The sequence below is a fragment of the Sphaeramia orbicularis genome, chromosome 24 (assembly GCF_902148855.1).
Source record: "Sphaeramia orbicularis chromosome 24, fSphaOr1.1, whole genome shotgun sequence".
NCBI classification, from domain to species: Eukaryota; Metazoa; Chordata; class Actinopteri; order Kurtiformes; family Apogonidae; genus Sphaeramia; species Sphaeramia orbicularis.
The window spans coordinates 26,205,161-26,277,249 of NC_043979.1; the positions used below are offsets into that span (position 1 = coordinate 26,205,161).

The 72,089-nt window shown below is 39.7% G+C and overlaps 4 protein-coding genes and 2 pseudogenes across 5 annotated transcripts in view; 2 read left to right on the forward strand and 4 right to left on the reverse strand.

The window, feature by feature from the left end:
* Positions 1–5,915: 5,915 nt before the first annotated feature.
* sox11b (SRY-box transcription factor 11b) lies at positions 5,916–8,129 on the forward strand. Of its 2 annotated transcripts, none has more exons than XM_030128625.1 (2): positions 5,916–6,771; positions 6,820–8,129. In XM_030128625.1, the coding sequence occupies exons 1-2, from the start codon at positions 6,049–6,051 to the stop codon at positions 7,342–7,344; spliced, it is 1,248 nt and encodes a 415-aa protein (XP_029984485.1). In that variant the 5' UTR covers positions 5,916–6,048; the 3' UTR covers positions 7,345–8,129. The 2 variants fall into 2 exon arrangements, with proteins under 2 accessions (XP_029984485.1, XP_029984486.1); XM_030128626.1 differs by having other exon boundaries at positions 5,916–6,765.
* An 11,922-nt stretch (positions 8,130–20,051) lies between these two features.
* Positions 20,052–31,373, reverse strand: LOC115415149 (NACHT, LRR and PYD domains-containing protein 12-like; annotated as a pseudogene).
* A 1,477-nt stretch (positions 31,374–32,850) lies between these two features.
* LOC115415152 (kelch repeat and BTB domain-containing protein 11-like) lies at positions 32,851–34,849 on the forward strand. The gene has a single exon (XM_030128627.1). It carries the CDS (start codon positions 33,153–33,155, stop codon positions 34,374–34,376), a length of 1,224 nt encoding a protein of 407 aa, XP_029984487.1. The 5' UTR covers positions 32,851–33,152; the 3' UTR covers positions 34,377–34,849.
* A 3,714-nt stretch (positions 34,850–38,563) lies between these two features.
* On the reverse strand, positions 38,564–41,938 carry LOC115415153 (C-C chemokine receptor type 6 pseudogene; annotated as a pseudogene).
* Positions 41,939–47,660: 5,722 nt separating this feature from the next.
* Positions 47,661–55,543, reverse strand: LOC115415154 (C-C chemokine receptor type 6-like). The gene is made up of 2 exons (XM_030128628.1): positions 55,516–55,543; positions 47,661–50,746 (listed from the first exon to the last, which is right to left on the reverse strand). Exon 2 carries the CDS (start codon positions 50,738–50,740, stop codon positions 49,589–49,591), a length of 1,152 nt encoding a protein of 383 aa, XP_029984488.1. The 5' UTR covers positions 50,741–50,746; positions 55,516–55,543; the 3' UTR covers positions 47,661–49,588.
* Positions 55,544–58,820: 3,277 nt separating this feature from the next.
* Positions 58,821–72,089, reverse strand: part of cep43 (centrosomal protein 43) — a 13,483-nt gene continuing 214 nt past the window's right edge. Inside the window, 21 exon segments of the mRNA XM_030128786.1 lie at positions 58,821–59,810; positions 59,897–59,984; positions 60,349–60,382; positions 60,963–61,037; positions 61,245–61,357; positions 61,580–61,636; positions 63,850–64,004; positions 64,407–64,460; positions 64,853–64,933; positions 65,030–65,091; positions 65,185–65,246; positions 65,324–65,394; positions 65,473–65,529; positions 67,136–67,162; positions 67,779–67,849; positions 67,852–67,881; positions 67,884–67,914; positions 69,326–69,364; positions 69,366–69,424; positions 70,082–70,136; positions 70,230–70,283. Coding sequence (XP_029984646.1) covers positions 59,730–59,810; positions 59,897–59,984; positions 60,349–60,382; positions 60,963–61,037; positions 61,245–61,357; positions 61,580–61,636; positions 63,850–64,004; positions 64,407–64,460; positions 64,853–64,933; positions 65,030–65,091; positions 65,185–65,246; positions 65,324–65,394; positions 65,473–65,529; positions 67,136–67,162; positions 67,779–67,849; positions 67,852–67,881; positions 67,884–67,914; positions 69,326–69,364; positions 69,366–69,424; positions 70,082–70,136; positions 70,230–70,283 — 1,356 coding nt within the window. The 3' untranslated portion in view covers positions 58,821–59,729.

Sequence of the window (72,089 nt, forward strand, 5' to 3'; positions counted from 1 at the left end):
TTGTTCAGTGTTGGCTTGCATCTGCTGATTGCTTTGTGATGTTTATTAGTTAATGTTTCGTATCATCTCTTCATCTTCATGTACCGTTTCCACACCATTTGTTCACAGTGACGCACGAATGTTACACAAACATTCGACAACTTGTCATTTCCCTGCAGGAGGATTCTATGTTTCATTTCAACACGTTCGCTTTTCAGAATAAAAAAAAAAATCATAATGTAGAAGGTCAGCTTTGGATAAACATTGATTTAGTGGACTCCAGCATTTTGTTTTTTGTCTTTCAAGTCATTTGTGTCTTATTTCATCTTTCATGTTGATTTATGGGTTTAACCTTAAAGCAGACTGTCCATTTTCAGGTTTAAGCTCTGAAACTGTCAATATTTTTAAGAATCCATTATTAAAGTTTTATGATTTTAATTAGATTTTATATGGGTATTTTAAAAGGATTTGGCCATAATCTATGTACTTTTTGAGTAAAATTTCAAACTGTAGTTATTTGTTTCATGCTGTATTTATGTTGTGAATTAATACCTCTTCCTGTGTCTTCTGTTGGTTTATTTTAAAAAGCCTTTGTGACTTTTTTTGAGCAGTCCTGTATTAATGAAATCTTACTTATTAGGTTAAAAATGAAACCTTTTGTCTGATTGTCTAAACGTAACTGAACTGTGTGGAGTAGAAAACAGTTTGAGGTGCAATCGATTGTTTTCACATGTGAAACTGAACTTTAATGGCTGTTATTTTTTGAGTTTTTACACCTTGACGTGTTGAAACGAGTTGACGTGAAAGTGCAGAACTAATACTAATCTACTTCCATAAAGAGAAGGGTTTGTTCATTTTAAGTTAAATGTGGTTGAAGGTGCATAAATAACTGATCAGTCTAAATCTTTAAACCAACCTGGACGTGGTGAGGTTTCTCCTCATCCGGGCGGGGTGTAGTTGGAATCGTCTCCTGCTGAATAATGTCCATCCACATGTAAATGAAGCTGCAGTTCAGAGGAAACAAAGAGAAGCCTTTAATTCACAGAGTAAACCAAGTGAAAACCTCCAGCTGTGCAGTGGGACTCACAGGGGTCTTCAAGGATCCAGACCCACAAAACGGATTAAAACCAGAAACGAAGTCAGACACTTTAAGGCCTGATTCCATGTTTACAGCAGCCGAGGACTTTCAGTCCCACTGTAGAATCAGAGAGGATTTGTCACAGTGGATGAAAGATTTTAAAGTGGAAGGAAAGCAACATCCTGTAAATAAATAAAAAAGAGACACGATCTATAAATAATGACTCATTAATTTCAGAAACTGAGGAAATCTGTAGACATTCTGACATATTTTGTTTGATCTACCATGTTTTTCTCATTGGATTTTTATGTGTTTTTCTTCTTGTTCAGCCTTTTACATCCTTTTCATCTGTTTTAATTTCACATGTGTTATATTCACTAATGGATTGTCTTATCTATGTTTTATTCTTCATCCAGATACACAATAATGCATATATAAAAATAGTTTCATTTATATGCATTAACTCTAAGAGCTGATTTAACATTGAAGAGGTTGAAAGTTTAGATATTTGTGTTAAATGTGGAAGAAAAACAAGAACTCTATTGTAACTGACCTCCAGATACTGAAACTTCTCCAGTTGTCTTCATGTGGAGGTGTAACAGTGTTTTCAGATGTTCAGATTAACAGCGGGGGAGGGGGGTCTTTATAAAGTACAAGGAGCTGAAGGATGACCCCACCCCCCAACTCATCCCCAGCCCCCGGCCTCCTGTCGCTGCCTCTAGCTGTTTGTCTCTGAGTCATTAACCATAGTGTCAACTCACATAATTACCTCTGTTATCTCAACGCCTTCACCAGCACCCTCCTCATCCTCAGCTTCATCATCCACCATCAAACCACACACAACTGGGGGTGGGGAGGGGGGGGAAGACACTCACCAGTTAATCAGACACGGTTGACTTTTTCTGGAATAATTACGTGGATTTCCATCGTTCTGGAGTTCTGCACAGGTGTTAAATATTACTTTATGTGGCTGGAGCTCAAACGGCACAAAAATTGCAAATTAAACCAAAATGGTAAAAAACCAAATATCACTCATTCTACACATTGATTTACCCTTGAATCCTCTGTATTATATGTTGGAATGAATAACAAAAGACATGCTGTATGGAGACAATCTGTATATTTTAAGAGTATTATTGTTAATTGCAAAGAATATGATGACTGTTTCTTGGAAGAAGAATCCCCCCCCCCTCCATCTGTATCATGATATCTATCTAAAAAAAAAATCCTATCTAGATATTCTGCTGTTTCAGCAGAATATCTAGATAGGATTTTTTTTTTTGGGGGGGGGGTCTATCTGTTTTTTGTTTTGTTGTTGTTTTTTGTTTTGTTGTTTTCTGTTTTGTTTCGGGTTTTTTAGTTTCGGGTTTTTTCTTCCCCTCTTTAGCTTTGACTTGTGCAATTCATTTTCTTCCTTTCCTACTTGGAAACTAGCTGGTACAGTAACTGACATTGTTAAATGAGTTTTGTTATCAAGGAGTGTTCATGACTATGTGTGATCAATGTTTGACCTTGATGATCAATAAAACTAGTTCAAAAAAAAAAAAAAAAAAAAAAAAAACAAGATAGTGGACTTCCTGTTGGGTTCAGGGTTGGGCTCCGGGAGGCTTTTTTGCTCGTTTGGACCTGATCATCCAGAGCAAGCCTAATGAATGGGCTGATTTTTTTTTTTTTCTTTTCAGATTTTTAGCCATTTCGAGCAAAGCATCCAAATTTACAGCATCACCACATCAATATCACTCACTGTCACCATTTTGATTAAGTTTCATCACAAAAATCAATCAGGCTAAATCTCAGGGACTTTGTTAAAGTGCAAGAAATGGGAATGGGAAAAAGGATGAAGAGGTTGTGCATTCACACCATGATGATGGACTTCCTGTTGAGTTTAGGGTTCAGATCCAAGAGGCTTTTGGTGCATCCAAACCTGGACTATGGCTACGTCCAGACGCCAATGCTCATGGTATTTTTCTTCTGCAGATTCTACAAGTGTTGCATCCATACATGTATTTTTTCAAGAAATATCTGCGTCCAGGTGGAAATGGGAAAACTGGGTTAAAATGGTGTAATACATATGCCACACCTGTATGTGGCGCTGTACACAGGATACACTAAAATCACAGAAGAATGCAGCGTGCATGCGCATGAGGTTATGTCCAGGGTTTTCTTCCTCTGGTCACATGGTACTATGGTGTCATCATTTCCAAAAAGTGGTGTTTTGCCTATCCATACAGCAATGCGAGGGTGGCGTTGTGAGATTTTTCCGTTCTGGGACCCATTCTCCAAAAATACCGTTTCAGGGCACTGTCAGTACCAGTGTCATGTGGATGAGAGGCCAAAACAATATTAAACCTTTGCAGATTGATGTAATTTTGTCGTCCCGTGTAATTCTAATGAACCTTGTTCATCTGGGTTAAACCTCACTGATCTGCCTTGGCAGAGGTCTGCGCTCTCTGAGTGCTTCTAGTTCTTGTCTGTTACTTTTTGCTCCTGAAAAACCTGTGTGGTTATGCACATTAAAAAACCCACATAATTTAACAACATTGTGCCTTTATTTGATTAGTATATAATCAATAATGATTAGATTTTGGTATTCCCCATCAGTTAACCTATTTTTGTTCAGTGGTCACATGGCCCATCTCCTATGTCGCCTCCTTCTCCATCATGTACTCTGTAATACTTTTAAAAGAACAATGATACGATACAATGATAAAAGAACGTTGACTTCAACGAGCTCGTGAAGACACAGCTCCATGTCAGCTATTATTGTTCTAAAAGAGGAAATGCCTGCTGAAGGATATCGAAACCAAGGAAACAACTCCGCCCAGTAGAGTTTCATCTTTAAAACCAGCTGATACCAGCACCACTGCCACTTTCTGATTTTTAAGGGAAACTACAACACTTTCTGAAAACGACGCCGCTACAGTACGCTCAAGTGTGAGAGCACATAACACTATCATCAAATATGGCATACCTACATGACACAGAGCTACATGCAACCATGAATCCAGCTTTATGAGCAGAGTAATTATTACAATGCTCTTATTGGAGCAAGCTGAATATACTCAGGGTTGAGGGAAGGTTTTTTTACTTGGGTAATTTGTGTGGAAATGTGCAGAGGTTTTTCAAAATCCCGGGTAAAGTTAAATATCCTGGCAATGTTCCTGTGGAGGAAATGGGGCGTATGTTTAATGACCTGGAGGGACCTATGCTTTCTTTATAAAGGTGTACAGTAAGACGGTAGGAGTTAACCATCACTGCTGTATGTGTGCTCCCAAGGTATTTTGTCATTTAGTTTTGACTATATTTTATTAGATTTGACTTATATGTACATTGCAGAAAATATGATATGATAGACAGTCAATGGAAAGAGATTGATAATTTCTTGATTCTGTCTCGGCTGTGTTACCATTTACATAGCAAAAAGGTGCTGAATGGTTTTTGGTTGTGGTTCGTGTAAACCTCCGTCGACCATTAGCATGGGCTGATTGGAGTCTATTGAAGAAGCAACTGCATCATTGTGATTCAAATGGTTCAAGTTCAGCCTCTTCAGCTGTGGTTTTACCAACACAACAGTGTGGAGCAGATAATGAGGAGCTGGTTCAGAGTCTTTAACATGTAAATTCAGCCTCTTTCACTTTAATGTTTAGGTGTCACCTTCGAAGTGAAAAGGATGAAGCTGAAGTGTCGGCAAAGTCAATGGGACGTTCAGCTCAGAAAAGTCTCCTTTAAAGGGATGATCCTATGTTCAGTCTCAGAAACACGAAATTCTGTCATCATATAAATAACAAATTGAACAAGAAAAGCACTCGGAGAGCGCAGACCTCCGCCAAGACAGATCTGTCCCCACCCCACCCCATCCCCCCACCCCCATCACCACCAAAATTTAAGCATTTCTTCCTTGTGCCAGTAACAACATTTCCTGAAAATTTCATGAAAATGCGTCCATAACTTTTTGAGTTATCTTGCTAACAAACAAACATACACACAAACACACAAAGCAAAGTGATCACAGTACCTCCTGAGGTAACTAGACTGTCAACAGGGTTAGGATGGTTCACCAAGTGTTTACTGTTAAATGAGAGGCTGACTTAATTCAGCAATGGGAGTTTTAGCAAATATGGAGCTGAATTAAACTGATTTGAATCAATTATTGAAGATAGTATGATAAACCTTAATAGAAATATTTAGTAGTATATATACATACATATATATATATATATATATATATATATATATATATATATATACACACACACACACACACACACACATATATATATATATATATATATATATATATATATATATATATATATATATATATATATATATATATATATATATTCAACACAACAAATCATAGATCTATTACATAATTTCTGCACTTATTTATTATTATCACTACACATTTCAGTTGTGGTATTAATACAAGATTGTCTCATCTTATCTGAATAGTGAATATTCAACCTTTGCAGCCTGTTATCTGTTATAAAAACGATTTATGAATAATTTAATATTTGCTGATCTGTATCAGATTTTCAGTCTCATGTTGTTACATAAATAAAATACAATGCAACCTTCTCTGATCTACATAAACCCCGTTAGACCCGTCCACTGTGATCGATCCTGTGTTTTAACACCGATAACCACGTCACATATCGATCAGGTCTCTGATCGGTTATCAATAGATTCTAGTAACGGCCGGGCAGCGGGGACCGAGCTATGATTGGTCGAGGGTGCCGCGGAGGCGGAAAGGCGGCGGGGAAAGGGGCGGTGATTGGCTGAGGGCGGGAACGTCGCGCGCACGTTCATCCGGTTAAAAAGACGCCGTTTGGAAGTTTAAACGGAGACAGACGCGGTCCAGGACAGGGAAAGCCGGTACATACCCGGGCCGAGACCCACACTACAAACACAAGAATAACCCGGATAAAACCAGCAAATAGTGAAAACTGGGACGAGCCCCTGTCCGCCTCCGGACCTTCACCCGCACCATGGTTCAGAAGACGGAGCTCGGGGGGGCGGGGATCAACACCGCGTCCCGAACTGCGGCCGACCCGGCGGGGAGGCAGCTGCTGGCGGCCTCTGCGTGTAACTCCGTGCCGCTGAAGCCTGACTGGTGTAAGACCGCTACGGGCCACATCAAGCGACCCATGAACGCCTTCATGGTGTGGTCCAAAATTGAGCGGAGGAAGATCATGGAGCAGTCTCCGGACATGCACAACGCTGAGATCTCTAAGCGGCTCGGGAAGCGCTGGAAGATGTTGAATGACACCGAGAAGATCCCGTTCATCCGGGAGGCGGAGCGGCTCCGGCTCCAGCACATGGCCGACTACCCGGACTACAAGTACCGGCCCAAGAAGAAACCCAAGACGGAAGGGTGCTCGGTGGCTGCGGGGAAACCAGTCGGCGCTCCAGAGCCGGAGAAGAGCGGCTCCAAAGCCGGGGGCAGAACCACCGCCGCCGGGAAGAAACTCCCAAAGTTGAAGCCCATTAAGCCGGGGGCCGGGGCCGGCGGAGCGGCCACCCACCTACCGCAGCAGCACCAGCAGTACCTGTCCCAGTACCATCACCAGGACCCCAGGTACCGGTACGTGTTGAACAGCAGCTTCAAACCCAACAAGGTCGTGAAACGGGAGTTTACCGACGACGAGGAGGAGGAGGAGGATGAAGATGACTCGTCTTCCTCCTCGGATGAAGAGGAGGTGGAGGTGGAGGTGAAGGTGGAGGAAGTGGAGGTGAAGGTGGAGGAGGTGGAGGTGAAGGTGGAGGAGAAGCAGAGGGCCGTGGGCAAGTACAGCGTTGCCAAAGTCCCGGACAGAGGCGGCTCCTCCGCCGCCGCAGAGCCTGTGAGGACCGGGACTTATGAGTCCTCCGGCCGCCTCTTCTTCCGCTTCACCAACATCTCCCGGCAGGGCGCCCCCTTTACCGCCGCCCCTTCCTCCTACCCGGCCTCCCTCTCACCCGGAGCCTCGTCCAGGTCCGACTCCACGTCGTCCTGCTGCGGGGAGGAGGACCTGGACGACCCCCCTCTGGAGGATTTCAACCTCAACCTCCTGTCCGGCTTCCACGCCTCCTCCTCCCCCTCATACGACCCGTTGAACGCGTCCTCGTGCTCGGCCGCGGGGAACGTCAGCCTGTCTCTGATGGATAAAGAACTGGACCTGGGCAGCCAGGGAGAACTCGGGTCCCACTTCGAGTTCCCAGATTACTGCACCCCGGAGCTCAGCCAGATGATAGCCGGAGACTGGCTCCAGGCCAACTTCACTGACCTGGTCTTCACCTACTGATCCTCGGAGGGTGGGTCTCCACTTCCACCACCGGGACCGGGGCGTTGGGGCTGTGCTACCCGGTTTAGGGCGCTCAGAGGCCGATCAGGACTGGACACACACTGCGGTACTTCTGGAGCAAAAAAAAAAAAAAAAAAAAAAAAGCTCAATGAAAGGAAAGTCAACAGGGTTTTATGGATTTATTTTTCTGGACCAGAACCTGAACTATGCATTCCCGTCCCAACCCAGAAGGACTCTAATTCAGGACCCAGGACTCTGTTATTTATATTTTCCAGGACAGGTTTTGGTGTGAACTGGTTCAGGTAAACCCAGCTGTGGCAGGAAGCAGCTTTTGATACTTACAGCCAAACATACCTCATCTTTTAAGATCTATTTTTGTACAGTCAAAGGAAAAGCCAGGCACTTCTTCTTCCACTTTGATTTGTTACTGGACATGTGAGGGTTCAATTCCTGGCCTCCTGCCTTGCATCACTGCCTCACTGTTGTTTTAAAGCTGTTTACAGACAGATAGGGTTCAGGTCTTCATGTTGTGTAAAGCGTTAAATTCAGTTTTTATTGGTGCAATGAGTCTTGATGAGCAGGACACCAACTGGAGTTTTCAGTTACTTTTAGAACTTCTCATCGGCACGGATCTGTTTTTTTTTTTTTTTTTTTTGTGCTCATTTTATTTTTGTGCAATATCTAAAAGAAAAGACAAAATGGACTGAAGGAACATTCTGAGATTTTTTGTAGCAGAAGTTAAACCTGCCTGTATGTGACGACTGAATAAATCAGCTGTCCTGGTATCTGCATGTGTGGTCCTTAGTGTTTCCCAGAATCCACTACTGCTGCACCTAAAGGGTCAAACCGGGTTTTGTAACCAGCATCCACCTAAACAGCAACAAAGAAACCAGTTCAGACCAGGTTAAATGTGGAATTATGTCAACATCAGCTCGTTTCTTTAGGAATGACCTGAACAAGATTTAGCTAATTTTTAAGCATGAGTTTTACAAAACGAAGCTTAATAATTTGGGTTTTCAGTCAAAGATAACATTGCTTTATTCCTAATTTCTTATGAAATGTAAAACGGGATGTGTGAATCTGAGGTTTAACAGGGATATTTACAGTTTTAAGGCCGGATTAGAAGGTTCTGAGTGTTTCAAAGGATGTAAAGTTATTCCAGATCTCAGATGACAAAGAGCAACATTTACAGATTTGGGCATTAGAATGATCACTTTAATCCAAAACTCACATCTTGCATTTGAGGTTTTTCTTCTAACTTCATAGAAGAATAAAGTTGCCTTTAAATGGTTCATATGTCACATAAAAGCTGTTTATTGTGGATTGGTTCTTGTCACTGAGAGGTTTTATGCAACATTAATGAATCATGGATATTAGAAAAATGTAACATTAGCATTTTTTGTTTTTCACAGAAAACCCTTAGAAGAAAGGAAAGGTGACATTTAGTTAGAAGTTGTAACAATGTAAACGATCACACAGTTAAAACAAAAATCAGTAAAGTAAAAGGATAAAAGCAGTGACGGTCAGAAGTGGATACTCTGATTATAAAATGACCATTTATTTCAAGTTTGCCTTGTTTCTTGAAATTGACATGATGAGAAATGGCTGTTTTACAGTACAAAAATGGTATATAAAAACCTACAATAAAACAAGTATAAAAACACCTTGAATAAAGATTATCAGGTTCATAGTCACAAAAACCTGGAAAAGTAATGAAATGAGGTAAAATGTTAAAGTTGTGGAAAAGTCATGGATGTAAGAACATTATTACATTAAAAGTAGGTGTTAACAATTGCAATTGCATATATGATGCATCAGTGGAAAATAAGATCAACTACAGATCATGTACAAATATTAGATATGAGACGAAGGCTCAGAATGAGAGTGAATTTATAAGATGGTGAATTATTTTTTTGGCTGTAAAAGGATTAATTCTTTATCATGAGGCACAAATCAACTGTAAATCTACATTTTAATGTTTTAATTTAATTCTTGAGTTTTGTCTGTGATGAAACTAGAAACTGAATCAGATGGAGTTGAGCTTGGAGACCATTACTATATATTCACACTGCAGGTTTTAATAATCAATTCCAAGTTTTTGCTGATATCCCATTTTCTTATGTGGTTATTCACATTATAATTTAAATGCAACTGCCATGAAGGGACCTGCATGTGCAAAAGGAGACCTAACATCACATGCAGCACACTGAGTTTACTGAGGTAAATATGAGTCTTCCCAGGTCCTGTCAGTGACGTAAAAGTCAGATTAAATGCAACACAAGTCACACTTTAAAACGATATGTATCTGATTTAGGACCACATAGAAGTCACCTGGGTCTGATTTTTAAAAAAAAAAAAAAAAAAAGGATTTGTGATGTTCAGACTGTCAAAAAAAAGTCAGATTTGGGCCAGTTTTACCTGTAATGCAGATGTAGTGTTAGACTGAATCCTTAGAAAACATCTTCAGCTTCATAGGTGCCTAGAATATTTGAAGTGAATAAAGAAATAAACCAAAGTTAGACCTTAAAAAATGTAACATTTCATAAAATAATGAATTAAAATGTATTCAGTGTGTCACATAGTGGTAGAAATCTGTTGTAAATTCTGTTCTAAAGGGGGAGGAAGCCCTGTGTTGGAATAGTTTAGATGATTCGGACTGAAGAAACCATCCTGTTAAATGGACGTCTGGTGTTTGGACATTTGGTGTCTCTTTATTCACAGATTATAACTCCTTCTTTGAGTTAAACCTGGATGTTCTTGTGTTGAATCCCCCTCCAGCTACTTACACATTACCCATAATGCACTATGCTGGTGTGACTGGTTGTAGAGGAGTCTCCAGGGGTCGGGGGGTCAGGGGTCACTGCGCTAACCATTGGCAGTACAGACTATGGCTGTTTTCCCACCTGCGGTTGATTAACGTCTGAACACGTCTGAACGGGGTTTACATGTGAAATTAACATGTTCCCGGCTGCGTGAGGAACAGGAACACGCCTGTAAATTGGAACATTTACAGAACAAGTTTAAAAACCAGGCATTTGTTCTGCAGCATTCACTCACTCGGCTTCATGTTTTCAGATGTGAGGGGGAGGAACCACATTTCCCATGATACAGCAGCTCAGTGAGGTCACAAGGTTCACACAGACCTCATTCACTCACATACTTGACCTACATATGTGTGAATTCACACACGGTACCAAGTGGATCTCACTTCAGTTCATGTTTTAGTCATTGGTCGACGTCTGACGCTTCCCCATCATAGAACCAGGTTTCACACATCTGAGGTTTTCAGACTTAGGTTCGGAATTCAAGACGAGTCGCTGCATTTATTGGGTCGTAAGATGCAAAGAAAAGTTGACACAGTACAGATATAAAAGGGTGAAAAAAAAAAAGATAAAAATAAGACAAACGTTACATAGAGGATGTAAAAAGAAAAAGACGAAAAGTTACAGACAACGATGAAAACAAACAAAAATAATATAGAATACAAAAACCTCATACAAAAGATGTAAAAAAAAAAAAAAAAAAAAAAAAAGATGAGAAAGATGAAACAAGACTTAACAGACAAAAATGATAAAAACCACAAAAAGAAGAAAATACTAATGTAATAATGTAAAACTAAACCAAGATGCAACAACATGAAAAAGATGAAAACTAGAAAAATTACATCAAAAATGAAGAAAAAGGAAAACCTAAAAGAATTAAAAGATAAAAACCACAAAAGATGAAAACAATAAAAAAATAATGGAGAACACAAAAACTGCATAAGAAAGGCATAACAGGATGAAAATGATGAAAACAATGGAAAAGATGAAAGAAAAAGTACTGAACAGATGTGAAGGGCAAAAGTAACACATGAAAATTATAAAAATGATATGAAGAAAGAGAACACTCAAAACTGTCTAAACAATATAGAAGACAAAATAGAATAGAATAGAATAGAATAGAATAGAATAGAATAGAATAGAATAGAATAGAATAGAATAGCTCATGAAAAACTCAAAAGTGAAACTAATAAAATGGTGACAACAACACAGAAGATAAAACAAAAGAAATGAAAATAATACAACAAAAATACATTAGAAATAAAAGATGAACAAACAAAAATAATAAGAAAGACAAAAACTATGTAAGACATTGATGGGTGACAAGATAAAAAAGACAAAAACTATGGTATTGGTATAAACAAACAAAAAAAAAGCCAAATGTTGGTTAAAATGCATTGTGGCACATTTTTATGATATATTGTTGTAAATATGATGAAGAATTAATATAATTATGGGTTTCAATTTGTCTCCATCTAATCTCTCATTTGTGTTTGTTTTATTAATTCACTCTCATCTGTTTACATTCACCTCTTTCACATTTAATCTACACTAGCACGTTGACCAGTGGGGATCCACGGGTTCTAGATGTGGTAGTTTTTATGCTGTTGTGTATTAATGCATGCTGTACCGTATTTGTCCAGCAGTCACCGCCAAAGCATTCTGGGTATAGCAACGTGATTGTAAGGCTATTGTATTCTAAAATTACTAATATCTCCCAAAATATTGGTCCTATCAACTTGCCGTTTTCGCTAGTCGGTTCCTTGACCAAAAATACATAAGTATGCCAAACTGCAGCAGTCAGCTCTTTACGAATTTTGTGTGAGTCCCTAGACACACATACATGCACACACAAAGAGGCCACTTGGCCGTTATAATATAGATGTTTGCAGCTTCATTTAATACTTAAAAGAGCAGTGTCAACTCCTGTTCATCTGACGTGTGACATCATCAAGACTTCACCAAGGTTCATGATCCACTGGATGAACTGGAATGAAGACCCAGAGGTTTGCGGATGGAGAGGGAAACATTTGTTGAGTTGAAGTTGTTGTATTTGACTGTGAAGCTGTTTTTCCATCTACTTTGTGGTTAAACGTGGTTGAGAAGCTCCTGGTTGATTTGATCCATGGGTCAACTCAGGTCGTATAAAGATAACGATCCATGTTCTTTTGCTGATATTCTGAAAGTTTGTTGCTTTCAGATGAAACCTGACTTGTTTTACAGCTGAAACGAAACACGGCGATGAAATGACATGACCTGAAGCTCTGTGGTTAGATGTGTGTTGGTGAAATGCGCCCTGGGAGCTGTAGTTGATAAGTTGTCAGACAGTGGTACTGCAGCTCAGACTGGAAATGGGTCATGATGTGTTGGGCGTCGACATCGCGCTTTGCTACTGCTGTTAATGAAGCCATCATGGTCGGATGTTGAGGAGGGTGTAATGCTTCTACTCACTGACACCTGACCTGTAGCAGGACTGTGATTGGCTGAGCTGTGTTCAGGACTCTGAGGGTCTTTAATAAAGCTGGTCTGGAAGCTATTCCAACATTTTGTCAGGCCTGGCTAGTCCGGTTTCCTGTCATGTGTTTATGGAACATTTCCTGTCAGAGTATTTCCTCTTTTACTCCAGTCAGTCGTTCAGTTTAACCCTTTAAACCAGGGGTGTCATACATGTGGTCCCCAGACCAAAACCAGCCCACCAAAAGGTCCAATCTGGCCCATGGGATGAATTTGTTAAATGCAAAAATTACACTGAAGATATTAACAATCAAGAATGTCAAAATCATGTTAGTTCAGGAGTCACATACAGCCCAAATCTACATCAAGTGGGTCAGACCAGTAAATACTATTATAGTAACATATATATATATATATATATATATATATATATATATATATATATATATATATATATAAAGGGAACTCCAGATTTTTCTCTATGTTTTAGTTCAAAAAAGTAAAATTGCATTTAAAAAAGTTTGCATTTACCAACAATCCTTTTACAAAAAAGTGAATAACCTGACCATATATTAACATCAAGAAATGTCTTAAGAAAAATAAGTGCAGTTTTAACAATAATATGCCTGTCACCTGTCACTAAATGCTTTGTGCCTTCATAAATTCAACTGTACGTTTTAATGCACGTGTGTAAACAATTTGTTGAGGTATAATATTGTTGAAATTAAATCAAGAAAGTTCAGGTTGTTTGTGATGGTACAGGTAATTCCCTTTTTTAAGAATAGTTTGAAGATGTAAACATTTTCATAATGTAAATATACCATTTTCAATCTAAAACATGAAGAAAACTTTGGAGTTGACATTGTTCATAGGTTATTATGTTATTATTTTACTGGTCTGACATAATCAAGATCATATTGGGCTGTATGTGGCCCCTGAAAGAAAAAAAAAGACTATGACACTCCATTAAACCACTATGATCTCAGCGTCAGTGTGTGAACTCAAACCCACTGACAGGTTGAATCTAGTACTCGTGGTGGGTCTGAATTCACCTGTACACAGCTGCAGGTGACAACAAGGTTCAGTCCATCGTCAGTTATTTTATCAAGGCTATGTTTTACCCACGTCAAACTCATACGTTATATGTAATGAAAACCAAAACTAACTGTGAAAAGCAATTTTAACTGAAATAAAATAACAAAATAATGAAAAATAAATCACAGCTACAACACAAACTAAACTAAGCAGAATGTCAGATAAAAGAATATCATGACATTAATAAAACCTGTAGTTATTAAAGGTCACATTGTCAACAACAGTCAGCCATCTACTGCAAACTTACATTTTATACCTGTCAGTTCATGTAATATCACAGTGCTGAAGTGGACTGATATTTTCTTAAGCTCTATGTAACCTAATGGAACCTTTATTATAGTGGCTGTGAAATATCTATCCAAAAATCAGCTAACATTCGCTAACATGGCATTTACCTCCACTAGAAGAGATCCATCCGGTAACAGTTAAAGACTATGCCATGCTCTTCCTCATCCATGTTCATCTGGGGATGGAGTTCCAGTTGTTGTTGTTCACGTTCTTCAACCCAAAGGGACAGCAGGTCATCCTGTCCTGTACCTGGTTCTTCTGATCTTCAGGAGCCCCTACAAATTCAAGATGGTGGTCAGTCACACCATTGTACCTCAGAAATTCATCATCATCATTCATCTTCTAAACCACTTTATCCTTAAGAGGGTCATGGGGGTGCTGGAGCCTTTCCCAGCTAACCTCAGAAATTACTGTCTTTAATTTAATTTACCGGGTTACAGCTCATGCACCTTACAGTTCAGTTCTATTTCAGCACATTACATTTGTTTTTGTTTGTTTTTTTTTTTTTAGCATATTACAGTTATTATCCAGATTCTACCCAGATCTTTTTATACTTCTAATTTATAGTGTATGCTCTTATGTTATCTTGTCTTTACTCATGTTTGTTGTGATATTATATTGTCATTGAATGTGTGCCATGCTGCTGCTACACTGCAATTTCCCATTTTGGGATAAATAAATTACATCTATCTATCTATCTATCTATCTATCTATCTATCTATCTATCTATCTATCTATCTATCTATCTATCTATCTATCTATCTATCTATCTATCTATCTATCTATCTATCTATCTATCTATCTATCTATCTATCTATCTATCTATCTATCTATCTATCTATCTATCCATCCATCCATCCATCCATCCATCCATCCATCCATCCATCCATCCATCCATCCTGGTAAACAGCCCTTGGAATGTGATGATCCTCCTTTCTGATAAAATGGCCAACCACTGCTGCCGTTAGAGATTTAGCTCGACATGATCTGCCCATCTGCTTCATTCTGATGTTACCACCAACTTCTCCATTGCTGTAAGACTGTTTTTTGGGAGAACAAGACTTGGTCAAAGCATAGACTTGACCTGCTGCTGATTGACAGGTGTCAGAAGGCTGAAACAGGTGGAGGGCAGATGGTGATGGGACCAGATACTGGATCAGCTCCAGGGGATGTAGAGTAACAACAACAACCATCGCTGTTCCACATTTATCTACAGTCCAGTCAAAAGGATATGACTACCTCCCAAACTCTGCTCGTCTTCACCAGGGCCCCGCTTCACCACTGTTTCCAGGGTCCTTTGCAGACCTCCAAGGCCATCACAGCAACCACAGAGCTCCACTGCTGTGCACCGTGGGGACAGAGTATCAAAGTAGGAGCATTAGTGTCAAATATGTCATTTATCTCAATCTAAACTCTACCACAGTAAGTCAGCACTAGACCACGAAATCAGGTACAGAGCAGGGAACATTACTGTGGTCATGCATTGTTATTTATTATGGGTAGCAGCTGTCAGTTTACTGCTAATTGCACCATCATTTAACCCTGACAAAAGCATGTCATTACCCATTTGATCCTAATGCGACTATAACAGCAGATGTAGAAGAAGAGGATTTCCTTCACTGATGCAGATCGACCATGAAGTAGTCCACATCTGATCTTTATTGTAGAGATCCACTGACATAACTTAAACCAATTCATCTGGAGGCTCAAAAAGACATCAAACAGAGGATTTGCTTTCATATAAAGTAAAAAAAAAAAAAAAAAAAAAAAGAAAAGAAAACAACAACTAAGATTTCCAAGTATTTGTCCTGGTTTTGTAACAGATGCAGTATGCTGTGACTTCTCTGTATTACTGATAATAATAATAATAATAATAATAATAATAATAATAATAATAATAATAATAATAATAATAATAATAATAATAAAAAACAGAATAAATGTATCTACGGTTCAGATTTGACCACAGACTGATGTGAATGATGAAACTCAGATTTCACAACTAATGCAGCTACAAATGTCACCTCTCCATGAGCCCCCTTCGTACAATCTTTTACTTTTAAATTCCCGTGTGGACAACCACCAATGGGATGAAGCCTGAACTAATAAAACTAAGTAAACCAAATATAACCTTATTTTATTTACAGAAATCAACTGGACGGGTGCATTTTATGTACTTGTCTTGTGATTGAGTCTGATTCCAAATAACCCCCAAAAATTACAAAATTACAAAAATTCTTAGTTCCTCACTATGTCTTCTTTGTTTACATGAATTTATCAGGTCTATATTATATTTGTACAAAGCAAGACTCCCAATTTGATTATAATTGACATGACTACAGTGAGAAATTTTTTATTATTAGTTTATATATGACTTACATCTATGACATATCAACTTTTATCGCTCTGTCTTTTCTCCGACCTTATTTTTCTCACGAACCAAAACTCCTCAAGCTTCTAACGTCACTGACACATTTATAAAACAAAACTAAAAAATACAATCAAACACAGGACATTTTTATCCATTTAATTTTACATATTAGTAAGGACATCTGAGGATAAAACTTCCGTCAGAAACGTCCTACGGGCCTTGAACGGTTCATCTCCCATCATGCTCTGTGGCCTGTGGTTTTATTGGCCTCCTGCTGTTGTCACCTTTTACATGTAGTGAAAAGCTGCTTCCTGTGCCTTCAGAGATTGGTTAAAGAGTGACCGGAGAGCTCATTCCTGATGCTTTAATATGGGTGGTGACCTTTGACCTCACCTTAGCCGGTGCTGCTGCAGCTTTGGTTTATTTAGGTTAAACATGAAATATCACAGAGGTCATTTAATAACTTAATTTTCTTCTCTGCCAAACGCTTTAAACTGGATGATAAAACTTAATTTTTAAACTTGAATTAAGATTGTTTTGATTTTAATCTACTTCAGAATCAGTTTAGATTCAATATACTTACTTACTTTATTTATTAGGGACCGTGTGCAATTTTAAACATAAATGTTGCCATTTGATGCATCGTACGAGAGTTAGTCCTAGGTTAATTTACATCTGCAGTCCCCATACTTTTGTAGGATTTTAAATGCAGTTTAAATAGGTATTTTATAGTGGTTTATGTATTGCTATTGAACTTTAAGTCTGGATTTTATGCTATATTTATGCATGTCATGAATTTTTCAACGTAAAATCTAAGCCTTGTTACTTATTTCATGTTGTGTTTATGGTATGAATTGATTTCTCTTGTGTTGTGTATTGCTTTATGTTGTAAAATGCTTTGTAACTTTATTTGGAAGAGTGTTATAAAAATTATTACGTACTTAAAGAATAGCCCCCCACAGTTACTGTCATTAATGAAAACTACTTCCAAAAATAGTCAATTCATCTATATATCAAAATACCAAAATTAACTTGTTCTGAAGCTGGGCATGTTTTATCAGTAACTCCTTTATTTTATTATATCAGGGTCTTTAAAATGAAATTCTTCCGAGCCACCCATTAATCTGAGGAGTTTCTAAAGTATCATCACTGGTTCAAACTCTTTGCTGATCCTTTATATATACATGAATACGACCTCAGATCTCCACATGGAATCTATTGTCTCAGTTTTTCTTATCATCTGTTTCCTCTTGAAGTCATTTAAATATTTTGTTAAACTCTCTTATCAGCTGCCAGTTGGATATTTTTAGAGCTTGGGTTTATCTCCAACTCATCAAAGCAAAGTTACTATTAACTCTCTGACCTTATTGACTACATTTCCCACAATGCTTCCCAGCTCCTGCAGAAGAATCAGCCACTTTCACTGAATTACATGTGATTTATGAGTAGGAACTTTTCACTTAAAGATAATCCTTTCCTCCTCTCTGACCTGATGTGACTGTAGCTCAATTGTTTTTTGGTTTGGTTTTTTCCCATTTGATTGGATTCTAACTCATTTTATCTGTTTTTATTATTATTATTATTATTATTATTATTATTAGTTCACGGTAGAATAATTCACCTGAACATGTTTCTAAATAGAACATGAACTGTCCGTAAGAAATATGGCTCATGTTGTTAATTGTGTTCATAACAAGGTACAATCAGTCATTAGGATTAAATGTGAATCTGGTTACACATACTTTTAGAATAACTACTGCTGAATACAGTGAGATCAAACTAGTTTTGTTGTTTGGTTTAATGACACCTGGTCAGTCTGTGTCTCCATCTGCTGGGCACTTAATGAAAGTACACGCCGCTCCATCAGATTCTCCAATAAAATCAGACTGTCAATTATTTAGCACTATGTTGGTCTCATTGTTTCTGAAACTCTGAAGTTTGTTTTCCAGCAGAAATGTATTTATTAATATAAGTAATAATTACAATTAGCCTAAAACCTAATAATCTAAATGCCTTTTTTTTTTAAAAACACAAAATAATGATTGTTCTGAGACAATGAAATATTTTTGTCTTATCTTAGTAACACTCCTTTTCATCATTCATCAGCAAATATAAGAAAACACTGGTGAATCACAGAAATAAAGGGGTAATAAAAAAAGAGAAAATAAAAACAAAAAACAAATATGGACACTGATATATAAAAAAAAAACAACCCAAAAAACTAAGGATTAAAGAAAAGGACAGAGCTTCAGATGTACAGTTTTGCCCTTTTCATTGGTCTGTATATATTTTGGCTTTGCTAACAGCACACACCAGGTAAACCCTAAAGCGGTGGGTTATGTGAGGATTATGTTCTTGGATTTTGCAAGTGTTTTCAATACAATCCATCCCTCCATACTTAGAGACAAACTCTAAGGATGGACATGGAGCACAAACTATCTGACAGGGAGACCACAGTTCATAAGGAGCAGCAATGGGGCTCCACAGGGGCCTGTTTTGGCTTCATTTCTGTTCACATTGTACACAGCAGCACACTAAGTATAACTCTTACAGTATAGTATAGTTCTGTCAATCAAAAAAAAAAAAAAAAATTAGACCTGTTGTGATGAGTATCAGGAATGGACACTAAGGGGAGTATAGGGTCCTGACCAAAGCCTTTTGGAAATGAGGTCAGAAAAACAGCCTTTAACTGAACACCTCCGTGACCAAAGAAACACTGGGGGATTTCAGAGCTGATATGAATCTATACCTCCTCCTCATCCACTCAACATATGTAACATTGATAAGGTGCTGACATATATAGCTTAACAAAATAGCCCGAATTCTTGAACACAAAAAAAGGAAAATTTTTTTCTAAATGAGGCTAAGGTCCCTTGACGTCTGCACCAAGAATCGGTTGTGTTCAGTGCAATTTTCTATGCTGTTGTCTGCTGGGGAGGCTGCATCAGACAAAGTACACAGATGGCTGGACAAACTGGTAAGTAAAGTTTATTTATATAGCACTTTTTATAGAAAGAATTCACAAAATGCTTTACAGTAAAATCCGAAATAAGACAGACATAAGAAATAAAGGCAAACTGTCAAAAAACACACACCTCCACTTTAAAGAAGAGCTTCAGCTGCTTTTTAAAAGAGTCAACAGAATTTAAAGCGCAAAGTGACAGTGGCATTGCATTCCATAGTCACAGTGGCAAAACAAAAAAAGCTGGTTTTGTTTTTGGACAGAAGCTGGACACCCTGAGGAAGATTGACAGCATGTTGGGAAACCCAGAAAATTCTCTTCATCCCATTCTGACAAACCAGAAATGCAGATGCACTACTTAAAGGTATAGAAGATCCTTCATGCCCACTACCATCAGACTGTAAAACACCTTCATCTGTTGACTCAGACTAACGATTGCTTGTTTATTAATTACATTTTTACCTCCACCCAGTGTAACGGCAGAAGTTATGTTTTCATCTGGGTTTGTTTGTCTGTCTGTCTGGACGATAACTCAAACAGTTATGGACGGATTTTCATGAAATTTTCAGGAAACGTCGATACTGGCACAAGGAACAAATGATTAAATTTTGGTGGTGATCGTGGGGGGACTGATCTGCCTTGCAGAGGTCTGCGCTCTCCCAGTGCTTTTCTAGTTTTGTCTGTTTTTCTTTATTTTTCTTGGACTGTTGAAAAAAATGTTTTTCCCCCTGGAGATCAATAACATTCATCTCGATTTGTATCTGTATGCATCTCCTGTTGTTTTGTCACTTATCTCCACATCAGCTCAGTGAGTGTTCATTCATCAGTGAGGTTTTATCTTCAGAAGTAGAGGTTTTTCCTCACCCACATCACACAGAGACAGCGAGGAACCCGGAGACCATAATGCAAACCCAGCATACACTGGTTCAGTGAATGTTGTGTTGTAGGTGTGGAGGTGGATCAGCCGGTCAGAGGAGAGTCTGTAGAAGGACAGATATCCAGAAGGACAGTCCATGTACACTGCTACTCGACCAGAGGAGGAGGAAGGACAGATGACTTTTTTTTCGTAATTGTGCCAGACCGTGAGACCACGTTCAGAGCAGAACAGACTCCAGGACTGATTCTTTCTTCCAAACACACAGTCTTTACTTTCTCCTTTCCTTCTAATTCCTCTGTAAGCCACTGATATGGAAACCCCTTCATTCCATTCCACTTCCCAGTAACAGCAACCAGTCAGACCAGTTGCACACAGCAGCTGTTCCCAGATATCAAACCTGTCCTGATGCTCAGGATAGGACTGATCCTCCTTCACATGAGTCACCTTCCTGTTATCGTTGGACAGTTTTAACTTTCTATGTGCAGTGTTTGGATCCAGTGTCAGTTCACAGAAATCTGATGAAAAGAAAAGAGAAGAGTTTATTATCTGACAGGTTTATTTTGTGATTTAAAATATACAGTATCAGTTAAATGGAACAACGATATTCTGTTTTCTCTAAGCCTGTATCACTTTGATACCATAACTTATAAACTCTGTATTAAAAACTCATAGTGTACTGTTTTGCTGTCATGGATCAAATTAAATCCATACTTACACTTCTTCAGACCTGGTTTTAATCTTTGTGGTCCATCATGATCCACCCTGTAGGAAGAAATGCATTGGTTTTCTATCCAACACAAACTGTAACAGCTGTTCATTATGGAACACAGTTCATTAGTTTGTCAATGACATGCAGAAAGAGAAGGAAACTGACATATTATGTCTGGAACACACTGATTACCTGTCATATGATTAGTAGTCACATTACTCGTCGATTTTCATTTCCTTCGCATGTCAACAGATTAGAGCAGCCACATGAAAAGTGTTGCAGACCAGAGTGGCATTTTTATTTATTTATATTTTAATGAAACAGCAATTTTTGATGCAGTTTGCAACAACCAGGGGAAACATTTGCCCTCAAATAATTGGTTACGTTAAACATAGTCACAACTCACAACCTCTTGATCATTGATTGACAGTTAGACCATGTGATCTCTTTATTGGCATGTGACTTAGTGTCAGAGAAACAGTACTGAACTCATTGATGTTCTGGAGGATGACCAATCCCATCAGTGACATAGCAGAAATGCGAATCCTCTGTGTAGTGTCAATATTACTCAAATAGAAATGAAATGGCAGGATACAGGAGTAACATCCACTTTTCTAGTGTCTCACAACTGAAATAACTTTCAAACAGCCCTGAACCATTAAAGAGCACTGAACATGAACTGAAGACTACTTCAACTGCACAGTTGGGCTGATTACAACAACCAGGGAACACACAGTGTTTAATGCTCAATTGTATTAGTGAAAGAATATTTGTAATCAATACATTATTTTATTTTTAAGGCTGTGTGTTTATTTTATGAAACCTTGCTAGGTATATGCTGCACCTATTTCATAAAACCCATAAAACACTTGAGGCCATGATCTGCTGATGTTACTGATGTAAAATCACTGTAAACCACAGTCTTAAGTGGCCTACTACCGACAAAAAAGGAAATCGTCTTTAATGTTAACAAAAAGAATTCCCAGAGGAACATAAAAACAAAGAATTTAGGTATGAGAAGATTTCCTGAATTATTAGTAAACCTTAGAAGACCAATCCAGAGAGAAATGAAAGAACAGGGCTAAGTTTAATCTCCAGAGTCTTGGCTGTCCATACCTGAGAGTGTCCAGTCTACACTGTGGATGTTCACGTAAAGTCGACAGCAACTGCACTCCTCCTTCTCCTGGATGGTTGTACTGAAGGTCTAGTTCCCTCAGATGAGTCGGATTGGACTTCAGAGCTGAGGCTAGATAAGAACAGCCTTCCTCTGTGATCAGACAGCCAGACAGTCTGGAAAAAAGAGGGTTTTGATTTGTTTTTTTATTGCAGGCAATAAATCCTGCAAAGATTACATATCAAGGTATATATGTAAAACAGAAGCTGTCTTTCAAAGAGTAATCTTACCTGAGAGTCTCCAGTTTACAGTTTTGGCTGTTCAGTCCTGAACACAGTATCTTCACTCCTGAATCCTTCAGGTCATTGTTACTGAGGTCCAGTTCACTCATTTGAGACGACTGGGAGCTGAGAACTGAGGACAGAGCCTCGCAACTTCTGTTTGTGAGATTACAGCCACTCAACCTGAAACACAGCATATAAAACCAACATGGTTTTGACTATCGAATAATTACCAGCATCATTATTTGTAAAAAATTCTGACTGACTTACAGAACCTTGTTGGATGCTTTTACCACTGGCATCAGCCTCAGAAGAGTTTCTTCTGAGGCAGAGTATTTCTTCAAGTCAAACACATCCAGATCTTTTCCTGTGGACAGTAAAATAAAGCCTAGAGCTGACCACTGAGCAGGAGACAGTTTATCTGTGGAGAGACTTCCTGAACTCAGGTACCATTGAATTTCGTTCACCAGAGAACGATCATTCAGTTCGTTCAGGCAGTGGAACAGATTGATGCTTCTCTCTGCAGACAGATTCTTACTTAAAATCTTCTTGATGTGTTTGACTGTTTCCTGATTGGTCTCTGAGCTACTTCCTGTCTGTGTCAGCAGACCTCGTAGGAGACTCTGATTGGTCTGAAGTGAAAGACCCATGAGGAATCGGAGGAACAAGTCCAAGTGCCCATTTGGACTCTGTAAGGCCTTGTTCACAGCAGCTTGGTGGAGACGTGTGAGTTTATACTTCCCTCTTTCTTCTGACAGCAGATTGACTCCAGTGTTGATGAAGGTCAGATGGACATGAAGAGCAGCTAGAAACTCCTGAACGCTCAGATGGATGAAACAGAACACCATGTTCTGGTATAGTCCTTTCTCCTCTTTAAAGACTTCTGTGAACACTCCTGAGTAGACTGAGGCTGATCTGATATCGATGCCACACTCTGTCAGGTCTGATTCATAGAAGATCAGGTTTCCTTTCTGCAGCTGCTCAAAAGCCAGTTTTGCCAGAGACACAATCATCTTTATACTCTCTGGACTCCAGTGTGGATCTGTCTGAGATCTTCCATGATATTTGATGTTCTTCAATTTGGCATGAACCACCAGGAAGTGGATGTACATCTCAGTCAGGGTCTTGGGCAGCTCTTCTCCCTTTGACGTTTTCAACACGTTCTCCAGAACTGTCGCAGTGATCCAGCAGAAGACTGGGATGTGACACATGATGTGGAGGCTTCGTGATTTCTTGATGTGGGAGATGATTGCATTGGCCTTTTCCTCATCTCTGAATCTCTTCTTGAAGTATTCCTCCTTCTGAGGGTCAGTGAACCCTCTGACCTCTGTCACCAAGTCAACACAGTCAGCAGGAATCTGACTGGCTGCTGCAGGTCTTGTAGTTATCCAAAGGCGAGCAGAGGGGATCAGGTTCCCCTTGATGAGGTTCATCAGCAGCACATCCACTGAGGTGGACTCTGTAACATCAGACAGGATCTGAGTGTTGTTGAAGTCCAGAGGAGGTCGACACTCATCTAGACCGTCAAAGATGAACAAAACCTGGAAGTCTTTGAAGATGTAGATTCCTGATTCTTTAGTTTCAGCAAAGAAGTGGTGAACAAGTTCCACCAAGCTGAACTTTTTCTCTTTCAGCACATTCAGCTCTCTGAAAGTGAATGGAAATGTGAAGTGTATGTTTCTGTTGGCTTTGTCTTCAGCCCAGTCCAGACTGAACTTCTGTGTTAAGACTGTTTTCCCAATGCCAGCCACTCCCTTCGTCAGAACTGTTCTGATTGGTTTATCTCTCTCAGCTGAGCCTTTAAAGATGTCTTACATGTGATGGTGGTTTCTGGTCTGTCTGGTTTCCTGGATGCTGTTTCAATCTGTCTGACCTCATGTTCATCATTAACCTCTGCAGCCCCTCCCTCTGTGATGTAGAGCTCTGTGTAGATCTGGTTCAGAAGGGTTGGATTCCCTGCTTTAGCGATCCCCTCAAACACGCAGTGAAACTTCTGCGTAAGGTTAGACTTCAATTTATCTCTGCACTGTAGAGAAAGCATCTCTGAAACAAAACCAATTAAACAGTAAATGCGATGATCCTAAACATTTGGCTAGTACAGATCAAATACATTCAAATGCTTGTTTCTTTACAGAGCTGGAACACAATATCCCTCTAAAAGTTTTCCACATTTCCTCTTTGGATCACATTAATGCCTTAGTCCGATGAGTCAGTTCAGAAGATCCATGGGAAGTGAGGAAATCAAGGGGTGAGTTATCCTGGTTGGGGATAATGGGGTCCTTATTAGATCCAGACCTGAGGCGGGGGGGTTTCATCACTGAGACTCAGTGGCTTAGTCTAAAGGTGTTCCATGAGACTGCCCTCTTGTGGGCCCACCACCCACAGGACAAGCCATAGGGATGTGGTCCAGTGTGTATTGGGCAGCATCTTTAGGTGAAGGCAAGTGTGGGTTCATTTGTAGCCACCCAGCCCACTCTACATAGGACTTTTTCCTGGTAAATGAAAGGGTTATTTTCCTGTTCCTTTAATCAGGGAATGCACTGAATTACAGTCCAGAGTTCACAGTTTTCTAGGAGTCACTTGGTTGTACTAGAAGTTGGTCTCTGAGGATTCCACTGTTCTATTAAGAGACTTCAATGCTCACATGGGCAATGACACTGCAACCTGGACCAGTGCGATTAGAAAGAATGTCATCAATAATCTGAACTCAAATGGTGTTTGTTGATGGACTTCTGTGCTAATCACAAGCTGAGCATAACAAACACAATGCTTGAGTATGAGGGTGCTCGTAACATTAGGTCAGCGATCAACTTAGCAGCCATGTCATCAGTCTAGTGACCATGAGAGGAACTGACCTGTCAAATGATCATCATCTAGTTGTACATTGGATCAGGCGCCAGGGAGGATCCTAGACAGACTTGGTACATGTCTAGTAGATTTGAGTATGAGGTGAGGGGAAAAAAAAAAAAAAAAAAAAATCAAATGTTCATGACTTCTGGAGTTGGCCATAAGGATGTTCTGGCAAACCATCTGACATCTCAGGGAAGTAGTGCTTCACCTACACTGTTTACTGAGGGGTTGGATCTCTGTTGATTTCATACGGGGACACCATTGGGCAGTGAATATTGTAACATGCCAAAAATAGTGTGACCATTTTTGTATTGTATTTAATTTAGGCAGCTGGAAAATAATTTCCTTTGTTTGACAGGGTTTAATATTACTCTGAAAAATTAACTGGCAGCCACGTCATTTTATATGTCATGTATATTATGAAAAAACATGATAAATGTAAGCAGCATCCAGGTGGAACCTTTGTCATGGGAGCGGTTGCACTCCAGGTTGTTTCAGGTGGGAACTTCTGCCCATGCATCAGATGTAATCTGGATGAAGAACTGAATGCTCCGTGTCTTCACTGCTGCTCAACTTTATCTGTATTTCACAGATTTGTACTTTGTTACTGTGGTACCATACTTGGGACCTGTAACAATATATTGAGGAGTTTGGTCATCAGGAGGAAGTGAATGTAGAACTGCTGCTCCTCCACATCTAGATGAGCCACTTGAGGTGGTTCATCTGGTAAGGATACCCCCTGTACACCTCCCCATGGTCAGGTGTTTGATGTCCAACTAGGAAGAGGCCCCTAGGCAGACCCAGGGCACACTTATGGGATTATATATGTGGGCTTGTTTGGAAATGTCTCAATGTTCCTTAGAAGAACAAAAGGGGAGTTTAAGATCTCACCTACTCTGAGCCTAGATAAGGAAGATAATCAACCTGTGTGCGGATTCTATTAAAGCTGTTAAATGCTCTTACTCATCTGTAGAATGTCAGCCACTTCCTCCTCCTTCATCCTCCTCAAGAAGTTCAGTGTGATCCTCAGAAATGATTCTCTGCTGCTTCTCTGCATCTCATCTTCATTCTGACTCTCTGAGCATTCTGGGTAATCTGGACTCAGAACCTTGTGGAACTTCTTTAGCTCATTCTTCACAAAACTGATGATGTTCTCCTCCAGCAGCTGGAACACAACAACATGTACATTTTAACAGCTATCAGTAGGATCTGTCTGCATTTGGTGTCAATTGTTTTCTGATACTTCTCAAACTATCAAACCTAAAAGCATTGCATGACTTTTTCCAATTCTGAGTATTTTCAATCAGGTATTTTATGCACAAACTGAAAACGTGAATGAAAACATCTTAAATGAAAGACACCTCTGTTTTTACATTTACTGACCACAAATATGGAGTCCAGGTCTGTTTGGTGCTGCTGTGCTGACTGAACACTGAGAACCTCTGAGATCTGCTCAGGAACTCTGTGGAGAGAATGTTAACAGTATTTCAGTCAGTATTATTCGGTCTAATTAGATTATTGAGCCTTAAGACCCAGGGTCCTGTACTATGAAGCAGGATTCAGGGCTTATCAAGGTAACTTCTGATTTGACCTTGAGTTTACAGATCATGAAGGTGGTTTACTTCAGGTAAATCTCCATGGTAACTTACTCTGTACTTCAATAACAGACCCCATGAACCTCCGTGTGCAGAAGAAAAATGAGAACAATGAACATTACCTCAGTGAGCTAGTGAGAGGGCCTGATTAGTTATACAGAATATTGAAATCATTTGTATTATATTAATCTGTTTTTATATTCAACTATATTCACTCTGACTTCTGACCAGTCCCAGGGTTAAATTAATGGAATGCACATACTATATTATCTGTTTCTTAAATGGTTCAATACTCTGACACTGGTCATTAATAATATGCAGCAATATTGGGTCAATAGCTGCCCTGTTAGATCTCAGTCCACAACATGCATTCACTCTACTACCTCCCATTTGACAACAAAAACCAGAGGAAATGGATGAAGACAATAAGGGAAGATTAAATTCTAAAACAGCTGAAGAAACACATCTGCCTCTGCCAAACCAGATCTTTATGGATCCCCCTGATACTAATAAGACTCTAATGAGGGGTTTCATATCCTCACAGTATGCCTTTTATTTACAGTCCTTTATTTCTCCTGTCCAGGAAGGCAAATAAACTAAACCTTTGGGACAACATAGCTCTATTTAGGGGAGGTGCACAAGTGAACAGGACATGAAACTATGCTGCTGTAAATGGACCAGCTGTATTTAAGATCAAATAAAAAAATACCATTGTCAATTTAATTGTTTGATTATGGTTGTATTTAACTGTTTAATTATGTTCAGATTATTTTCATGGTTTTATTCAGCACTAATTTAGCCGTGTCTCCTAAATGTGTCCCTGTGCACTGTGATTTACTGCAGAACAGACACGGACTATAAAAATGACACCCATCGCTGTATCTGATGTAGATTAAGCCACTGAAGGCTGAATGGTTTATGAGGTCACTGTATGACTGCCAAATCATTTATGGCCTATCAAAAAAAAGGCACAGTCATAAATTACCACATGGTTTAGACGTGTTATTGACTCATCTGCTCATGGTCCAGGTTCAGATACTTTCAGTCTATGTAGTTTGAGTCCTAAACACCCACTTTTACATGTGAATGTTGTATACATATGTTACAAACATGTCCTCACCTCTGATCAGCTGAGTGCTGTCCATCTTCAAAGAAAATGTGTTTACCCATAGATTGATCACTCATCATGGACACCCCACTTGGTCCAGGTCCAGGTTCAGTTAGCTTCTGTGGACTGAGCCTGATAGGAACATAAAACCCACCAATGAATAGAAGCTCGGTATTTACGTCATTTAAACTCTCTTATCTGAAATACAATGATGACATGAGATTTTTGATTTTGGTGCAGACTATGTCAAAGAGTTGGACAGACTACACCTGAGGTGGTTTTTGAGGACACTGAAAAACTTAAAGAGTAGGGAGGAAAGGAAATTATATGAGCCAAACAGGAGCATTATGAGCATTTAAATTGTATATTAACTAAACAGCCAAAAACAGAAAACAGGGTATTCTGCTCTTAGCTGAGGATGTTGTTAATTTAGTTCATTTTAGATGGATGTATGGGGTTGAAGCGTTTCAGTAGCTGATCTGACCTCTGATCAGCTGGGTGATGTCCATCTATGAAGAGGATGCGTTTATCCATAGATTGGTCATTCTTCGTAGACATGCTGCCAGGTCCAGGTTCAGCTCCAGGTTTGGGTTTAGGCTCAGGTTCAGTTCCAGATACAGGTTCGGTTTCAGGTCCAGGTTCAGCCCCATATACAGGTTCAGGTTCGGGTCCAGCTTCAGGTCTGGATTCAGCGTCATGTTTGTGTTCAGGTTCAGCTCCAGGTACAGGTTCGGGTCCATGTCCAGGTCCTGGTCTGCTCCCTCCCCCCTCTCCGTCCTGATCCATGTCACATCCACCTTCACACAAACAGATCTCAGGTGTTCAGTGTCATCGTATCAATGTCTGTGTGATTATCAAACCCTATTTTAAAGTGAATAACCTGTTCTTTTAAGTCTGGTGTGAAGACATGGACTCATGTGTCTTTAAAGATCACATACCCTAAAAACTTTTTTTTTTTAACAAAACCAATATGAGTATTTAACCTTTTCATTATCATGTTAGAATACAGGTCTGGTGTTTTTAAAGTCAGATCAGACTGGAGTTTACTCAAGTCCAATAAACACTGAACAATTCTATATGTATACATGTGTTTTATGTCTGTATAATTGTGTTGTTTTTCATTATTACCTCCGCCAAGGAGGTTATGTTTTTGCCAGGGTTTGTTTGTCTGTCTGTCTGTCTGTTTGTCTGTCTGTCTGTTAGTGTGCAACATAACTCAAAAAGTTATGGACAGATTTTGATGAAATTTTCAGGGTTTGTTGGAAATGGGATAAGGAAGAAATGATTAAATTTTGGTGGTGATCGGGGGTGGGGGGGCCCACGGGGGGGGCCACTGATCAGCCTTGGCGGAGGTCTGCACTCTCCGAGTGCTTCTAGTTTCATATTGTGTTGACGTTGCAGTATCTATTACTGTATCAGACCTTGAATGTTCATATCACACTCTTATCTCCATTTGTCAGGTAAGTCTATATTTACTAATGGTCTGGTAATTATTAAACATTTAATGTCGTTGTAGTTAAACTATTTTTTTCAGTAATCAGTTCATTGGTACATTTTTTTTTACACCATCTCTAATAAGCATTAATATGACAAATGTGTTAAATATGTTTTGACAACTGGTTTATGGATTTTTTTTTCCACTGATATTTTGTCAGTTTATTACTTTTCTTGTTATTATCAGTGAATCTACTGAGCTAATTTAAAGACCCATACAACATTCGGTTCATTAACAGAGTTGTCATTTTGTCACTTAACTTGTAAGCGACAAATATCACACATTAAAATAATTCTGATGTTAAAGGTAAATTGAAGTTTCAACCTGTGAAAACCCAAGATTAAAACAGACTGATATTTCACCACTAGATGAAGCTGTTTCCATCAGTTCAGTTTTTAGTCAACACAACTGTAAAAACCTGAAGATGAACAGCCAGGGTCAAAGGTCAGAGTGGGGCTGTTCTAATCAATCACTGGCCTGTTGCATTGTGGGTAACTTCTGTCTGGACACATCAGTAAGACAACTTAGTATGAATCAGTGTGAGCAGATTAATCTATAAAATACATAAAGAAAAGACATGACTGTTTTATTTTGAAGCTAAGATGTTCAATTTAATACAAAGATCAACAACAGATGCACACTTTTAACCTTAAGAATAGCATTCGTTTTAATGACCTGCATCGACAGGACTTGAGTCAGCACAGTATAATAAGTGATAACTTTTAACAGACATAAACTGTTGTAAATGTGTTTTTCTGACTGTACAGCTGTGTTGTATGTTTTATTTCTTCATGGTGTAAACTCATTGGCAGAGACTAAATTTTGGACCTTCATGAATTTCAGTGACAATAGCTCTAAATTGGTCATTAAATTAGATTCTTCACTAAATAGTCTCTTTAAATCATTGTATATGATGTTAAATGAGTGAGTAAATACTGCACAAGCAAATATAAAACACTAGAATTGCTAACAACCTTTATGTCTGCTGCCATTTTAACTCTTTACGACCCATTTTTGTGGCAACTTTCAAGTGAAATTTTGTCCATATTTAACTTTTCTTAAATGGTTTTTCACCATTTCTTTAATATTATCCTCTGCTTTTTATGTTTTTTAGTGGAAATCATATATTTTCAATTTCCATTTTCCATATATCAATTCAATGACCGTATAAATGTTCATAAAAGCTTGGAGTTAATTCATTATATTAAAAACAGAAAACTGGAGAGAAAGTGATGTTTTCAGCAAAATGTATCATTAACTGAACATCTCTACCTAGTGTACTGCCATCTGTCAAACTATGAGTACGTAGGTTTTACTGGTGCATAAATGTTGCAGAAGATGACAGTGTTTCCATGTTTGCTACAGAGTCTCAGAACATCCAAAAAAAGACATCTGATACTGATGAAAAGCTGAGAAACTGCATTTTAACTGCATTATTCTAATGCATTGATAGGATTTGTAGTTTTTTTTTTACATATTAGATCAGTCAATGATTTTGTTTTGATTTAGGTTTTTGAGGGTTGATAGAATGATCTGAGGAGAAAATGATTAGAAATAATGGCAGTGAACTCACCACAGGACGATGTTCAGCTTCAGCTCTGCTTTAATTCTCGTCTGATGACTAACATGCTCCAGAAATATGACCAAAAATATGATCAGCTCTGACCTTTGAACTAGAACGCCTACGGCAAGTCAAACATTGACAAAATAAAGCCTCAGACACCATAGGTTGGAGATGAGTGGAAAAGCTGATAATCCATCAAGTCCCACAGGATAAACCTGCTATAAAAACCAGACTTAACAGTGTAGAATGTCTCTAAAACACCACATTATCTCTTTATTTTTTCTTTATAAGATCATTTACATTTCATTTAAAATGGCAGAAGCCTCTTTCAGCCCCAGTAGAAGAAATGCATAACAGAAAAGGTCATGATGAGGTTTATAATTGTTGTGGACGTTAGGGTTTTGATGTGTGGCCAGGTATTTGATGATACTTTGATGATTAAAGACATACATTTATGATTACTAGCAGCATTGTACCCGTGGTGCCACTGCACGATAGCATGAGAGGCTAAAATCGCCCAGAATACCTCACAACCTTTGAATACGGACATAAAATTGTGCCTAGTAGATAGTGGGGTAATGTTTCTATTCATTTGGCGAGTTTGATGGCGATTGGGCCTGTGAAGGCTGAGGAAAATCTGTATAAACGCCCTCCCATGCTGCAACATCGATCGGATGGACAACGTGCATTATATGGTAGGATTATTTTTTTAATTTATTGACGTAAATCTCAATATCAAAACTGTTATCACGTCTGAATGAATAAATTACACAAAGAAAATGACACTATATTTAAATTTACTGAAAAATAATATAAATGAACTGAAATTAATGAAATATTTAGTTCATTTTTGACAAATGTTCAACAGGTTTGAGTTGATTTTTCCTGTTAATTGATGTTTATATTAAAGTTTTAGGCTGTGGGTCAGTCGATTTGATGGTTTTGATATTTGACCAAGTTTTTTAAAAATTAATTTGACATTTATGTACTTTACAAAAGTATTTCCGTGGCATCTTGTAACACTTAATTGTATTTGAGAAGTAAATGTTTTACTGTATTTGATGTTTACCATAAAAATGAATGATTCAAAGCAGAACTGAGTTTCTTCTGATAAATCATCTCTGCAGAAGGACAATGATTACCTCTGATACTTCAGTACACTTCTGAATTCTGTTTGTCATTTTACTGTCATTTCTCTCATGTCGGAGTCTGAGGGTAGTTTAGTTTTTCTGGTCTGTTCAGCAGACATGATGACAGCTCATGGTGAATTTCTGTAGGTCTGGTCCAGAGGAAGCACCAGAACCTGGATGAGTTCAAGTTTAAGAAAGTAGAACAGGATTAAAACCAGGTCGAAATGTTGGGTTTTCAACACTAGGTGGCGCTGTTTTCATTATGACTGAAGTTATTGTTCAACTTCAGGCGGAAAATGAGACTATTCATGAACTCTACTGTTAAAGCAGACTGACCTGGTGCATCATGGGAAATGTAGGAGACACTTTCATTGAATAAGTCTGTCTGTAAAAATTCTTTAAAGTGAGTAAAGGGTGAGGGTACTTAATCCTTTCATTTGTTCAGATTCATCAGTTTAATCCATGACCAGATTTAACATGATGAATCTGTAAAACACAAAAACACAAACAGCTGACGGTTTAGAAGTGGACAACAAACCCAGATGTGGAGGAGTTTTAATTTAAGGTGAAGTATTTCCTGAATTCTTAATTTTCTCCAGATCAGATGTCCCTCTGCACAAACTGAACCTGGATCCAAAACCAAATGCGGCTTTAACCCCTTCACTTCGGGGTTTGGGTCAGTCTGTGGTTCTGCCGCAGACCAACCCGGTTCGGTTCTGCTCCGCCTCTTTGTTCGTCTCCACCTTGGTGCGCAGACCTGGCGCAGGGACCCAGTCTGGTTGGAAGCCGCAGCAGGAGGAGGGGGACTCTGGACGCCTTTGTGTCCGCAGTCCTCCGGGCTCTGCAGCCGGAGACGCACAGCAGCTCCCCGACCAGGAGGCGGGAGAAGCCGGCTTTGTCCACCGCCACACACCGGGAGGGAGAGTCTGATGGACCCGGAGGTTCCGGTTCAGCAGAAAGAGGAAGAACCCAAAGTTAAAGCAACGGAGGGAGGAGAGGAGGAGGGAAGGGGCGGTTAAAGGGGCTGGATCTCCAGACGCACAATTGTCACTGTCAGACCTGATCAATTTGATCCGGAATAAATCTGGACCCGATGGACGGCACAGAGGGGAGGGAGTCAGACGGACCCGCCGGGGGTCTGCGTCCACACCCCGGCTCCGCAGCTGTAGACATGTCGCAGGAGATCAACGTGGAAAACTGCTACGACATCCTGACAAAAGCCAAGAGGGAAGGCGCGGCGGAACTCCGGGACCGGATCTACCGCTTCATGAGCGACCACTACCTGCAGGTTCTGCGGAACCCTGCCGTGTTCGGTCGGCTCACGGCGGTGGAGCGGGAACACATCCTAGCCCGGAGGATGGAGGGCAGGAGGGTCCTGGCGGTGGCGGAGACCACCGAGGTCTACGAGCGCGCAGGGAGCCGGGAGAGCAGCCGACCGCAGAGTCCGCTCCTGGCACCGGAGGACCCGAACCAGAGGCGGGTGTTCTACCTGCGGCCGGACTCCCAGCGGTGGCAGGTCCTGACCACCCTCCCGGACGAGGTCCCGGCGAAGGGCTCGGGCATGTGCACCCTGTACAACTACCTGTTTGTGGCCGGGGGGATCCGCGCGCACGGGGACGGTCGGTCCAAGGCGTCGGACCGGGTGTTCTGCTTCAACCCTCTGACCGGCACCTGGAGCCAGGTCCGGCCGCTGAGCCAGCCCCGCAGCCAGCTGCGCCTGGTGTCCATGGACGGGTGCCTGTACGCCATCGGGGGGGAGTGTCTGTTCACCGTGGAGCGTTACGACCCGCGTGCGGACAGGTGGACTCCGGTGGCCCCGCTGCCCAAAGGCTCGTTCGCGGTGGCGCACGAAGCCACGTGCTGTGGGGGGGAGTTGTTCGTGTCAGGGGGGTCTCTCTTCTACCGCCTGCTCCGGTACAGCTCCCGGAGGGACGAGTGGGACGAGTGTCCCTTCAACGAGAGCCGTCGCCGCTCCACGGACATGGTGGCGCACCGGAGCCTCGTGTACCGCTTCGACGTGGACCGGGAGCGCGCGGGGGTCAGTGTGTACAAATACAACACTGTAGTGAAGGTGTGGCATGGGGGGACGTCCTTCCCCCTGGAGAACCCGCTGCCGTTCCGCTGCGCTGTGCTCGGGGACCGGATCTACTGCGTAAACCGGATCCAGACGCTGCAGTTCGAGGTGCAGGGGGACCAGGAGGGGTTCCTACCGGAGGTCCTGCAGTCCCCCACCGAAGCCCGAGGAGCCCTGGTCCCCTTCGTCCTCAGCCTGAACCAGGACGGGTTTACCCCGGGACAAATCGCGGTCCAGGACTGACGTACCACAGGCCAAAACCACATAAGAGCATGACCCTGCCTCTGGACCTGGTCCAGACTGTGCCTTTTGTTCAGTTCCATTATGTTTGCATTTATTGGGAGGTTTTATTTCTGGATGTTATGAGTTTGCGCAGCTGCAGAACATCTGGAGGACTGACTTGGACCTTGTTCTGGTCTGAATCCCTTGTTCAGTCCAGTGATGAATGTTGATACTGTTCAGCTCCGACTGGATGTTTCTGAGCTGAGATCATGAAATCATGAGGAGAATGTGCCTGGTCATTGTCTCCACTTTTTCAGTTCAGTCACTTTAGAGAAGAATTCAGCTCTAAGCTGTGATCTGAGCAGGATGTGATCAGTGTCTGATCTGGTTTAATGCAGACTGAGGTGCAGAAGCCCCAAGGTCTGGATGTTGTGTTGAAGGTCTGGTAAAACCTGATTCTGAACCAATAAACTAAAGTGATCAACTTGCCTGAACTTGGTCCTGGTCTCTGATCTGTTCAGAAGAAACAGTTGTCTGATGCAATAGTAAACTCAGAAAGCGATGAGGTCTACATGCAGTCCAGAATCAGTCTGATTTATTCATACGAGTCTACAGGGTCCTGAATGTCCACAGTCAGACTGGACTCTCAGACCCTTTGTGTTTAGTTCGTCTTATACATGTTTTAATCAAACACCTGTTGCTATTTTACATCAAATCTTTAAATCCTGATCCAGTAGAAGTCCAGTCTGGTTGTGGATCCAATGGTCAGGTTTTGAGAAGACAGGGTCTGTGCAGGTTCATGAGTGTTTTGTGTATCTGATGCAGTTAGATAATTTTACACTTGTTTTATCATATAAATGACTAAAAGGCATAAAACCTGGTCATAAAAATTTAACAAATGAAATAACTGCTGAACAACACTTTCAAAAGTTTTCTATCCAGAATAAAAGCACATCCAGTTTCTATGGTGTTAAACAGAATGTTTAAATCTTGGTTATTTCATAAAACATTAAACTCACCTGCAGCTCACCTGTCCATGTAAAGAGTGATATTATCATCAGACACTCCTGGCACTGCCCCTTTAAAGTGGAACACAAAACAGTTTCAAAGTTGAGCAAAGTTAAAATACGCATTTCACATGTGTTTCAACATCCTTAAACTATATAATTAATGAGATAATCATGTGACTGTCATGGCCTGGCTCAAGACCATAACAAAAGAGGACCAAACACACCAAGAACCATTTACCAAGTTTGATTTGAAATTCTCAAAATCAGAGATAATGCCACAAATCAACAAAAGGTGTAAGTGGTCCATCTGTATCATCAGTTTGCATGTGAGGTGTTGCGTAAGTGGAGCTGTATGTGTGGAATGTGTGCAAAAGGAAGAGAACCAAAGCTGATCACCATACCTGGCCAGGTGAGAAACAAGGAAAGAACAAAGGAAAAATAGATCAGGGCTGAGTGGCAACACAATCCAGATGAACAGGGAGAGGTAGGCCAAAAGCCTCCCAGGCTTTATAGACAGACCCCAGGTAATTACTGGAGACCCAGCGCTTGCAGAACCTAGAGCTAGAACAACTAGATGGACAACATGAAACTGAAAGGCTGGGCCATGACAGTGACCCATTCTGACATAAACTTACCTTTAATCATGTACTGAGACAGGAGAAACATTTGACTATTTTCAGTGTTTGAGCTGCTTTAATATCTGTATGGTTTAATGTGTCAAAACAAGACTCACCTGGTTCCAGACAAACAGGCCGATGAGAGCACAGCGTCAGGCGGTGACAATGACCAGTTATATGAATCAGATTCTTTGTCTGAGTCCAACAGTGATGTTTTTGTTTGTCGCTGATGCTTCAAAATAGAGAAAAGCAGAGATTCACATGTAAAGATACGGGTACACAGAGGTTTATCAGAAAAGCATCTTAAGATCCACAGCGGTAAAGTACCTGTCCTTCACTACAGTATTTACATCATCTGTAGTTTTAAACATCAGACTATTGTACTTTTACTGTGACGGATAAATGTCCGATACAACTACTGACAGAGACATGTGATGCTCAGGAACCAATGAGATGAAAGGATTAAACATAACAGCTGCAGGTCCTCAATGTCCATGAAACACTGCATAATAACAATAACAGTAATAATAATAATAATAATAATAATAAGAAGAAGAAGAAGAAGAAGAAGAAGAAGAAGAAGAAGAAGAAGAAATTAGAAAAATATGTACAATGCTTTACTACAAACACAGAAAACAAAGATAAAATACACTTACACAAACACCAGGTGGTAAAGATAATAATTAAATACAAGCAAAAGAAGATTCATAATAATACATAAAACTATAACAATACAGTCCAACAACAGTCTATAAAAACAAAGCGATACCAGACTCAAATACAGTGACCAGTTTGTGTAGAAGAATGGGAAGAATAAATGGTAAAATAGCCAAAACCTAAAATAATTTAAAAGAAAAACAGTTTGAAAAGCCTTTCAATATGTTTACAGCCTCTACAGCCCAGTTCATGATGCTTCAGAGAGTTAATATAAAGATTATCTTGGTGACTTTCACTCCTTGCTCTTATGTGTCCAAAGAAAAACCAAGATGACGATGACTGAAAAATGGCAAAACCATCATCCACATGACTTTACAGATTAAACAGTAACATCTTGTTGTTCAATGTCAGCTCATTAACAGTCTGTGTGTTTGCATGTCTGTGATGACTAGTGTATGTGTGGTTTGAGCTGAAGCTGGTCCACAGACTGTTTTCTGGTCTGGTTCAGTCCACGTTAACCAGATTATATGTTTGTGTCTGATTGGATTTTCTCTGCAGCAGGATGTTGTGATGTACTCAGACTCTGAATCCTGTTACGTTCATCAGATCTCCCTGTTTCGCCGATTTAAAGGAACCTTCATCCATTTCCATTCTGTTCCGTCTCAGTTCAGAGCTGAGTTAAACCCAGTGTTTCTCCTCGTCCATATTTCATTCTCCTGCTGACAGAGTCGGGGTCTGATCCAGCTCTCAGCTTGGACTCCATATGTCACAGCCTCATTACTATGTGGACTCTGATTCAGGTTTTAATCACATTATAGCTCTGACCTCCTGCTTTTTGCTGTGATTGCAACATTGAGGCTCGACTGTGGATGTGAACCTGTTTGTGCTGATTCTGCAGAACCTGAGTCGTGTATCAAATGGTTTTTAATTACATTCATGGAAACACTGTCAACTCTAAGGCTCTGAGTGGACCAGTGACAGGAGCACTACTCATTTAGTTTAATTATTGTTAATGTAGTTTCATGTTATTCGTTTGGAACTGAAGATGTTTCTGTCTCATCATGTCACTTTAGTAATTCTGCATCTTTGACATCATTTTTGCACTCTGTCACTTTTGTTTTGTTGCGTCTTTTACATCAGTTTCATCTTGTTTAGGGTTTTACATTGCTTTTGCTGTTGCAGGATATGACATTTTCTAACTTCTTTCTTTATCGTGTCCAGTCACTGACTTTCTCACAAGTTAAACCAGTGTTTTCTATTTTAATTTATTTTTAGAACCTGATCAAATTATCTCAATATTTGAAAAATATCCAAAATAAAATGATAAAGGACATATGAGGTTATAGGTTCACTACAGTTCAACAGCAGCTGTAAGACCCATACCATTGTATGGGCTACGTAAACAAACAGCAGTAGATGATGGAGGCTCCATCCTCGGGGTCTTTGTCTAAATCAGTCATCACCAACCTTTAAGACATAGACCTCAGATCTCCATTTTAGGTTTTTATTTAGGCTTAAACGCTGACATAAAATTGACAATGACTGTCAATGAAAGCAACAACATGGCAGGCATAGTTTTTTATTTCAGTGGTTCTCAACTGGTCTGTCTTCAGGACCCACTATTACCCCTCAATGGCAAGCCACGATCCAAAATGATTCAATTAAACTTCTCAGATTTTTTTAATAAAACGATGGCATGTTTTGAACCTGAGATAATACAGAATATCACAGTATGCCAACACAGAAGACAAGTTTAATGATAAACCAAACTGACCAGCAGGTGGTGATGCTAAAGAGCAGGGGTGGCCAACCCTGGTCCTGGAGAGCCACAATCCTGCATGTTTTAGATGTATCCCTCTTCCAGCACACCTGACAGTCATTATCAGTCTTCTGCAGAGCTTGCTTGAATCAGGTGTGTTGGAAGAGGTATACATCTAAAATATGCAGGACTGAGGCTCTCCAGGACCAGGACCCCCGCTAAAGAGGGAAATACTAGCGTGTTGACCCGTGGTGAACCATGCGTTCTAGATGTGGTAGTGTTTTATGCTGAGAACTTTATTTCGTGTCATGCAGGGTGGTACTGTGCTTCCTGTCAACCGTCATGGACTGAAATTAGTTAAATGCGTCGTTCCTGTTTTTAACTTCATTTTCTATCATGCAGCAAGGTACTGCACTTCCCATCAATGGTCATGGGCATAGCTCTTATAATTATATTCTATTATAATCTAAAATTACAAATATCTCCCAAAATATTGGTCCTATCAACTTGCCGAGATATTTAATATAGAGATGGGACTATTCCTCAACTGTAGGTACCAAACTGGCCAGTTAAATACGTCTGACTTTCACAGAACTATGCAGAAACACACACACAGCACACACACACACAGATGCCCTGAAACCTTACTGCAGTCAAACTAGCCCTGATTCTCTTCTGCATAATCAAGCCAGCACCTCGTGGTTTTCATGTGTACTATTTATCTGATAATTACGGTAAAGTAAGATGGCTAATAAGCTGGCTTTAAGGTTATTTTTAACATGAAATCAAATCTTTTTCCTCCATAAGTATTTCACAAATGTAGTATATTTGGTATTAGTACTTCATATACTATTAGCAAAAACACTATGAACTACTTTTACTGTGTACCTTTGGAGTAATCATACTCCAAAATCCCTTCCAAGCTACAAAAGTGTTCTTGTCTGAAATACTGTTTGAGACTAAATTCAATGATGAACTAGAAAAACACTTGGAGAGTGCAGACCTCCGTCAAGGCAGATCCTCCCCCAATCCCCACCAAAATGGGGTTAAACCTTAGAAGGAGGAGGTGGTGGATGCTGATAGTCGGGTGTAAATTTGTCTTCTGTCTTTGTTATTTTAATCCTGTCTGTGACCCTTTTCAGTTTTATTTGCGCCCAATACAAGCCAAAACTTAACATGCTATTGTCATGTATATACAACATTTCTTTCCTAGTGCTATCGCAGTAACTTAGTTCTGTGAGGTAATGCATAATCCTGTACGACTGACCCCAGAGGTGTTTTGACAGCCCCCCCCTGACCTGGTTGATGAATGAGAATCACCGAGCCCACAGATTGAGAATCATAATTTACATTTGTTTTACATTTTCCAAACTCAGGTACAGCTCAAGTAAACTTCACACATGATTTCTTATAGAAGTCGTACATTTTGCTCTTTCTGAGTTCAACTGTAGAGTGTCTTCACATGGTAAATGAGGAGCCGTTGTCACTGGATCCATCCACAGAGCGCTGAGTGGACACATAGATCTCTGAGGTGACTCTGGAGAACCTTCAGGGGCAATGTATTTCTTCCCCAGGCACCTGAGGTCTTGGATGATCCTCCTGAAGTGGTTCCTAAACTTCACCCCTATGAAGGCGTACAGCACTGGGTTCAGGCAGCAGTGCAAGTAGGCGATGGTCTGCGTGATGGTCTTGGCCACCTGCACATTGTCCAACACATTGCAGTCCTGCTGCTCGAACATCGTGACAGTATCGTAAAACAGCGTGATGTTGTAGGGCAGGTGACAGATGATGAAGACCGCCACCACAGCAAAAACCACCCGCACCGCCTTGTGCCTCTGGAAGTTCCTGGCTCTCAGGAGGGTGACGATGATGCTGGTGTAGCAGAAGACCATGATGAGCAGGGGCAGAAAGAAGCCCACCGCCAGCTGAGTACTGGGGACCACCACCTTCATGAAATTGGCTGCGTTGTTGTTGTCAAACCTCAGCTCGCACACATTTTGGGGCTCAGAATTTAGAGTCATGTTGTCGAAATGCAGTATGTCTATGCTGTGGGAGGGTGTGTAACAGTCATAGAAGTAGAAGGTGGGCACAGACAGCAGCAGAGCGCAAATCCAGACGATGGCGCAGATGAGGCGGCTGTAGGGCAGCGAGCGCAGACGGAAGCTGCGACGGGCCTGGACGATGGCGATGTAGCGGTCAGTACTGATGCAGGCCAGTAGCAACATGCCGCTGTACAGGTTCACGCTGTAGGAACCACGCAGCAGCTTGCAGGCCACCGACCCCATGGACCACGACGTCAGCTCATTGTAGACGACGAGGGGCAGCGAAACCACAAACAGCAGGTCAGCAATGGCCACATTCAGCAGGTAAACATCGGTCATGGACTTGGTTCTCTTGTAGAAGGCGTAGGTGATGATCACCAGGCTGTTTCCAAGGAACCCAAGAACACAGATGATGGAGTGGATGTATGGGCCCACCACCTGCTCCACACTGTGGTTGTTGTCATAATGACAAGGTTCAACAATGTCGGTTCCATTAATGTAATCATAATAATCAGAATAATCAGAATAATTAGAATAATCCCATTCCTCTTCTGGGTAGAGCGCCATCTTGTTCTACCGTTAATGAGAGAAAAAGAAAAGGTAAATGGTGATGGTGAAGGTCAATGGAGTTTGTTTTATAGTTGAAAGAAAGACAACACAAAAAGAAAGCAAAGGGACACATGGAATTAAATAGTATTAATTACAGTCACCTTGGTTTCCAGTTAACAGATCTGCATTGTCAGGAGTTAAACTGTGTATTTTCTGTCCTTCGTAATTTGTTTGGGATTATCTGCCAGTTCAACAAAGTTCTATGCAGTGAATACCACTACACTTTAAGCCATGAAGTCAGTCGCCCTGGACAACTGCAAGAACTTTGACTGAAACTGGCACCATTCAGAGAGCAAAGACCAAGAGTTCCCTCTGCTGCAGAGGCTAAATTCCTGAGAGTTTCCAGCCTCAGAAACCACAGATGAACAGCACCTCAGAATAGAGTCCGCACAAATGTTTCAGAGTTCAAGAGGAACAAGTATAGACACAGTCGACTATGTCAGACTTCATGGCCAAAGTTCAAGATTATCAGAGTATCTTTATTATCCCCGAGAGGCAATTTGATTTACAGCCATCAGTGAATAAACACCCAACATCAGCCATCCAAGAGCAACAAATACTGACACAATCCCAATTTAGCTGCACACTTTCACAAAACCCAGAAATGATTTTTCTGTTTAGCAGAAACCCACCAATTCATTGAAACAGTGTCAAAATTAAAACCGGAAAGTTTGCAGTAAAAATACATGTGCTTTCTTACAGCACCAAGTTTGTCATCAATAACAGAACCCAGATACTTGTACCTCAGTGGTTTCTCCCAAAATCCAGTGGTGGGCCGTCAGGGCCTGCAAGGCTGTCTCCGCTGGCCCAAAAAAATATCTGAATCACAGAATAATGTTAATTATATTTTGTCCATGAATACTTATTCAATAATTCCAAATGGTCTGTCTGCTTCCTTTCATGGCTTTTCCCCTGGTTGTGCTGCTTCCAGACCTGTATTTTCATATTAAAACATTTAACCAATCACATTTCAGCCATCATTTGTTGCCAGGCAGGGTGGAGGCCTTCACAACCAGTTCTGCAAGCCCTCTAAGTAAAGCATAAGTTTCGATGATGCTGTTGCTTCAACCAATCAGATTTTGAGTTGGCAACACCAAGGCCCTCTAGTAGGATATGGTAACGCCAGTGTATTCACACCCTGTGATTGGATAGTCAGAGAGCGTACTAGCCAAAGCTAGCAAACTGCATCTGCAGCGAGCTGGACCAACACAAATATAGTTGTGTTGGTTTAATAGCTGTTTTGTTAAAACACAACGGCTGAAGGAACAGAAGAAATGGATTTGGATGTAGATTTATTGTCAAAGCCATTTTCAAGATGGACTTTTCCAGAAAAGCTGGACATCATTAAGAAAGGCCGGACAATTCTGAAGCTAGCAAGCCTGTCACAACAAGGAAAAGGATTTGTCTGTCACTTTCAATCCACTAACTACTACCAGTACCCCCGGTACCTGCATGGATAATCTGTACAACAGAGCAGTTGAACTGTTTTTGAAGAAAGAAAGGAGGATGGATTTTGTGTACAAATAATCAGAATTTTTGGTGTGTAAAATGTTGCTATTTTCCTAAATAAAATTGCAAGTTAATGAGGTTATAATTGATGCTTCTTTAAGCCTCAGTCACAAAGCTTCGTACGAACCCATCGTTCATACGAATCTCCCAGTTCATATGAGTTCTGGAGTTCGTAGACATTCGTGGAGGCAGCAGTAGTTTCTTATAGCCGTCTTGAGGTGGCCATACACTGTGCGATTATTTCGATCGTTGCACACAGCTCCATCTCAAACTGTGCGAATCAATCGTAAAGTCAGGCTCATGATTCATGTTCTCACACTGTACGGACCGATGCTCATGTACGACCTGACTGCTCACACTGTAGGACCATACGCCAGAGGACGCACGACACGTTCGAGTGTTGTATCCGGAAATACAACTTTAAAATACAAAGGAATCCATAAGTGTGTAGACGATTGTGTATTGGCGTGAGTCATGAAATGGTAGTGCTAAACAAAAACCAATGAGCTGCTTTGGCAATATGTGCCATTATCTGCGGGGAATCAAAGAAGAAGAAAAGATGACGACGTGTTTGGTGCAGGAATTGGTTGGCCAGATGCGGACAGTACGGGCTGACAATCCTACAGTGGGAACTAGAGGTAAGCTGCAAAAGCTAAATTGCACTAGGCCAATAGCCAGCTACTGTAAGATTAGAATTAGCTGACAGTAGCTGGCTATTATTGTATTCGTGCATGCACAGTGTGAGAATTTGAGGCCCATTGGCTCGTGGCGCTGCTTCGACAGTGCGATACCCTCACGAGGAGCGAGCAGGATTTCAAACAGCTTCGTTTTCCTTGCAAACACACGATTGCTGGTCGTGAGGTGGTCGTGAGGTGTTAATCGCTTCTCCTTACCTCATGTACACTGCACGAAGCACGACACACGATTAGAGGCACATCGGGCCCGATCCCAAAGAGAGTCGCACGAGTGAGAAATCGTCTCTAAAATCGCACAGTGTATGGCCGCCTTTACAAAGTCGGTACAGCTGCCGTTCAAAACGCAAGAGCATCTTGAGGCTGCTGTGAGAAAATGACGTGATTCTGAGTCGTACTAACACCGTATACAGTTGTCACAGTCTTCATAAGGGTGCCTTAGACCTTCCCACATCAGACCTACAGCCACTTCATGAATGATTTTGTCCTAAGGTCAATGCACATCACCCCTATGTGAAACTCACGGTGCTCCCAAGTCGATGGTTTGAAGATCTTACGCTGTTTCAATCTGACAACAGAGGAAGAAGAGGGACATTCTAAAGCGCTTAATAAAAAAACACAACTTAATGTAGTTGAATGCCCCAGAACAGTGATCAATCAGCACCAAAGTCAGTGTGAACATCTGTAGTCATGTCCACTTTCACCTCTGCAAAAAAAAAAAAAAAAAAAAATCAACACTTTAATCTGACAGTACTGTTCATTCATTACTTCATTCATTTATTTTCTGAACCACTTTATCCTCCAGACGGTCGCAGAGGCACCGTAGCCTATCCCAGCATTACAGATGTCCACACATAATTTGGTGATTACTGATGCTCTTTTCGGACATTAAACTACATTCACCTATTTTTACATTAAGCCTTTTGTGAATGTGCGTTTTCTGTGTTTGTGTGCTGTCCGTGGTGCTGAAATCACACATTACTGCGCAAAAACGGACCTGTACTGTTAGAAATTAGGAGTCATAATAAGACATCAGATGAAGAAATTTGAAGTAGAAGCTATAAGAATAAAACAAAGATACACAACAATAATAGAGAGAAGTGAACGTTAAAAACACTAACCGTCCAACACACATCCATCACCCTGATCCTTGTCCCGGTGGACTGTGCATTATCTCTGCAGATTTGTTTCAAGTTTATTTTTCTGTGAATGAAAGACTTTATTCATGTTCTGCATCATGCGTTTGAGACCAGTCATTCACTCTGTCTTGGCAGTTTGTATTCGACCCCTCCAAGAACGCCACAAATGTCATACTGCTGCTGCTCTGCACCTTACTGTAACGGGCTAAGTACAAAGGCTGAACCCAAAAGCAAGGCCACAGAGTACAAGTAAAATTTAGTGTTTTTATTAAACACTTTAACAAGTGAACAAATACAACACAGAGAGAATGTTATTTCTTTGAAGTCACTGAGTCCGGGGATAAACGTCTGGGCTTCGGGTGGAAATGGCTGACGACCAGCAAGGCCGAGCCGGGGAAACCCCAATGGAATCCCAACTAGGGGCAAACAGAGGGAGGTCAAAAAACAAGCCAGGTCATACACAGGGAAACAAACAATACGGTAACGGTACATGGGGGACAGGCAGAACTCACGGTCAGTAATCCAGGCAAATGGTCGAAGCACAGGTAACCGGTGGAGGCTGAGGTAACAAAGGGAGAAGGCAGAGACAGAGTCGGGCACACGAACCAGGTTGTAGACGAGCAGGCAGGATAGGAACAGGCAGATTCGGTGGTCAAGGGACGAAAACGGGTCGAAAACAGGCAGACAAACGAACAGGATCCAAAAACGCTGGTGAGTGAGCACAACAAGTTGTAGAACACAAACTGGCAAACAAACAGGGGAAGACACAGGGTTTAAATACACAAGAGGGCGGGAAGACAATTGGACACAGGTGGAACACATCAGGGAGGAGTCAGGTAATCAGCACAGGTGGACACAATCAGGGAAAGGAAGTAAAGACACCAGACATGACACATGAGGGAAACTTAACAAAATAAAACAGGAAATGACGACAAAACAGAAAAGACAGACAAATCCAGACACAGTCTGAAAGCCGACATGACACTTACGTCCACCTGTCTGTGCATTTGTTCGTGTGAATGTCGTATGGGACCCCAAAAGTGTTTTTGTCTGAAATACTGTTTGAGACTAAATTCAATGATGAACAAGAAAAGGCCTCCATCAGGCCTCCGTCAAGGCAGACCCCCCCCATCTCCACCAAAATGTAATCATTTGTTCCTTGTGCCAGTATCAACATTTCCTGAAGATGTCATCAAAATCCTTCCATAACTTTTTGAGTTATCTTGCTAACAGACAGACAGACAGACAGACAAACCCTGATGAAAACATAACCTCCACTGTTCCTTGGCGGAGGTAATAGAATACATTTTTCCATTAAGTAATTCATGAATCTAGTATATTTGGTATGGGTACTTCATATACTATTAGCACAAACAATATAAACTACTTTTACTGTGTACTTTTGGAGTAATCATCAGTATATGATGTAGTTGGTGTCATACCTGAGTTTTGTTTGATATGAATGGAAACTTTGGGTCTTCTTTTACACTGTGAAATGTCTGGTGTTAATTAGCATTATAGCGCATTACTGCCACCTACTGTTAGGTAGAGTGAATAGGTGGTGCTTAGCTCCTTAAAAAATAAAGTACAGGATTGGATTCTTAATATTATTTTTTGCTCGGACAAAGGCCCACTGAGAATGGGTTTGTGACCCACTTTTTGGTTGTGACCCATCAGTTGAGAATCACTGTTCTATTTGATCCCAGACTGAATTGATGAAGGAAATATGTAAGGATGGACCACTTGTCACTTACTGGAAGGGTCCCAATAAAAAGATTGATTTACTGATGCTATATTTTGAGAAAGAAGCTTAATGTATGTCTATGGTAGAGAGGGCTTTTTGGAGCCAAACATAGCTGCACCAAGTGGCTGTCAGTGGTATTACAACTTTTTGTTTATCTCCATTGGTGTCATTTTTCAGTTCTTAGCCACGTTTGTATGAAAGTTCAAGGGAAATAGTGCTTATGAAACTTAATGTTAATAAAAAAATTGCATATTTTCATCCATGTTTATTTTTCTGCCATTATTTGGAGCTACAGGGAAACAAAGATCTGCCAGTTGATCACAATCATGGGTTGTTGACCCTGGGTCTGATCTGAACACATGAGAGCAGACGTTGGTAACAGCAGGATATCCACTCATCAGAAAATCTTCACAACATTTTAAAAATTAAGCATCCGGAGCAACTGAAGCCTGGGTTTGTTCAGACCACCTGAACTCAGACCAGACACATTTGGACGCTCAAAGTGTTTTTTGTTCAAATTGGGAAAAGACCCTGATTTGGTTCAAGTATTAATATAAACAATGGGTTATTTTTTTTTCCTGACATTGCAGTATTTTTTCAGGTGCAAAACCTCAGCATCTTGAGCTAAACTGAACCATGGACAGCTGAATGAATTGATGTCCAGCTCATGTTCTGAATCACATTAGTTCTGTTGGTGATGACCTCTATGAGTCCATGGTAATGCAGGGGGCTTCAGTGTTCATGACGACACATATGAGGTTGTTGTGTTTCTATGTTTTATCATCTGCAACTGTTGGTCCTGACACGGATGAACACATTATGCTGTTGATTCTCCATAAACCAGTAAAACCCCTCCTCAGACATTACCAAAGGGTTTCCTTCTTCTGAGTTGCATTAAACAGCAGCAGGATGTTGTGTAACATTTAACGACAGAATCTGACACTAAAACTTTGTCCTGTGGAGGTTTGTCAGCCTGGAAAATGGAAGAAAATAAAGAAATTATAAACAAACAAACAAACAAAAAACATGACATCAAGATGTTTTCATATTTTAATACAATTTAAAGGGTAGAACACTCACCTGTATCTTGGTGGAGGAACAGTTTGGCTTGTGGAAATAAATATCTCAGTATTTAATTTCTCTACATCAGGGGTTCCCAAAGTGGGGTACATGTACATACCTCCAGGGGTACTTGGAAGAAGCCCAGGGGTGACTTAAATTCTTTTTCAGAAAAATACATTAAATAAGTCACCATGTACCGAATACGAAACAACTAATGAGAAATAATGCTGAAATAAAAAACACAATAAATACATTCATATAATAGTTTTATTGGCAATCATGTTGTTTAAGCTTTGGTAACATTTTAAGAACATTTCTATTTTATATTGTTCAAAATTAGTTTATTTGAGTAGTTAAGTAATTATTTTTTGGTGATGAAAGGTTCATTTATTAATTAATGACCAATTTTTTTTTTCGTATCAATGAAAGAGGGCACTTTTAGGTTATATTTTGCACATAAATTTACTTTTAAAAGTTTATTTTTTATATATTACAGTCAAATATATGCTGTTTGTTTACAAAGTTTTGAAAATATAAACAGACACCTTTGGCACAGGAGAAAATTTTGCCTAATTCTTTTCAATCAAAAGTGCTGAAGTGAGAGTTGGGGGTACTTGGCTAAAAAAGTAGATTTCGGGGGTACTCCATTGTAAAAAGTTTGAGAACCACTGCTCTACATCAGTGATATGTTGCTGATGTATCCAGTATTTTACGGTAATAACTACAAATATGAGCCTTTTGACTGAACCCTTCCAAAATAAACATTATTTTCTGGGGATGGAAATGGATCCCTTCAGATGATACGACCTGCTGAACTCATCTTCATTCTATCAGTGACCGCTGAAAATGTCACCCCCTGCTGTTGAGCTGAAGAATTACAAACAACCGTTTGTATCGCGTCAGTGAAATGGAAATTAAAACATGTTTAAAACATTTATTTCAAAATAAATCTGATGACAGAAATATTGCATGTTAGAAGAATAAGTGATTAATACAAGTGCAGAATTAGAGGAGAATGAGCTGAGGAAAAATCCAAATAGGTCTATTAATCAAAATGAAATGAAATAAACACATGTTCAGACTGAATGAATTCAGATTGAGAATATCCTTTGGTTCAGTTCATCCTTTAAGTCCGAAAAAAAAAAAACCTTTAGTATCTTAATATACTTAAGGTGAAAAAGTTTGAATCAACTGCTGTTTTGATGAAAAAATAAAGGAAACAATCTTATTCACTAGAGGAAAAAAGCATAATATGACTTAAAACAACTAACAATGTACTTTTTTTTTCTTTTAAATGACCTTAAGCTATTATACAAAGAAGTCATGTTTTTACATCAACAAAAACACAAAAACCTCATAAACATAAAACATAACCTGGATCAGTGAGAATGATGAAAGTTTGAAAAGTTGGGATGAAAAACCAGTCAAGCCTAAAGCTTTGGGTCCAACAGTTATAGAAAGTTTTAAGCAAAAAAACCCAAAAAGACACATTTAAAGAAACTGAACGAGTCCCATTATCAGTGAAGAGTTGATGTGAAAGGACTTCAGCGCAAAAACACATACACATTGAAAACCAAAACCACTTAAAAACCTGAAACTCTGTGGACATAAGGGGGATGCAGGACAGACTGATGAGTTCATGAGTGAATTCACAGCTGGAGTCATTAAACTACAAACATGTCTGCAGCTTTTTAGGCTCTTTGTTTGTTAAACGTCTATGTTTTTGACGATACCAAACGCAGACACTGACGTTTAAGGTGGAATGCTTTTCTTTCGTGAATTGAATCAGTTTGTTCATCTGTTTGTTTTCATTAATTTTCATAGGTTTTGGTAATAACTGGATCATCACAAATTGTGGATGTTCGACTTCCTCACACAGAGAAAGTAATGTCTTGAAGAGTGAAAAAGATTAAAAGCACCCATGTTTATGGACCTGATATGGTCATATGAATAAAGAAGAAGTGACTTTGTAAAATGGGGTTAAACCTTAGAAGGAGGAGGTGGTGGATGCTGATAGTCGGGTGTATATTTGTCTTCTGTCTTTGTTATTTTAATCCTGTCTCTGACCCTTTTCACAGTTTTATTTGCACCCAAAACAAGCCAAAACTTAACATGCTATTGTCATGTATATACAACATTTCTATCCTAATACTATCGCAGTAATTTAGTTCTGTGAGGTAATGCATAATCCTGTACGACTGACCCCAGAGGTGTTTTGACAGCCCCCCCCGACCTGGTTGATGAATGAGAACCACCGAGCCCACAGATTGAGAATCATAATTTACATTTGTTTTACATTTTCCAAACTCAGGTACAGCTCGAGTAAACTTCACACATGGTTTCTTATAGAAGTCGTTTGTTTTGCTTTTTCTGCGTTCAATTGTAGAGTGTCCTCACATGGTAAATGAGGAGCCGTTGTCACTGGATCCATCCACAGAGCGCCGAGTGGACACATAGATCTCTGAGGTGACTCTGGAGAACCTTCGGGGGGCAATGTATTTCTTCCCCAGGCACCAGAGGTCTTGGACGATCCTCCTGAAGTGGTTCCTAAACTTCACCCCTATGAAGGCGTACAGCACTGGGTTCAGGCAGCAGTGCAAGTAGGCGATGGTCTGCGTGATGGTCTTGACCATCTGCACGTTGTCCACCACACTGCAGTCCTCATGCTTGAACATCCTGACAGTATCGTAAAACAGCGTGATGTTGTAGGGCAGGTGACAGATGATGAAGACCGCCACCACAGCAAAAACCACCCGCACCGCCTTGTGCCTCTGGAAGTTCCTGGCTCTCAGGAGGGTGACGATGATGCTGGTGTAGCAGAAGACCATGATGAGCAGGGGCAGAAAGAAGCCCACCGCCAGCTGAGTACTGGGGACCACCACCTTCATGACAATGGCTGTGTTGTTGTTGTCAAACTTCATCTCGCACACGTTTTCGGGCTCAGAATTTAGAGTCATGTTGTCGAAATGCAGTATGTCTATGCTGTGGGAGGGTGTGTAACATTTGTAGAAGTAGAAGGTGGGCACAGACAGCAGCAGAGCGCAGATCCAGACGATGGCGCAGATGAGGCGGCTGTAGGGCAGCGAGCGCAGACGGAAGCTGCGACGGGCCTGGACGATGGCGATGTAGCGGTCAGTACTGATGCAGGCCAGTAGCAACATGCCGCTGTACAGGTTCACACTGTAGGAACCACGCAGCAGTTTGCAGGCCACCGACCCCATGGACCACGACGTCAGCTCATTGTAGACGATGAGGGGCAGCGAAACCACAAACAGCAGGTCAGCAATGGCCACGTTCAGCAGGTAAACATCAGTCATGGACTTGGTTCTCTTGTAGAAGGCGTAGGTGATGATCACCAGGCTGTTTCCAAGGAACCCAAGAACACAGATGATGGAGTGGATGTACGGGCCCACCACCTGCTCCACACTGTGGTTGTTGTCATAATGACAAGGTTCAACAATGTCGGTTCCATTCCAATAATCAGAATAATCAGAATAATCAGATGAATTAGAATAATCCCATTCCTCTTCTGGGTAGAGCGCCATCTTGTTCTACCGTTAATGAGAGAAAAAGAAAAGGTAAATGGTGATGGTGAAGGTCAATGGAGTTTGTTTTATAGTTGAAAGAAAGACAGACAGCACAAAAAGAAAGCAAAGGGACACATATGGAATTAAATAGTATTAATTACTGTCACCTTGGTTTCCAGTTAACAGCTCTGCATTGTGAAGAATTAAACTGTGTATTTTCTGTCCTTCGTAATTTGTTTGGGATTATCTGCCAGTTCAACAAAGTTCTATGCAGTGAATACCACTACACTTTAAGCCATTAAGTCAAGTCGACCTGGACAACTGCAAGAACTTTGACTGAAACTGGCACTATTCAGAGAGCAAAGACCAAGAGTTCCCTCTGCTGCAGAGGCTAAATTCCTGAGAGTTTCCAGACTCAGAAACCACAGAAGAACAGCACCTCAGAATAGAGTCCGCACAAATGTTTCAGAGTTCAAGCAGAACAAGTATAGACACATCTGAGTCGACTATGTCAGACTTCATGGCCAAAGTTCAAGATTAAGAGTATCTTTATTATCCCCGAGAGGCCATTTGATTTACAGCCATCAGTGAATAAACAACCAACATCAGCCATCCAAGAGCAACAAATACTGACACAATCCCAATTCAGCTGCACACTTTCACAAAACCCAGAAATGATTTTTCTGTTTAGTAGAAACCAACAAATTCATTGAAAGTGTCAACATTAAAACCGGTCAATAGCAGAACCCAGATACTTGTACCTCAGTGGTTTCTCCTAAAATCAATGCACATTTCCTTTATTTTTCCAACACTGATGTTCAAGAAGGACAATTCACACCAGTTCTCTTCTTGTTGTTGAAGAAGAAGAAGAAGCTTGGACCAAGAAACGTGGAACAGACATTAGACCAGTGGAAATCTCTACCTTGGTCTGATGAGTCTATGCCTTTGTGAGCAGATGGTTTCTACCCATGTGGCTCCGCTGTGAACCACATGGAGGAGGAGGTGTAATGTTGTGAGGTGGCTTTTCTAGTGACACAGTGATTTTTACAATTTTCAAGGCACACTTAACCAGCAGGGCGACCACCACATTCTGCACAGACGTGCCCCTTCCATCTGGTTTGTGTTTAAAGGGACCATCATATTTTCCAACAGGACAATGACCCCAAACACACCTCCAGGCTTTGTAAGGTCTATTTGACCAAGAAGGAGTGTGATGGCATCAATGTCACATGACCTGACTTCCACATTTATCTCACCTAAACCCAACTGAGATGTTTAGGAGCTGGACTTTGAAGGCAGAGAAGAAGTGAAGCTGCAATAAGGGGTCATCACCTTTGTAAACTTCCAGGTAATAGCCTCATGAATCTCATATGTGACCATGTGATCTCTATTGACATGTGACTTAGTGTCAGAGAAACAGTACTGAAGTCACTGATGCTGAACTAGAAGAAGACCAATCCCATCTGTGAGCCTGTTGGCATGACCATAATAGTCAGATTTATAGGAAGTAATCAGATAATTGTAATAATCAGATTTAACACATTTACACGCACTTAAGAAATGCCATAATTGAAAAAGCCTGGTTTAGATGCTCCAGTCCATCATCGGAATTTTTTTAGCGTACATACATACGTAGTGATGGTCGACTTAAACTTCCTGTTGTCCTCTGCTCATATTTGACTTTGTAACTTCTGTTCTCCATGATTTTAATTGTGTTTACACATGCACAGACGTAAAAGAACAAAGTAAATCAGTTTAACCTGTATATATGCAGGTAAATATCAGAGTATTGGGGAGAAATCCAGGTGTGTTAATCTGATTTGTCATAATCAGATTATTGCTGTTATCTGATAAAGCAAATCAGATTATCCTGTTAACATGATCGCTTAAATAATTGGACAACTCCACAAATCAGATAATGATCGGAGTATTGGTGTGCATCTAAACAGGTTCACTGGTACAATGACGAGAGTCTGTAAAGTCTGTAAGGATCTAAAACAGGGGTGTCAAAGTCATTTTAGTTCAGGGGCCACATACAGCCTAATATGATATGAAGTGGGCCGGACCAGTAAAATAATATAAATAATAGGATAAGAACTTTTGAGTGAAAAAAGTAAATTCTGTAATGAAAATGTTTACATCTATGAATTGTACTTGAACATAACATGAACAAATATGAACAACCTTAAAATTCTTTAGTTAAATAAGTGCAATGTTAAAAATATTACGCCTTATTTTATCATTTATACATGTGAATCACAACTTAGAGATCACAGCAGATCTACAAATACATAAAATATTTAATAACAGGGAGAATATTATTAAAATTTCACATACTTCTCTTAAGACATTTCAGATATTCACATTTTTTGTTAAAGGCTAGACTAAATGTAAACATTTTTGTGTAATTTTACTTTTTTTTTACACTAAAACAAAAAGACAAATGTACAATTCTCGTTATTTATAGGTTATTATGATAGTATTTTACTGGTCTGATCCACTTTAGACTAATATGACCTAAAAGGATTTTAACATCCTTGATTGTTAATATTTTCAGTCTAATTTTTGCATTTCACAAGTTCATCCAAGGGGCCGGATTGAACCCTTTGGCGGGCTGAATTTGGCCCCCGGGCTGCATGTTTGACACCTGTGATCTACAATATGAAGAAGAAAAAAACCTCTGTTTTGTTGAACAGCTTTTTGTTTAATATAAAATTAGATATATATTCACATATATTGTTTTATCTATATATTGTTTTATCTTAGCTTTTGCCCAGGGCAGTATTTTCCCTTTTTCTCATCAGTGACACAGTTTACATGATAAAAACAGCCTACACACATTTAATTAGCGCATAAATGACTGTTTATGTCACCCTGACGTCTCTCTCGGTTTCATTCAGCTTAGTTTAAAACACATCATACACCTCAGAATATTATGATGAGGTGAAACTGGCATTAATGTCAGCACTGCAGATGATGGTGGAATAGGAGGCTTTGGGTTTGTTCTGCTGGTAAAATGTTCCACTTGCGGTGGTTTGAGGTGGTGGATGTTTGTTCTCAGGTGTCTCAAAGTCAAAGGAAGTTTGCAGAGAATGAGGTCAGTTCATTCAGTGACCCAGTTTATCACATAATCTGAGGTTTTTACTCAGCGCTCACAGCCTAAAATTTCAATTGATTGCAGTGAGAAGAAAACTTGTTCTACTGTAAATGTTCATCGCTTCAGATTACACTCACAAATATCACATTTTTGCTTAAATGTGATGAGAATCATTGTTTGCAAAAAAAAAAAAAAAAAGTTCTGTAATGAGTTTGTTTCAATTACAGGGATGTTCTGTCTCATTAAAACTGGTCTCAAAGCAGAAACAACCAGAGTTCCTCAAATGCCTCATGTTCCCACTCTGTACTTCTGTAGCTGGAGATCTCTCTGATGACAAACTGGACGTCTGCCGCTCAGTTTGTCACCTCCAACTTCCCTTATTTCAAATGTCAGATGAAGGTAAACAGCGGCTGCAGACGTCAGTGTCTCAGGTGATAAAATGGAAAAGAAATTTAATCAAAAGCATCTGTTTCTCTGTTTAATTAATGAAAAAGCTGCTGTTATTTCATCTGAAGTCGATGTTGAGGTTTTGTCCCTGAGGAGCATCACTTCTTACTTCTGATCTGTGGATGAGTTTGTGTTAATTTAGCATGATTTGGTGTCTGAGGTCGAAGGTCAAAACATCTGATTTAAATCACAACAGGATCGACAAATTAAGTTCTGTCCTGTTGAATCTGAAGAAAATTTTTTGATTAATTTGAAAACAAATTAATTAAAAACTGAAATAACCGCATCATCTTTTTACAGATGAACTGATCATGGAAACAGACTGAAAGGAAAAAAAAAACAAAAAAAAAACTTTGTTGCACAGTCTAAATGCCTTAATACACATTTATTTATTTCATTATTTGTCACGACTTCACAAACTAATTTTCCTGGCGTAGTATTTTAACATAATTTTGTCTGGTGTCAACAAATTTATTTTATGATTATTATTGAGTTTTGACTCCTCTACTCCTCTACATTTAACTACATAAATTCAGATTTAACCCATAAAGACCCAAATAGCCACCAGCGACACAAACCCTCTACTGATATAAACTGTTTAATACCTGTTGATCCACTAATCTTATCAATGCATGTAAATAATGAATTTAAAGTAAAGGAATGAAATGTCCTACTTTGTGGAACTAAATGAATAAAACTGAACTGAAACTGAACGAATGCAGACAGAAAACTGAAACATTCTAAAAACTGGAGCCACAACATCAGGTTTTCTCTAATTTTGTGTTGGTTGATCACATTTTGTAGCGCCTGTTCCTCTGATATGAATCTCTGGTTTTAGTTGTGGTTTCTTATCTCTACTGACACTGTGGGATCAGTTGTCAATGTGTTCGGCTTTTACATTTCACATCCTGTTGAGTTTTCTCAAACAAAATGACCATAGCAACACACTGTCACAGTATCTCAAACTCAATTTTACACCCAAAATAAAGAATAAAACTAAATGAAGGAAACTCCAAAAAACTTCTGCACCTTTATCAGTCCTTTAGCATTTTATCAGAGTTTTAATGTGATTTTTTGCTATAATTAGATAGTTTAGTTCATCATTTATAACCTTTAAAAGTCAGAAACAGGTGTATGAGGACACAAAGACCGAAAGCGTTGAGAAAATAAAGGCAGAGAAATGAAGAAATAGGTCAAAATAAATAAATGTAAGGTTTCAGAGTGAGTTTGTTGAGGATGCAGGACTTACAGAGCTGTGTGGACGCTGCTGGTTGAGATGAAGCCGCACACTGAGCACATACTGAGAAAAGGGAACGTGAGCTTGTGAAACACTGAATTCAGGTCGGCCCCTTTCACCCACTCCTTTTCTAGACTCAAAGAGTTTACACTTAACATGTAAAAAGATACAGAATGCAACAGACATGGTTTAATGTATTTCCTTTTTGGTGCATGTTTGCACTATATTTGTTCCTCATTAGTTTGAACTTTCAGTTTTTATCAGACCATTGGCTCTGATGAGGAACAAGAGGAATATCTGAAGGAGAGTTGGGCCGCAGTTGAGTTAAGATTAAAATACCCTTTATCATCCCAACAGGACAATTCATCTCAGGCAACAGAGCTTCATTACAGCTGAAATGAGCTGTATAAATAATCAATACAACACTGGTCTACCTGCCTCTCAGATTAAATGTGATAAATCTTTGCTGTTTGACCTTTTTTCAGGGTTTACATGAACATACATGGTTATTTCTCATTCTTTTCTTCAGATACAACAAGAAAATACAGGATATGTGCTTTAAAATTAACTCTACAATTAATCCTGACCCTTTTATGCTAAAATTTTTTACCTGTTTTGCTTGTCTGCTTTATCTATTTATCTGATTTTTGTTTGTTTTTCTCATGCCTTCTGCTGTAATGCTTTTAATGTTTTATGTAAAGCACTTTGAACTGTCTTGTACATGAAATGTGCTATATAAATAAACCTGCCTTGCCTAACCCCTTATTTTAGATATTAGTCTACAGTGTGTTTTTAGAAATTATCTGCCTCAGGGATTAAATGTGCTAAATCTTACATACGTACTTTAATTAGATGAATTGGAAAACAAATGACAAATGTGCTGGTTTTGATGTTTTCAATGTATATGATCATCAAATTACTGCACATATATATTGGTTTATGTCTGTGTTTTTCAACCTTGGGGTTGGGACTCCACGTGGGGTTACCTGAAATTTCTAGGAAGTGATAAAAAATTAAAAAGTTACTAATAAAAAATATATGGTGAGTTGAGAGAGACAATCACAATACATAAAAGACATGACAAACTCTGAAGCTGAGGCACTGTGGTTCTGTTTATCTTTCAAATGTTCATTGTGGTCGGTTTCAGATGCTGCAGCTCTTTCATAATTCATAGTTTGAGTTATTGTTTGTTCAGTATTAATTGTCAGCCTTGTAAATCCAAGCTGGACTGACTGTACATATCCTGACCAAGGAAAATCAAATTCTCACTTTGTGCAGTAATCTACAGCTGGCTTTTCTGCCTCTGTCCATAATAATATACATTATATAGCCTAAATGTTGTCTAAAATTAATGTTTATTTGCAACATAGTATAGCAGACTATTACATGATCAAAAATAAAGTAATTTTAGCAAAATAAAAAAAAAAAAGTCTCTGTTTTGAATGTCTGGGGTTGACAGAAATTTGTGGTGTCAAAATGGGGTCATGAGTCAAAAAAGGTTGAAAACCACTGGTTTATGTACAGTCATAAAATAGATTTATAAATGTTCAAAAATAAATAAACTGTAAAGTGAATGTATTAATATGCAGTGTTTTGAAGTAAAATCCATTTTCTCGTTAAATTTGTAGACTGTATCAGAGAACCTACAGCCCATTTATTTATTTTTCTTTATTAGAGACTCAAACTTGGTAAAGTTTTACTACTTTTATTCTGGAAACGTTTTATTTGTAGACCAGTGAAATACAACACTGTACTGACACCCCCATGTCAGCAGCAATGAACACAGATGACAGCATAAAGTCACATAAATATACAAAGAACATAGACAAATATGAAAGAAGACACAAAAACACCAAACACCAAAATAAAAATGTATCAATGCAACAACTTTAGCTGTTTGTTTGGAGGGAAAGGAAAACGTAATTGAAGAAACAATGGGTTAACTGGTCCTGCAACATTTACCCAGTGATTCAGAAACACTTCCCTCAGTTTAACTACAGTCACAGAAAAAATTATTAGACCACCCTTGTTTTCTTCAGTTTCTTGTTCATTTTAATGCCTGCTACAACTAAAGGCACATTTGTTTGGACAAATATAAGGATAACAACAAAAATAGCTCAAAAGAGTTTAATTTAAGAGCTGATATCTATCCGTTTTCCATGTTTTCTTGATAATAACCAAAATCACTTCAGTTCTTACATCAATAGCTATGGCATTGTACTGCCAAAAACAGTGCTTTTAGGCATTCCATGTTTTCTTTTCTGTCTGTTTTAGTCACAGGATACACACAGGAGTCAGTACTTGATTGCATAACCACTGTTTTTGATGACTTTTGATGTCTAATAACTTTTTCCACAACTGTATATGCCATATGTGACTGGAGAAACCAATGCAGAATTAATCTATTACAAGAAGCAAACAGGTTGCATTGGATTTTTTGTTGAGACAGAAAGGCATCCAGAGGAATAATGTGGATTTATTCTCTAATTGAAATTGAATGAATTTCTTAACCTTCGCCTACAGATTAATCAAATGTGTTTATGCAGAAGAAACAGTTTAGCTCTTTAGTCTGAATGTATCAATAAAAACAGACTGAGTGTGTCTGGATTGGATTTGTGCGTTTATATAAGCTTCACTGTGCCACTATGGAGTTCTCGTGACCGTAGTATCAATAACACATAGTTCCTCCTCTGCTGGTTCTATGTAATAGAAGCGTTAGTGTTACATGTTCAACTCTGCACTTTCCATCACATCATAACTCATACACAGATTAAAATAAAGACTGTGATCTGTCAGAGATGTATTTTTACATATTCAATCCGTCTATATAAATTAATTTGTGATCCATGCATTTCCTATAATAATAATAATAATAATAATAATAATAATAATAATAATAATAATAATAATAATTTATTTATAGGTGCCTTTCTTGGCACTCAAGGACACTGTACAGTAAACAAGGAGAGTGTAAAACAAGAAATAAAACAGAGTAAAAGTAAAAAGCAGGTTAAAAAATTGGACAATGCAATTGTGCTCACAATGAGAAAGTGGGTGAGGTAGAGCTGGGTGTCATCTGTGTAACAATCAAAGTTGATATTTTATTTCCAAAATATGTTGCTGAGGGGAAGGAGGTAAATAATTAAATAGAGGGGCCCCTGTACAGAGCCCTGGAACACACCTGAAGTAACTGGGAAAGACTGGGATATGAAAGATTTAAGCTGAATAAACTATGTGCATTCGTTCGATCGACTCCCATTAGACACTTGTTTTTGCTTTCCTACTCATTTAAGATCTGTAGTTGTTATATTTTGACATTTAGAAGCATTGAGAAAACCCAGAATAGTGTACTTTTCTTTGAACATTGAGTGATGTTATGTTTGTTTTTTTTTTTACATTTTTGTGTTTTTGCCATTGTGTTTCTCATGCTATATCCACAAATGGATTCACAGGTGGATCATCTTTTTGATGTTACAGTTTTATCTATTAGTTTTAAGTCAGGTTTAATGTTGTGAAAACCAACAAAATCCTTTCCTTGACAGTGTGCTATGTCTTTTCTTAGCAATTTGAGACCACGATAAAAAATCCCTTTCCATTTATTTTCAAGAAAATTATTTTAAAAATGTAAGACTTTTCTTTCCAAACTGCTGTCCATTGGAGATCATTTACAACCAGTTCACCATATTTGCCACAAATTCAGCTGTATTTGTACATAACATTTCTCAGTGCATTCATTCAAGTCTCCTCTTAATGACAGTGAAAAAAATTTGATTTGAGGAACCATCTGAGACTCAGAAATCTCAGTTTGTCAGCGTCTGATTCACTGAGAAAAGTGGTGGGAATCAACATAGCATCTATGTATAAAGGGCGGGAATTGCCATAGCAACCACATAAAGAGTGGGAACCACTGTAGCAAACTTGAATATAGGGGTCCTTAATGTAATTTGCGTCTAATAATTGCCAGACTTCTTATGATCATAGTATTAAATTCTTCTTTCTTTCCATTATAAACTTTATATATTTATTTTTATTGTGTTTATTTTCCCACATATAATGTTATTGTAAAACCCTGTGTATAGATATAAATCTTTAGGAACAACAGAATGTCCCCTGAGGATGGTTTTATTTATCTTAATTTAACGTTTCATTTGGCAGAATAGACACTGGTTCATTAAAACTGTACAGACTTAAATACAGACAAGGCACACAGATGCATGCTGGGAGTGTCAGGGCACATCCTCCATGTAGTCGGCTCCGTGGCTCTGGCTGAGCTGGGAGACGCTCAGATCCTGGGTGGTTTCATCAAACTGTAGAAACAACGATCAAAATGAAGCCTTTAACATGCAAAGGTTAGAACAAGATGGACCTGTTCCAAACTACTGCGTTTCCTCACCTTGTCGCTGGCGTCTGGTCCCTCGATGGAAACCTCCTCGATCTCTTCACCGATGCTCAGCTCACTCTTGGACAGATCCGACCGATGACTAAAACACCAACACGTGGACAATTTTAACAGCAGAGGTTTATTAAATGAAAACAACATGATGAATACATATAAACTCACTTCAGATGACAAGTTACACTGAAAATCTTTGTCAACAAATGAAGACAAGTCAAGACATAAAATCATAACTCATCTCTTTGTGTTGGACGTTAACTCTATTTATACTATTTATAAATGACAAACTCTCACAACCCAGTTCATAAATCTATAAACCACGAGAAAAAGTAAATAGTAAACTTTTAGTGGATTTAGATTCAGACTGATAGTTGTTGATCTTACACTGACAAAAATAACCGTTCAGACAATGGACTAAAAATATAATAAAGTTTAATATCAAGTCTCACCTGTTGAAGTCGTCGTCATATTCAACGTCATCGTCTATGGGAAAAAAGTTTAATGTTAAAGAGTCTGGAAAGTTAAAAGAGTCAAACTGCATATGTTTGTTAAAGTTGGGGTTCATAATTAATTCATAATGAACAAAGACATTCATCAGTGTTCGAAACCAGCTCGACCTGTGGTTCAGACTGGTTCTAAAGACTGCAGACCTGGTGGATCAGACCAACTGTAGACCCAGACCTGGTTCAGTGACAGTATTGAGTTTCATTTACAATAATGATAAAAATATAAATGACTGACATAAAAATCTGTTGTTGTCGAGCATATATAGGTTTTTAAACAACAAAAGAGAATGGTTTCCATCCACTGAAACTCTACAGGGCTTTTATTTTGAAACAGTTAAGGAAGTGTTGAGTTTGTATTAAAAACATAATGTAATAATTTGAATTTCATCAACTGGAGTCATCATTTCTATGACTAAAACAGAGGAGATTATAAGTTAAACCTCCTTCAGTTAAAGGCCTGGACACTATCTGAGGAAATACAGTGGGTGACAGTTTGATGGATTTATTTTTCCATGTGTCCGTATTCATTAACACAAAGTAGAACAGAAATAACTGACCTAAATGCAGAGACCCAGTTTTATCGTTGGGTGCCTTCGAGTCTCTGAATCCTTTTTCTTTCGAATGTGAAGCTCCTACAAAAACAAAAACAAAAAAAAAACAAACTCTGAGTCATATCTAGTTCTGAGCATTACTGACAGAGAAGAGTGACAGCTCTGGGAGAAAAGCCTCATGGGAGGTGGAGTTTTTGGACCAGCAGACCTTCATCTGACATTGGTTAAATTCTGTCTCTATGTCAGATGAAGTCCACGTGAAAGCAGACCAACTGTGGAAAGTCAGACCATTTTTGCTGTGGGTGGAGTCAGACACGCTGCTTCCTCCACCTCGTGTTGGAGCTGCTGCCTCCATCGGGGACCCCACCGGACTGTCTCTGGCTCCTGACACTTCCGCCTTCCTGTAGACAGAGGACACCAGGTCAGCTGAGGACCACAAACACACCACTAGGAGGATGACTTTTATAGTGGGTCAAAGAGGAAGTCTGACAGAAGGCGGCAGTGGTTGAGGAACACCGACCCAACACTGCATGCTTCAACCTAAAACCAGATCTACTTTGAACCACAGTATTACATGAACTAGACACGGTGGTCAGAGGGCGGAGCTTACACCTGTATCTCACCTGTGTTCAGACAGAAGGTCCTGCTCGCCCTCTGAGTCTGCAGCCAGGAGAGACAGACTGAGACCAGAGACAGAGACAGAAGAAACTGATGAGGAGGAGTAAAACGATCCTCAAAGTGATCTAGACCTGACCAAGTCCAGGCAGACCCAGTTGGCTGACAGAGTCACGGATGAGCTGCGTAAAGACCCTAATCTACAAAACCTGTCGCTCTCATAAAAACCTTTTTTCCACCAACATGATTTTGTTAGTTCAGGTCCAGATTCTGCTCAGTTTGTGGATCTGCTGAGAACCGTGTCTCTGTGTCAAGATTTTAACACAGATCATGAATCATTTGGCCACAAATCGATGCTGGTGTGACGTTTAAAAACAAACCGGCTCAGTGGAAAAGAGGTGAAAGACATGTTTAAAATGCATTCAAAATATAAACACAGGCACGATGAAAAACACCCGTTGAAGAGGTTTGTGTTGAAGAAGTTAATCTGAAAACTGAAGAACCACACACAGCTGGATGTGGGAGTATCTGGATGAAGACTCACTGTGAGGGTCTCTGAGTTCAAACTGTTGGATTTGGATGAGGTCACTCCTTGGACTAGACTCAACCCCTGACCTACAAGTAAGTCTGATATTTTTCTGTCCCATCGTACTTTTATTTTGACAGAGGTTCAGATAATTCACTGTGACAAAAGAAAATACAGAGCGGGACATTCAGTCAACATGTCTTAATAGAATCTGAAGACACCTCGTCTCCAAATGTAGCGTAACCCTCACTGTGGTCCGCACACAAACACACACCACACAGTCCTCAGGTCACATGACTCGTGTTCTGTCTCAGCGTCAACTCAAGGCCTGGAGCCCATCGACCAATCACAGCTTGCAGCCTCTGGTGATGTCACAGACGGCGTGTCGGAGCAGATAAGGATTAGACGGTGAAATGTCCCTTTAACTGTCAACACTCACTCTATCCCTACATCACTGATGCATGCCGGGAACTCAAACAGCAGCCCTGACACAACAGTACAGGGAGAAGTTTGGATTCAGGGGTATATGGTAGAAAGAGTTCATGAAGTAAAGACAGAAACAGACCTCATGTGCAGCTGCGAGCAGTAAGCAGGTCACTGACATTCACATCCAGGACAAAACTGGTTTTATAGACACTGAAGGCCTTTTTAGTTTCACATTTCAGTCACATTTTGTTTAAACACTAAAACTCCTCAGTTCGAGCGTTCGCACCATACAGCCCTGACGTCAGACTTCTCCAGGTATCCACACAACAGGTCACAGGTCAAAGCTCATTTGTGGCTAAAGAGGCGTCACTCTGCGGCGTCAGTGCAGATCGGGATGTGTTTTAATGGGTCAACACTAGTAGGACTGATGCATCCGAGGACACATCAGTCCACCCCACAGTGACATGTGGAGGATGTTTAAGAGTGAACCTCCCCCTCATGCTAAGATCGGAGTCATCTGATTGGACGGCGGACACCGTGCAGACTCACTCGCTGAGGCTTTTGCCTCGTCTCATGGGGGAGACGATCGGGCCGCAGAGACGGTCCTCCATCAGAGGGACCACCCTGCAGGGTGAAGGGGGAGGACAGAGAGACAGAGACATAGGAGAAGAAGAGGCAGTGTGTGCTGGTTCAGACTCCACCAGGTCATCTGCCTAAAATCAGCCACATATCAGCCTGAAATCCAAATCAAAACAGCCCAAAATCAACCTGGAGGCAGAACCATATTGGTCCAAATTAATTCTAAAATCAGGCCTGATGTCAGTCTGGTTACAAGTCAATATCAGGCTCAAAGTCTTCTTATGCGCTGCTAAAACTAATTGAAAATAAACTGAATTTTAAAAAAATGATTTGAATGAAAATAAAAACTCATGAAAAAGTAACAGCTATAGGAACTCAGTATCACAAACACACTTTGGATGCTATTGTTGGTTTTCATTCTCATTCCTATTGGTTGGTAAAAACTGCCTTCAAATCCAGGAGATGAATTTATGACTCTATAATCATTTAATGGGACACTGACCCTCAGTACAAATAAAAATATGGTGGAGTCTGAACCTGGGTTGAACATAAAGAACTGGGAAAGGATGATGTGCCTGAAAAGACAGAAAGACAAGAAGACGAGAGGACAGAAGAAGACGAAGAAGAAGAGCTCCAGAGAGAAGGAAAAAAGGAAATAGGCCTGTCCAACTGTCTGTCCTCTGAAACAGAAGGAACAGAGGACTTCGAAGGACTGCTCCATTAAACCCTCCCCTGATGGAAACTCACCGGCCATACGTCTTCTGAGGTTTGGGCATCGGGTCATCAAAAAATGAGTCTCCGTCCTCCAGATCATCCTCCACGTCCAGGTCCACACGGTCCCTCCTCAGACCGGATCTGAGGGCGGCGTCTCCTTTACTCGGAGAGATGACTGGGTCAGAGTCCTGATGGGCAACAAACACAATGAGGAATAGGATCAAGAATCAGAACAGGTCCTGGTCTACAGCGACAGATTCAGATCAGACTGTGAGTGATGGAAGCAGAAGGTGAGTTAGTGCAGAAACTGATCTGAGGTCAGTTACAGTGACCTCCTCCGAATAACCTGATCTGAAAAGCCCTCACATCACAGATAACCTGGTCCAGTCTCCAGACCAAGTTTGTCCGCCCGCTAGTCCAGCAGTCTGAGCCCAGACTTAGTGACGTAAGCAGTTTGTGTTGAGTTAGTAAAAGTGACAGGAGGTGGTTAATCAGACAAACATCTGAAAATGATCATTATAATCATTGGATGTGATGGTCAGTCTGCAGATGGATCAGCTGGTGGATTCATAGATCTCTGCTACTGTTACCTGAGCTGTGGTCTGACTCAGTCCTCTGAGATTGGACCCTTTATACCTGGGGATCTGTGAGGACAGGACACACACACCTCACACACCTGGACACACCTGACCTGACTAGTAACATATGAACGTTATCTCTGGGAGACGTTCCAGTTCATCCTTAAAGGTCAGAGATCAGGGCTCTGTTCAGGTCTTCAGAAAACTGTTCTGGAAAAGCTTTTCTGTGTGGATGAGTGTTTGTGCACAGAGCAGTCTTAAATTTAAAAACATACGAACACCATCAAGTCTTAAATGTAAAAGCACATAATCGTCACTAAGTCTTAAAAATAAAAATATGCAAATGTCAGTTGGTCTTAAAGTTAAAAACATGTAACATGTAAACGTCACTGGGTCTGAATCCATCATCTTTTAAAAGCAGAATGCACCTGAGTGTCGGTTGGAGTCATGTGACGTACCTTACTAACTGGGGGTGAGGTGGTCCGGTCCTCTATTAACACGCTTTGAGGCTGAACAACGTCTGCAGAGTCCGCGAGCACCTGAACATAACACGTATCTCACATTACCACCTCACACGTTACTCTCACAGGTTCTATTATTAATATTATTATTATTCTAAATGTTGTGATCATTACCACAGATCTGCACTGGGTGAAGAGCTGCTTGTAGAGACTCATGAACATGTGGAAGTCACACGCTGAGGACAGAACAACGTATTACACAGTCACTACAACAGGTCAGAACTACAGCTGACATGGTACAGAACATCCCATCTGATCTGAGCTCTTACTTCTACTGAAGGATTTATCTGCAGCTCTGAGCTCATCAGTGATGAACCTCTCCAACATGTTCCTGAAAAAACACACACATGAGCCTGACAGTGAACGCAACATGGATGTTACGTGCCTTTCAGTTTCAGATCATCGTACTTGTTCATGTTGGGGAATAAATCCCTGAAGACAGACTGCAGATCATCTTTTGTGACTGAGCCGCTTCGATCCTGGAGAAGACGAACTCATCAGCGTCTGAACACAGTGGGCTGTGATTGGACATGCACTGATCAAATGACAACACTCACCTTGTCATAGAAGTCAAACTTCTTGCGGGCGAGTGTGATCTGTTTCTGCGTTGGTTCCTGAGAGAAATAAACCAAACGTTAACAAAAGGAGCTCAGGATGAACATGTACATACAGCCACGAACAGAAACAATACACGACACATGTGATTATAAATCGTTTCATATGTTTTCTATGTATTTACATTCAGTCACAAGAGCCTTCAAGTACATGCATCATGTGATTCTTCACATGTTCAACTAAATTCATTATATCAAAGTGATTTTCTGATAGAGATGCACAATGAATGTATCATTTCAGTCTCATCTCACAGTAAACAAAGCAACACAAACACAACATGAAACAACTACTAAACAAACAGCTGATCTACAGAGGATCCAGACAGTATATGCTGAGTAACAACCAGCAAACCCACAACTACAATCAGATCAGTTTATCTGAACCTGAAGCCCACTCATTATCAACTATGACATGACATGATGAAAAGGAAGAAGGAGCAATTAAAGTGTTTGCAAATCCCCACATCATCCTCAAACACTGATCTAAAACCCAGATATGTTCAGGTAAGAATCCTTTTACTCATTAAACTGATCAAATATCAACACAGCTGTTGATGAATGTAGTGGTCCAAACACTGATTAATCATTGCTGCTCTTTTTAGTGGATGGAATGATTTAAGCAACAGAAGGAATGAATGAACAAAACCAGACTGGACATTAAGCAGTTTAATATCGTGTTAGTAAATGTAGAAATCAACTTGACCAGTGGGAAAAAAATGTTTTTTTCTGCAGTTTGTGATGCAGGAATCTGAGGAGCAAACTGTTGTTGCGACGAAGAGTTGGACGTGTTCACTGGTGAGAAAATATTTGCGAATAAAGACACCTGATCTCAAATGAAGAACTGGAGCACGAATGAGTTTTAGTTCAGTGTTAATCGTTGCACAATTTGAAAGAATGAGTCTGAGTACAGTTGGATAAACAGCAGCAATAGCATTAACTGTGACAACGTGAGGCAACATGAGTACTTTGTCCCTAATGGTAAAACCAGACGTGAAGCCTTCCAAACCAAAAACCAGCTCTATTCAGGCTGCCTTTGTGTTGCACCAAATGAAAAACACAGCTGTTCAAGTCACCTGCTGGAAAATGATGTGACTGTTGTACAGATAGTTAATGTTTGTTTTTGTGAACATGGACTGATCTAATGCTGTGGATGTTGTCATCCCACTGAGGTCGTGTTTGTCATGTCACACAGACGACGACAAACCACAAAAAACCCCCAAAGTGCTGAGCTGCAACTTTTACCACAGCTGAAGACGAAGAGGAGGAGGAAGACTTGATTGCTGTAGCATGTTTCTACTGCATGATGCAACGTGCAGATACACAGCATGTGCATGAATAACACGATTAAACAAACAGGTCACCCAAAACAACAAATGAAATAATGAACTGAGAAAAAAAGGATCAGTAAAGAGCAAAATTAGAAACAAACTATTTATTTACAGTTCCCACAGACATTGAAAGCATCACTCACTAACTGGAAAATTTATCGACCACTGTCGATGACTGAGACAAAACCACGACAAACCGAGATCAACAGGAAACACAGAGGCTCCATCCACTATCACCTCATCACCGTGACAACCCAGATTATAAAACACAGACTCACCTTTGAGATGCTTCCTCCTGCTTCTCCCTGTTCACACAGAAAAAATTATTTAGTCATTTATCTGAAAACACAAGTTTACACTGATAATCAACATAGTCATTGTTCATCCTCTGTTAGATGGTTTATACAGACGTTTTCATTAAGGAACCCATAAACCTGACATTTTCTGAAGTAAAAAAATAAAAACTACAAAAGCACTCGGAGAGTGCAGACCTCCATCAAGGCAGATCAGTCACCCCCCGATCACCACCAAAATTTAATTATTTGTTCCTTGTGCCAGTATCAACATTTCCTGAAATTTTCATCCAAATCCGTCCATAACTTTTTGAGTTATCTTGCACACGGACAGACAGACAGACGAACCAACGCCAGCAAAAACATAACCTCCTTGGCGGAGGGAACAATGGTGTGTGACAATACATCTGTAGATTCACTGTGAATAAAACTACAACAAAAGGATTGAATCAGCTGATAAATGAGTATATTTGTCTTACACACAACATCGACTGGTGACATTTAAACAAATCAAATATAGAAAAGATCATCAGAGGTACAAAACCAATCTGAGATCGGTCTGCATGGATTTGCTTTCATCAATCAGCTATAAAAGAGGAAAAAGCATAAATGAGTAAATGTGCAACACCTCAGAGGACGCCAGTAGCTTGTCTTTGTGTCGTCCTCTCCTGACCAGCTCCAAGAGCACAGGAGAGTTCTGTTCACCTCTGAGTCCGACAGACCGAGCTCTTGCAGACCAGGTCCCGACCGTCCAGTCCGTTTAGCTGCAAATACAAAAAAAAAACATTATAACATCAGAACAACACAAGATCTAATCCAGTCAGGTCAGCTGCAAGTACACAAAACCTGACACTTAAATGACAAAACATCAACCAACAATATTTACACAGCAGAAAACAACACCCAGTCACACAAAACAACATTAAAATAACCAAAAAACTTAAATGAACAAGTGGTGCCAGGCACAACAAACACTGCCCCTTGCGCGTACTGTAGCTAATTTGGCATCGATCCAGCTGATGTCATCATGCCTATGCATGTGCTGATGTCAGGAATATCAATTTCCTCTATATATGTATAAGTTTGAAGGAAGTTGAAACAAAATTGATGTTTTTATAGACATGCAAAATTTTCGGCCATTATAAGTAAAGGGGGGAAAAAAAAAAGCTTTTAAAATTCATAAAAATTTTTTAACCTTGACCCTACTTTTCCCAGATCTATTCTGGGTCACTGCAATCTACCCAATTTGGTATGGAATTCAACCAATAGTTTGCTGCTAGAGTGTTAACAAACAAAGAAACAACAAACCAAACCAAAACAATACCCCTTGCCTTCGCTTCGGGGGCGGGGTAATAACAATGCAACACAATCTAGTCCAATCTGTTCTGTACATGTACACCAAACCCAACATTAATAATGACAAAAACATCAACAAACAACATCCAGCCCCAGTCAGTTCAGGTGCAAATACGCAAAGCAACGTTAAAGCATCAGAACAAAAAAAAACAAACAAACAAAAAATAAAAACAATAAAAACTAACACACAACATCTAGTTCAGCTGCAAAACATCACAAACAACAAGTCACAACAACAAATTCCAAACATATAGAAAACACTTTAAACAACAGCAGAAAACACCGTTCAGTCGAGTCCATTCAGCTTCAAGTATACAAAAAAAAAAAAAAAAAAAATCGCTATTAAAACATAAACACCAACAAAAAATCAATGAGCATCTACACAACAGAACGCTTTGTTCAACTACAGGACCTACAAAACAATATTAAAACAACAGAACATAAATAACAACAAACCAAAAACATAACAACACAACATCTATGCTAGTCTGTTTACCTTCAGACACAGGAATATCAAACTGTATCACAACACAAAACATCTAAACAATAAAAAAAAAGTCATCACAACACAGAAGACGACCTTTGACCTTTTGAAAGCAAATCATGTCACCTCATTATTTTGTCCTGTTGTACTCGTGTGTAAAATTGTGTGATAATTAGTGTATAAATGAGTTATAGACACAAAGTGATGGTGACCTTTGACCTTCGTCCACCACATTCTAAGCTGAGATCGACATGGAGAAGGTTCAGGAGAATCAGATGGAAACTGATCAGAGAAGTCCACACATTCAGATCTGGTGTGAACCCTAAGAACATGACCATGACTCACCGAGTCATCTCAGGCTGGAACACTGCCAGGGGTGAAGTCCAGGTGAAAGACCTGCAGGAAGTCCAGGATCAGACTGGCCACCAGACGACCTCAGGGGGGGAGGGGCAAAGGGTCACGTGCTACTGTAGACTTTCACAATAAAGGCATATTTTAAACCCAGGTTTCTGTGCTTCATGTGGATCTACAGGAGGAGGACAGTAAACAGAGTGGAGGTTTGGATGATGGTTTCCTCTGTGTCATTGTTACTGATGTTCTGTGAATGCATGCAACTGAAAAAGTTCTGATAAAATTCTTAAATGACATTTTGGCTGGTGGTGAGGTTTTGTTATTTTCTTTTTGTTGTTATTTATCTTTTTAACACAGAAAAGAAACAGTCTTTCAGCCCTTCATCACATTATCTTTAAATTAATACAGTTTAACATACACACTTACGGAGAGAAACACTTAATTAACTGCTCTTCTGATATACCAATACCGATATCCAGCTGATATATCTGTGCTTTCCACATTCTCTGTGTTAAAATAAACAGAGGATTAATTTCAGTGTTTCCTGTGTTTTCTTCACTGAAGAAACAAACTGTCAGTGGCTGAGGATGAAGAACAAACAGCTGAACTTACTGAACCGCTAGCTCGTGTCACTGCTCCCCCCAGTGGTGAAACCACAAACTGCACCCAATCACATCACAACAGTGGAGTCAATTATTAAAAAACCCACATGAGACAGTATAGTAAAGACACAAACTGACCGTCTTTAGTGTTGAGACATTTCTTCAGGTTCTCGTTGACCAGAGGGGTTTTATTCTGAAGAAAAAATACAACAATAACAATGTGGATTTAAATAAAGAGAAGAATGAAAGTGGTAAAAACATGAGGGTAATTAAAGTGAATGTGAACCTCCACTCGGTCCTGTTCCTCCATGGCTAGAAACACAGCAGCTCTCATCTCGGCCTGGAGAGCAAAGACAGAATTTAACATGGACTAACATGAACACACACTATGAACACACACAACAGCCCGCTGGATGCAGGTTTTGGCTTGTCTGTGGTCAATAAACCTCTGATGGTTCACCTTTTCAGAGACTGTTCAACTACAACAGAATGTTATCATAGTTTTTATCTGGTTGAAACCGAAGCACACATACACACACTCATATTTACTGAACTCTTATCTCTGCATTTGTTTGTGTCTGCTGTTACAGGACCTGAGTTTTCCATCAGTCAAATAACTTTATTCCAAAAACTCAAGGTGTTTTATGATCATTTATGACATAAACACATTTCAAATACATATTTTTTTCTCCAAGTCTAGATGTAGGAGAGATCTTTTGCCATAGTGTTTTGAGAATTATTTCCTATCCAACTCAGAAGTCCATCCTTATAAGACTTGGGAGGCGACTCACCTCCACCTGGCAAACTGTGTGACCGCTAGGGGGCAGTTTCCCCTTAAGTGCTGACTTATGAATTCTCTCTGACACCTGGCACATATCTCTCCCTCTCTTTCAATACTCATGAACACATTAAGACAGTTTTTGTTTTCTTTATTTACTATTTGGGAAGCTATTGTTACTTTGCTTTAAGATTATGCACCCATTTTTTTAAAAAGTTGTGCTGAAATGCACTCAAAGTTGCATCCATACTGCATATATTAAAAAAATGTCCTTACCATACACTCACAACATCTCAGTCTTTTGTTTATTGTTACTTGTTTGTGCCATCTTCAGTTTTTATCTTCTTGTTTCTGCTAATTTGAATGTGAGATGATGTTATGAACCACTTAGCATTTGGGTCTCACCTGTAAAATTTGTTGCACATTGAATTTCCTTTCTTTTCTTTTTTTTTTTTTTTTCGCTTTTGTGTAGATACATACATCATTATCATTACTAACATTCCAATCATTATTATTATTATGAGTGGCAAATAAGGCAAAAAAGTAGGATTTTAAATACAAAATATAGAAGAAACAATAAATTGAGTAAAAAGAGAGGCATCATATTTGTTCATTGCAATAATAATATGTATGAAGCAATATTAATGACACTGTAATGTGTAATTCTTTGGTTCAACATTAATACATTAATCTCATATGTTGTTACCTATTTTATTTAAGTGAAAGTCGGAGCGAAAGATTAAAACCTTATTGTCAAAAGTAAAACTGAGTTCTGAACTTCAGAAACAAAAACTATCCATGACTGCACAATGTCTGGTATTGACAGATTCCAGTCAATCTCACCAGTGTCAGGTCACAGCTCTCACATAACAAACAACCAATACCTTCATTTTTTTAAAAAAAAAATGTTGTAACACTATGTTTATTATCATATACATTATATCACAATGATTATCATAAACTTTTGAAAAAGTTTTGTTTTGCTTCATTTTACTCTTGGAAAACTGGATTATAGTTTTCTAATAAGTCATTCTCATTTATATAACACTCTAAAAAAGTCTATAAGTGTATAAAGTGTCTAATTTTCTATCTTTATTGCAGACAATGAGCTGCTGTATGAGGTTAAACGATGACGTTGCTGTGTTTTGTTAGTTCTGACTTTCCCTGAACGCAGCATTAGCCGTGTTAGCCGGGGTTAGGGTTAGGCCAGTCCTCACAGGTGTTTCTGTTGATTATTAACACGGGTTTAAAGGGTTTGGATTAAATCGAGTGCATCGGAGTTAAAGTAACTAGATTTTCATGATGATGATGATGGGACTGTAACTTTACGGACTGGAGCCGGAGCTCAGTCCCTGTTAGCCTGTTAGC

Excerpts from the sequence above, each read along its gene's own strand:
- sox11b (XM_030128625.1), top strand. The coding sequence starts at position 6,049 with ATGGTTCAGAAGACGGAGCTCGGGGGGGCGGGGATCAACACCGCGTCC. Across the intron at positions 6,772-6,819 it reads AAGAGGAGGTGGAGGTGGAG|GTGGAGGAGAAGCAGAGGGC; the intron begins GTGAAGGTGGAG and ends GTGGAGGTGAAG.
- LOC115415154 (XM_030128628.1), bottom strand. The coding sequence starts at position 50,740 with ATGGCGCTCTACCCAGAAGAGGAATGGGATTATTCTAATTCATCTGAT.
- LOC115415152 (XM_030128627.1), top strand. The coding sequence starts at position 33,153 with ATGGACGGCACAGAGGGGAGGGAGTCAGACGGACCCGCCGGGGGTCTG.